This window comes from Poecile atricapillus, chromosome 35, assembly GCF_030490865.1.
Source record: "Poecile atricapillus isolate bPoeAtr1 chromosome 35, bPoeAtr1.hap1, whole genome shotgun sequence".
NCBI classification, from domain to species: Eukaryota; Metazoa; Chordata; class Aves; order Passeriformes; family Paridae; genus Poecile; species Poecile atricapillus.
Genome location: NC_081283.1, coordinates 1,081,928 through 1,149,875, shown reverse-complemented (window position 1 = coordinate 1,149,875; position 67,948 = coordinate 1,081,928). Strand labels below are relative to the sequence as shown.

Sequence of the window (67,948 nt, the reverse complement as noted above, 5' to 3'; positions counted from 1 at the left end):
TTTTTAAAGTTGGGAATTAAAGAGGCATTTTGGGGACTGTAAGAGGTGGAACAGAAACACCTTTGGATCTCCTCTTGCCCTCCCTGCTCTCTAGACATCTCTGGCCCTTCACCTCCTCAATGTCCTGGGTGATTTTTTGGGTGACTCTCTCCTTTCCATGAATTATGGTGCTGTCCCTCCCATGAACATACTGGGGTCTTGGTGGAGACTGTGCGACCCCACAGGGCTCTGGAGGCAGCACTGGGGGGTGCCCAACCTGACCCAGCATTGACCCCACGTCCCTGTGAGATGAGCCAGGGAGCCAAACACAAATCCCAAGAGCTGCTCAGGTGGAGGCCGTGTTCCTGGCCAGGGTGACAACAGGAAGGGTGGCTGCTGGCCCTTGGTGGCCTGGGAGCTGTTTCCTGGCTCCTGATGAGGGATCTCATGGCACAACAGGCTGGGCAGAAGCTGAGTAGGAGGAGGAAGGCTCTGGAGGAGGAGGGTGCTGGCACAGCCTGTGCCATGACTAATGCCAACACCCAGGCCAGGCTCTCCTCCTGGGGCACAGCTCACTCCTCTCCAGCAGCATTTCAACCCTGGAAATGCTCTGGAAATGTCAGTATTTGCAGAAATAAAGTTTCCTGGTGTGGAGCCTCGAGCTCTGTTCCGGGTTCTTTTTTCTATGTTTTTAATTCTGACTTCTGGGTTCTGTTCTGTATTCTGGGTTCTGTTCTCTCTTCTCTCCTCTGGGTCAGCTCCTCCATGGTGCTCCTGACCTGCTCTCTGCCTGCTTGGGGCTCTCCGGAACAGCCCTGGAATTCCCCCTGGAGCAGGGAGGTGTTTCCTGGGCTGCTCAGACTTCCCAGCTGGGATTCAAGCCCCTCTGTGATGCTTTTCTCCCTCTCTGGGATTTCCTGGGTTGTTTTATCCTTATCTTTCCAGAAAACTGGGCAGAGCTTCCGGGTGAAACCCGGCTCTGCTCTCCAGGACCTGAGGATTTAAGCAAAGCATTCAGGGATGCAAAATAGTTGGAGCTGGGAGCAGGGTGGAAGGGATGCACCCCAGATGTGGAGCTCTGTGCCTGCTCCCTCCTGGACAGAGCTGGGCCTCACCCTCTGCAAGGGGCAGAAACAAGGAAGCTTCTGCATCCTGTAGAAAAATCTTTAACTGGGCCATTTCCACTGAATTTTGCTTATTCACATGCCCCTGGTTCCTTCCCCTGTCCAGAAAACCTGGGGTTCAGGGAATTGAAATTATATGGTGGAGATCTTCCTTAGTTAGACTTAAATAGACCTGAAAGCCCTCTGATGTGTAAAAAATAGGAGGTTTCCAGACTGCAACCTGTGAAAACCGTTGGGCTTGTCCTCCCTCCAGAAAAAAATCCAATTTTTAAAGCTGAGCAGTGATTACCTGAGGATGGAAAAAGGTTCTCAGGAGTGAGGAATTATCTGTGAAATCTTTTTAGAGCAGAGCAGCTGCTTGTGGACATACTCAGGGAATAACCCTTAATTAGAGCAAAACCACCCAGGAATGGTAATGAGGTGCCTTGGAGTGGTTTCACCTGGTGAGAAACATTTAAATTATGGTAAAAAAGGCTGGTAATAAAGTGTAATTCACCTTTTTATACCCCAAGTGATAGTGGAGGTGTGTGGCTTAGGGAAGGGTGTGGGATGGGATGCTGCTGCTGGAATGGGAACTTGTGTTTTTAGGGAGAAGCTGGAAAACCAGTGCAGCATTGCAGGTAAATCAGGTGTGAACACATGGGTTTGTACCTGGCCTTGCTGTTTCTGCTGAAATAAAGGTGAGTTTTTCTGTGAAAGGTCAATTTCTGCTCAGGGAGTGAGTGGGGCACTGCTGCCTCCCAGCCTTCCAATCTCATTAAATATTGGTCTGAAGAAGCTGGAGTGTTAAAGAAGTAGTAATAATAAATTCTCCATTGGTTTTTAAGTGTTGCTGTTCCATTCCTGGACAGGTGAGGACAGGTGGGAGGACCTCAGTCTTTCCCAGCCCTGACCTGGGCCCTGCCCTGGCCAGGTGAGGTCACGGGGTTTGCTGGCTGCCAAAATTCAGTCTGGATTAAATTCACCTCCCTGCCTGATCAAATCCTCAGGGCCCAGGGAAGGTGGCTGGGGAAGGAGCTCTGGAGTCTGTGTTCCTGAGGGGTGCTGCTGGACTCAGCTGCACCTGCCCTTCTTTGGGGTCCCACTGACCCCAAATGCCCCCAGCGGTGCCCGAGCTGGGTTCAGGGCTGGGCCCTGGATGTGCTGACACAGAGCTGGAGCCACAGGAACCTCTGATTCATCCCGGGAGGGCTCACACCCAGCCCGGGCTCCTTCCCCTGGTGTTGATCACCTGGAACAATGAGGGGGGCTGGGCACATCTGGGGGAGGCTGTGGTGGCCCCCAGTTCCTACCAGGACTCCCCTGTCCCTGCTCTGGTGCGGGGATGGATGGGGTTCAGAGCTCCAAAATCAGGGGGATGGCCAAGATTCTCAATTTGGGGGGCTGAATGCAGCCTCTAGGTGCATCCTCAGGGTCCTGGAGTGCTGGGGGGGTGGGAGGGGAGGGTGCAGGGTTTTGGGGGGATGCCCTGCCTCAGCCCCTGAGAGGGGGTGTCTGGGATCTGGATGTGCTTTAGTCTCCCTAGGGCCAGTGTTTGTTCCATCTCCCTATGGGAAGGGGGCCAAATATCCTTCCAAAGGGGAAACTGAGGCATAGGAGCTCCTCTGCCCATCCCTGAGGATGGCTGGGGAAGTTGCAGGGTTTAATTTCCTGGCCCTGTTGCTGACCCAAAGGGCTCTTCTATCTCCCTTCCTCCTCCTGCTTGTCCCCAGCCCCTTCTGGGAAGAACTCAGGGAGTGAAGCTGCCACTTCCTAGGCTCAGTGGGGACTGCAGGTCCAGGGGTGCCAAAATCCAGGTGAGGCTGCCCATTCCCCTTGGCCAAGGCTGCAGGACCCTCTGGGTTGGGACTGAGCTGAACTGGGGATCAGGGAGCTCCCAGGGAAGAGTCTCGCAGCTCCCTGGGGGTCTGTGGTGGGAACAGGAGCAGCATCAGGAGGAGGGGCTGGATCTGGTGAGCGGGTGGGAGCGAGCTGGGCCAGGGTGGGTGTCCCTGTCCCGGTGTCTTGGCCCGGAGCTGCTCTGGCAGAGAGTTGTGGTAGAACTGGAAGAGCAGGGCCAGAGCAGAAGGTCAGGTGAAGGTGTGGGTTTGGCACAGGTGAGGGGCTGGGGAGTTGTGGGTCACTTTTTGAGGGCACCTGTGGAGCCGTCTGGGAGAACTGGTATGGCTGGAGTCAAACCGGCTGTGTGGGAAGGGTTGGAAGCATTGGAAGGATTGCTCCTGCTCCTTCCAGACCCAGGACGGACTCCCAGCTGCCCTGAACCTGCTGCTCTTCCCCACTCCATCACAAGTGCTCACTTATCCTTCCCAGGATTAATGTTTTCCCCTCCCAACCCACCAGCCCCCACAGGATTCAGGCTCTGAGCCCTTGCTATTTCCCTGATCCTTTGGGATGAATTTGCATTCAGCTCAATCTGTTTTCCCTCCTAAACTTTGATACTCGAGCTGATTTGCACCCAGGATTTTTTTCTTTTAAACTTTCCTTTATTTGCAATAAATAATAAACTATAATACAAAGATCTCAACACAGAATCCGAAGTCTCGTTCTTTGGGAATAAAAAGGACTCCCAGCACCAGGAAAGGTGAAAGAGCATCTATGAGCAGCCCCTGGGCTGGGGGGCAGCTGCACCCCCTGCCCTAAGCGGTTTTTCCCCTTCCCCCAGGGGCCCCCATACCTGGGCCAGGTGAGGTCCTGCAGGTGCCCCAGTGCGGGGTCTGGGGCCCTGCCGTGGTGCAGAGCTGCACTGGGAGGGCAGGGATGGAGCCGAGGGTGCCAGGGGCCTGGCTGAGGGGCTTTGCGGCTGCGGGGAATCTGGAGAGGTTCTAGAGCTCATGCAGGGGTTCTTTACACACACACAGAGCCCTCAGCCTTCCTGCATCCCACAGGGGCCTGGTTGGGAAGGCTTTGGATTAAGAGTCTGCAGCTGCAGCTGGGTGTGGTCATTGCCTGGCTTTGGGGCACACATAAGCCCACGTGTGGGGCTTCCTCCCCTCCCTTGGCTTGGCTTTTCCAGCTGCTCTTATGGCGGGGTCAGCTCCATGGACTTCTTCCTCTCCTCCCGCTGCTCTTCCCACTCCTCCTCGGACTCGTAGGTGCCCTTGATGATGGCCACCCTGTCAGACATGTTCATGCAGTAGGGGACCAGGATGTAGAAGTAGAGCAGGGAGGCCAAGCAAGCCCCAAGGATGGGCCCGACCCAGAACACCTGGAAAGCAACAGGGACACAGTGAGAGCAGCTCCTGGGGCTGGTGCTCCACCTCGACTCATGGCACCACCATCCATCCCTGTTCCACATATCCTGCCACACAGAGAGAAGAAAATACCTGTTCCAGGGACTTCTTGGGCTGAAACCCCCTCAGCTGTGCTTGCTGAGGGCCAAACCTGCTCTGTAAGTCTGGGGCTGAGCTTGTAGGAAGTTCTGGGTGAGAGGAACGACCAAGCTGGGCTTCTCCATGGGCTTCCTTCCTCTCAGTTGATGCACCAATGGTGCTGGGAGGGCACCATGGCCTGGAAGTGTCCAAGGCTGGGTTGGATGGCTCTTGGAACAACCTGGACTAGTGAAAGGTGTTCCTACCCATGCCATTGGGTGGGACTAGATGAGCTTTTAGTCATTCCCACCCAACCTACCCTGGGATGGGTTCATTTCTGTCCCCTGGCTGACTCTGTACCGGGGGATTAACTGTTCCTGATGCGTCAAGGGGCAAAACCTCCCTCATTCTCCAGCTCCTTTTAATCCTTCCTGCCTGGGGTGGGCTCTGAAACCCCCACCCCTATCATTCCCAAGGCAGTCCATGCCCTGTCCTCACATGGGCCCCACCTGTGCTTGTCCCCAGTGCCACCAAGACTTACCCAGTGCGCGGGGCTGAACCTCCTGGTGACGACCGCAGGCCCAAAGGAGCGCGCAGGGTTCATGGAGCAGCCGGTGAAGTAAATCTGGAGGTGTGGAAAGAACCCTGGGTTAAGGAGCAGATCAGAGCCACCCTTTGGGAACAGGGACTGAAGTGGCCCCTGAGGTGTCTCTGTTTCAGAGAGCTGGGGATGACCCCTCACCACAAAAGAGCCCCAAGATCTCCTGTGTTTTCTCCTCCAGAGCAGCTCCCTCAGGACCAACTGCACGGGGGCATTTTGGGAAGTTCTGTGCTCACAGGACCCTCACCCTGGACTCACCCCCACCAGGTGGCCCAGGGTGACGGAGAGGCCAATGGACAGTGCGGGGGAGCCAACGCCGCTGCGCCGGTTGTCCGTGGACGCAAAGATGCAGGCGGCCAGCTGGAAGGTGAGGATGATCTCCACCACGAGGGCCTGGCCTGGAGTTATGTTGCTGTTGAGCTGGAACCATGAGAGTGACAATAATTAACCCTCTCCAGGGCTTGGTGTCACTGGGAGGGCTCCTGGGTACTTTGCTGGTAGATTTGGGATGGTGATGTTGGATTGGAAACCCTTCAGGGCCCCTGCCCAGCCCCTGCTTGAGCTCCCTGCTCCTTTGAAAGGAAAGAAATGATTTTTCTTTCTTTGCAATTCTCCAAAATCTGTCTCTTCCCCGAGCCTGTCCCTTCCCTGGGCTCTCCACATCTCTCTCCACTTCCCTGTCTCCACAACACTGCATGCTTTCCCACCAAATCCCATTTTTCCTGCATTTCTTTGATCCTCGCAGGCTGTTGTACCCTGACTTCTGCCGTGCACTTTGTGGAGCATCTCCCAGGAGGATGAGGAGCAGCTGGGATGGGATGGAGGGTGAAGGTTGGGATGAAGGTCATGGGGTGGGACGGGCTGTTGTGTCCCAGTGACTCTGCACAAAATCCTGGGGCTCTCAGGGGGACTCAACCCCACTGGGCATGGGAACGATGAAGTGACCCAACCCATCACAGCTCATTTTTTACCTAAATCTGGCTTGTTTGGGACGTGGACCCTGTGGAATGAGAGGCACTGGAGCTCCTCATCCCAGTGACTGAACTGTCTGCAATGTCTGTGCTGCTCCCAGGGGTCCAGACCTGTCTGTGGTTGGAGCGGCAGCTCCACCGCTGTCATTCCAGGTGTTTTCCCAGCACTGCCCCGAGGGTTTCAGGCTGTGCCTCATTCCTGCTTATCTCAGAGGGTTCTGCTGTCCCCCCTCCGCCCCTGGGACCATTCTCCGCTGCTTCTCACAGCCCCTCGACACTGTCCTGCCCCTTGCTCCTTCTCCAGGTCTTCTCCACCACTCTCCCCATCCCTCTCTGCTCCCAGTTCCCCCAGTTCAGTGGTTCCAGTGGGCTCCTGCTCCCCCTGGCTGTACTGGTCTGACTGGGCTTTGCTCCCTCCCTCCCCCTGCTTTTGGCACAGCTCCTATCCCGTGCTAATCTCCAGGTGGAGAGGCTGCACTCAGGAACATCTCAATGGTGTGGGTGACTCACGGGGCCCTCAGGATAGAGGAAGCCCTCATTAAAGGAGGGAAAAACATCCCACTCATCACCCGCACAATAAAGCCGTCATGTCAGAGCTGGGCTCCACTCCTATCCCATTCCCAGCCCGCCGTGCATGCGGGACAGAGCACTGAGGATCCCTCCGGATGGATTCTCCTCCCTGTGTCGCTGGAGGAAAGGCAAGGGAAGAGGGGAGTGCCCTCAGGCAGGGACTCACTGCGTTGATGGCCAGGTTGCCGCGGGTGTTGGCGGGGGTGACGCCGTAGAGGATCCCAGCGCCGGCGATGGCCCCGAGCAGCTGGGCCAGGATGTAGAGCAGCGTGCGGAGCAGGGAGATCTGATTGCCCACGAAGAAGGCGATGGTCACAGCTGGGTTGATGTGGGCGCCGCTGATGTGGCCGAAGGCCTGCACCAAGGTGCCGATGGCCAGCCCGAAGGCCAGCGCGATCTGCAGGATGCTGGGCAGGGCCGACGGCCACTTCAGTGCTGAGCCCAGCCCAATGAAGACGAAGATGAGCGTGGAGAGGAACTCTACAAAGACGGCTCGAGCAAAGGCCAGGGTTAGTATTTCCCTCTTCATGGTGGGAGCAGGTGGAGGGCAGCCAGGGAGGAAGAAAGTGTAGGATTGCTCTGTGTCCAGGCTCTGGTGTGTACGGCCAGGTGTAGGGCCATACCTATCTATATATGCAAGAGCAGCAGGAGCTGTGTTACAGGGCGGTGGGTGGAGCCAGGGAATTAGCCAGTCCTCCCAAATTACCATGTGAACCTGAAAAAATTTCCATCTGAAAATGTCTTTGGAGCCTCTTGGTGAACCAGTGACTCAGATATTGGTGGTGTTTCTCTCCTTTCCCTCTGCAAACAAAGAGCCCCTATAGGGTGTCTCTGTGGTCGTTAAATAACAAGGTTGCATAAGGAGGCTGAGCTCCCTCCTCTGCTTTTCCCTTTTACTGCCTCTCGCCAGGTCCTGGGTGTTTCATTAGCACAGGTGTAGTTAATATTCGCTCCCTCCCTTCCTTCCCTGTGCTCGTACGCTGTTCCTGTTGGAAAACCCTGGTTGGGCTGGAGGAGCTCTCCCAGGGCTGGGCTCTGGGTGCGTTCCATGGGACCTTGAAATGTAAAGGAAAATCAAACACCTGGAGCTTCTCCCAGGCTGTCAAGAGAGCTCAGCTCCGGGAAACAAGTGGCTTGCAGTTTTCCAGGGAGCAGGGGAGGGTTTGGGGGAAGCTTTGTCCACCTGGGGAGCTGTAGATGAGCCAGAGCTTCCTTGAGGTGTGTGGATGGAGAAATGGGATGGACAGGGATCCTGGTGCAGAGCCTGGCTGGGAACCTCTGCTTCCTTTCCTTTCTGCTGCTCCTTTCAGAGCATTGGAACGAGGCCTGGGGCTGCTCCCAGCCTGCAGCCAGGAATGGCATCTTCGCCCTGCCACCTGTGCCCTTTTCTTTCTGCCTTTACAGCTCTTGCTCAACTTGCAATGATTTTGCTCCTGGGAATGCCAGCACCAAGCCACAGGCTCTGTATGGACACAGGCTGCGTTTACACATCTCCTTTCATGTTCCCGGGGCACTGCCCTCCATCCCAAACCCATCCATCTGCAGCTGCTTGGCTGGCAGGGAGTGGCGGGGGAGGCTCTCGGGGCTGTGCACGTGGAGCTGTTGGGGACAGAGGTTTTGGGGCGGAAAAGGTCTCAGGTGACACTTAACAAAGAATTCTTGGTTCTCTCATAGCCCTTGCAGCCTTGTGCCAGGAGAGTTTTTTTAGATAGGTTTGGGTGCCAGATCTGCTGTCCTTGTTCAGTTGATCCTTTTCCTTTCCCAAATGATGCTCAGGCTGGGTTTATCCCTGGCTGCCAGGTCCCTCTGCAGGGGCAGCCACACTCCAGCACGCAGGGAGAAAAGCTCTGCAAGCAGGACATGGCTAAAATCCTCCCTAAATCCAAAAGTTGGATTCACTGCTGCCTTCTGAAGAGGCTGTCAGGCCTGGGTGGGGTCAAACACCAGGAGGATTTCTATCCAGAGCAAGGAGAGGGGACTTCTTGTCCAGGACTGGAAATAAATGAGCTTTTCTCTTCCTTTGTACCCAAAATCCTGAGAAAAACAGACCTGGAGGGCCTCGAGGGACTGAGGATCTGTTACAGCCTTAATTCCTGATAATGGTTTTCTCCTGGATCTGCTGATCCCAGGGCTGATTGCAGAGTCAAAGCCCAGATCTGTTATCCTCGAAACACCTGGTCCGTTGGCGTGTTTTGGTGAAAGTTTTGCAAGCTGGTATTTCAAGACACCCTGGCTGGATTCCAGCTGCCGTAATTACTTGCCACTTCCCTTCAGCCCTGTCTGTGGCTCCAGCTGGATAAAATGCTCCCTTTCCCATCCTTCCAGCCCTTCCTCAATGTCTCTATCCTGGATCTCCCTTGGTGGCAGCTGCATTTTACTGTCGGCTCCTTCAGCACACTCCTTGCTTTGGCTGAAAATCCAAAAAACATGCTCTTCCAGCCTCCCAGGTGTGGATAATAACAAGCAAAATCCTGCAGCTGACTCGGGGATCTTATCAAATAGGGCTGGGAATGACAGGGAAAGCTTCCGGAGAGAAATGAGACATTTCTCTCCCAACACACCACACGAAGCATCTTCTCCTGAGGCAGTTTGGGAACCTTTTCTCTGCCCTAGCATTTGGAAGGCTCCCTGTCCTCTCCGTGGCTCCTTGCCACCTGAGGAGCTTGGCTGAACTGAAGGTGCTTTGATGTGTCAGGTTTAATGGAATTGGGCAAGGTGCTGGCAGGCCTGGGGCAGGCCGGCGCTGACAGATGGACACCTACGTGGAGGGGTCACACACGCCTTGCCTCACCCGCCCTGCAGGAGACAACACGAGGCTTTTGGCATCAGGGGCAGGTTTGGCTGCCTCCTTCCTCCTCCTCTTTTTCCCCATCCTCCTCCTCGCTGGCACTGGAAGACAAACAACACAACCAAAACCTGCCCTAATCTGCCACTCAGGAGAGGGACCCCGAAGTGGGGAGGGGGTGGGAGGGAGGCAGCTGCTGCCTCATCCTCGCCTGGGGCCGTCCTGGGCTTGCCCAGGGAGTCATGTGTGTCATTGAGGCCACCCTGTGCCAGTCCCTGTCAGTCCCTGCTGTCACCCAGGTCCTTGTCAGAGCTCACGGGCTGTTGTTAATTTGCTGTTGTTAATTTGCATTTCCTCACTGTTTCTGGTGGGTTCAGCTCCGTGCTGCACCTTGGGGCCAGGCAGAAGCTTCTCCAAATTCAGGTTACAAATGCTGCTGAGCCAGGGTTTGGAATTTCCTCCTCACCTGGCTCCATACCTCAGCCAAGGACCTTAGGACTGGCCCAGTAATAGAGGCAGGAATAATAGCAGTGACAGGATGTCCTGAACAGAAAACACCAATTCTGCTGGAACTGGGATCAGAAACACAGAATCAATTGAGCTGGAAAAGACCTCTGAGATCGTCAAGTCCAACCCATGACCTAAAGTTGTGGGCTGGGATTAGATGACCCAAAGATCTTGGTTAGGATGACATCAGAGGAGAAAGTTTGGTTCAGTTTTTCCAGAAAAAAGGTGTTTCTTGCTGGCTCAGCTCCAGGATTTTACAATGAGGTATTGATAAAGAAAAACTGAAATATCACAGAGCAGAAGCAGCAAACTTTGCCCTCGTGATCCTCAGTTCAGGGGCTGACGGGAAGGGTTTGCTGCTGCTTTGGGATGCACCTGTGCAGGTGTTTCAGATGGGGCTTTCAAGGATCCCTCTTATCTGACCTCCATCTGCTGCCGTCTCTTTGAAGCTGATGGGTGACACCGCTGGCCTGGGGTTGGTGGCGTTTCCACTTTCTCCTGCCCTGCAGCAACGAGGCTTTGGCTTCCTTTAGTCCCAGCTTCAGAGCTAAAACGCTGTGACATTGAGTTTTGGGGCTGTCCTCACATCCCCTGCTGCTGTCCCTTCTCCAGCCTGCAGTGGCTGCTGGGGTGACCTGGCACTGTGTAAGCACGGATGCCACCTAAACACTCTTGAAGTGCTGACTGGTGACAAAGCTTAATGACAGCCTTGCTCTGCTCTTTGCTCAGCAATTCCTGGGGATCTCGAGGCAGCTCTGAGGCTGCTCTGCCTCCTCAGGAGTTCATTTGCATTGAAATAATCGTTAAATTGTCCCATGGGATAATGAGTGTCAGAGAAAGCCTGGTTGGAAAACCAAATCACACAGTGGGAACAGTGGATGAACCCCCGATGTCCTGATTTTCAGGTCCAGCCCTTTCCAGCAAAGCCGCCAGCACCAGGGACATCCCAAGGCCCCCCTTCTGCTCACTTGGATTTCTTATGGGCCATTTGTTGTGTCCTCGGGATTCTGACAGAGCTGGGGGCACCTCTGGAAAGGTGTTTCCTGTGGAAGCCCCTGTGCAGCCCTTCCTCGGTTTACAAGGAGCACACCAAGGAATAAATTGAAAGGATGGGGGAGGGAGATGTCCCTGCAAAGGTGATTTCCCCACTCCCCTTAGCTCTGCCATCCTACCCATGCTGGAGGAGCTTCAGCTGTGCCCAGGCAGAGGGCCTGAAATCACAACCAGGCTCTGAATCACCTGAAAAACACAAGAAATAAATTAATGAGTTCTTGATATCATTGCAGGAATCTGGAAACTCCTAAAAACATCCTGGGGGTACCAGGGGGTGAGAGCTGGACAGGACCCAGAGACCCCCAGAGGGGGGGTTGTGCCCCTGTCCCAGGTAAGACCCCACCTGCAGAGTTGCTCCAGCCCTGGGACCCTGTGCAGGGAGGACGTGGAGCTGCTGGAGCCAGTCCAGAGGAGGAACCAGAATGATCAGAGGGATGGAGCAGCACTGCTGTGAGGAAAGGCCAGGAGAACTGGGACTGTCCAGCCTGGAGAAGACTCTGGGGTGACCAGTGCCTGAAGGAGTTGCAGGAAAGATGAAAGGAGACAATTTCCAAGGGTCTGGAGTGCCAGGAAAAGGGGGAATGGCTTCCCACTGCAGAGGGCAGGCATAGATGGGATATTGGGAAGGAATTCCTCCCTGGGAGGGTGGTGAAGCCCTGGAACGGATTTCCCAGAGAAGCTGTGGCTGCCCCATCCCTGGAAGTGTCCAAGGCCAGGCTGGACAGAGCTTGGAGCAGCCTGGGATAGTGGGAGGTGTCCCTGCCCATGGCAGGGGTGGGACAGGATGAGCTTTAAGGTCTCTTCCCACTCAAACCCTCCCATGGTTCTATGAAAAGCCAAGATTTTCACACAATCCCCTGGCTTCAAGTGCCCAAGGTTTCAAAGCAGAACACTGGAGACAATACATGGACAGCTGGGGAATCCATTTCCCCCCCTGTCCTGCCTCTGAAACGCAGAGCAAATGCATCAAGGAATTTCTCAGCTTTAAAAATGTTCACTGGAGAGTTAAAGACACCCGTGCTGGGAACATCCCTTGTGCCATCAGATCTGGAGCTGAAGACTCTTGCACTGAGTGGTGTCTGGAAATGTGGGATTTTTTTTCTGATTATTTAGATTCCTGGGAAGTTTGGATGAAAACTGAAGAAGAACCTCCATTCTCTCCAGCAGATCCTTTGGCAGAGCCCTGGGAATAGGAGAATTTTGGGATGTTTGGCTTCCCCCTGGAGCACCAGCACCATCTGGGATGGTCTGTGGTCATTTCCTACTCCTGGCCCTCCTCTTGTCCTCTGGCTCCTCAAGGAAAACACACTTGGGAAACATTTCTCCATCTATAAATAGGTCCACAAAAATAATGATGTAAAATAATGATGTACCTGATCCCAGGTAGGCCATGGCATTGCAGGTAAGTGACTGCTGGAGGCTCACGCAGCCTCCAGCATTGGGACTGGGAGAATTTGGAAAGGTCAGACCAGGAAATCCCAAGCAGAGAACTCAGCTCTGCCCCACACCGAGGTGACCTGGGCTGATCTCCGTCCTCCCTCTCCCACAGGTGTGACCAGGAGCTGAAGGGTTTTGTCCTGTGTTGGGATTGTCAAGGTATAGGTGGGTTTGGGCTTTTCCAGGCCATGATTTTACTTCCATGTTCTCCCAGTTGTTTCCCCATTTTCCCATGTGATGCAGAAGCACTTCAGGCACTGGGATCAGTGTTCCCAGGTTCTCCCAGATTGCTTGAGCAGGGATTTGGATGCTCCCAGGTCTCTACAGCAGATAAGGGATCAGTGGGTGGGTGTGGCAATGCTCCTTCCTGGAGCTGAACAGGGAAAGGAGGAATTCCTTGGGATTAACTACAAATTGTATCAGAAGTTTTGAGGAGCAGGACCAGGGCACAGCCCCTGCTCTGGGCTCTTCTGAGGCCCCTCAGATCCTGGGGTCTCTTTGGGCCTCTACTGCCAAGAGAGACCTTGAGGGGCTGGAGCAAGTCCAGGGATGGGAATGGAGCTGGGAAAGGGCTGGAGCACCAGGAGAAGGGTCTGGAGAACTCCTGAGGGACCTGGGGGGCTCAGCCTGGAGAAAAAGGGCCTCCTTTTGTCTCTGCACAACTCCCTGACAGGAGGGGACAGCTGGGGTGGGTGAGGCTCTGCCCCAGGGAACAGGGACAGGAGGAGAGGAAATGGCCTCAGGCTGTGCCAGGGGAGGTTTAGTTGGATACTGGGGGAAATTTCCTCAGTGGGAAGGGTTTTCCAGAGCAGGCACAGCTGCTCATGGCAGGGGTGAGGTCCCATCCCTGGAAGGATTTCACAGCTGTGACACTTGGGGACATGGTCGGGGTGGCCTTGGCAGTGCTGAGGAAATGCTTGGAATGGATGGTCTCCAAGGCATTTTCCAACCTAAACAATTCCATGGTTCCAGGAATATGGCAGCCAAGGACAACAAAGGGGATATGGCTGTGTGCAAAATGCTCTGAATTTTTACAGCTTTGCAGAAGGATCAGCCCAAAGCCAATCCCTGATCCCAAGGTGGGAGAAGGAGAAAACCTCATGGTCTTGGGGGTGGAAGGACATGGGAATGCTTCAAATCCTGGCTCAAATCACTCCCATGGGATCTGACATCCCAAGTGTTGCCAGTTTAGGGAGGATTATGGTCCATCCCTGGCAGCTCCAGGTTCCTGATCCTGCCCTCCAATTCCAGCTCCCCCAGTGCAGTCTGGAATGTCTGGGTGGTTTCCTGACAGGGCAAGTTTGGGAAGTGTCACAGCTCCACAGGGAAGGTGAATTTGTATTCCTGGGAAGACTGGGGGTGCTTCAGCCACCTGGCTGAGGGGTTTGGGGTCTGGGAGGTGACTTTATAGGAGTTTATATCTATTATTTGCCATTAAAGGTGTCAGTGTTTTCCATAAATGTGTCAGCATTTGATCCCTGTGTCCAAATTGAGGGGATAAAAGGGAATTTAAAGCACTTCATGTGAAAGAGGAGAGACATTATCAGACATTAAACCTCACGTTCAGGCCCTGGGAGACTTAAACAATTGTCAGGGTAAATAATAAATGAAATGCTTTGATCTGGAGAAGAGACACTGAACAAATCAACATTAATTTAAATAACTGAATTCAGCTGTGGCTTTTTCTACAGCAGAACGTGCCCAGGGTGACTTCTGAAAAAATCCACTGGGATTTTCCTGCACACATACATGGATTAATTTTCCTTTAAAAAGCATCAAAAACCCCATATGACTTTAAAAAGTGAAGATTTGATACTGAAATACAATTTGACACTGGAATCAACTTAAAACATGATTTTATTATCATTGCTGAGAACAGAGGGAATTTTTGAGAAGCCTCTTCTGAGCTAAAATTCAAATTCACCATCGAGGAGCAAAGGGAAGCAGAATCCCTGTTTTTGGGTGGATCAAACCAGGGCTGGAAGTGCTGCCTTGGCAAAGCCCTCTGGGGGTATTTGCATGGATTGGCTGTTGATAAACACTTGGTCCAGGCCAGATCAAAGCTGGGCTCCCTCCCTACCCCTCCAGCCAGTCCAACATCTGAGGAAGAGCATGGGGAGAAAGGCAAGGATGGATCTGGTGGGAGGAGGGGATGGTGCCAGTGGAGCAGAGTGAAGAGTATCATTTGGTGGAGGGGTTCTGTCAGAACGGGGAAGGGAAATTATCCATAATGATCCATAAATTATCCCTTGTGATTCATAATTGGGCCCAATCTCATTGAATATTCCCATTAACAGCCTTTCCAGAGAAATCTTGGTGAGGCTGACACTGATGGGGCAATGTTGGAGACACTGCTGGGATTCACTCTGGGTATGGAGGACTTGGGGCAGAGCAAGTGAAATGGGGTTAAATCAATGGCTGAAAGAGCAAAGTTCACCCAAGACCAATCCAAATCCTTTGGCCAGGCTGAGGACCATGACCAGGTCCTGACAGGGCAGAGGGAAGGGGTGGCAGGGGTTTGGAGGGTCTGGAGTGATGCAGCTATGAGAAAGGGATGTGAGAAGCAAGTGATGGAGATGAGAAGGAATTCCTGGCTGTGAGGGTGGGGAGGCCCTGGAATGGATTTCCCAGAGGAGCTGTGGCTGCCCCACCCCTGGAAGTGTCCAAAGCCAGGCTGGATGGGGCTTGGAGCAGCCTGGGATAGTGGGAGGTGCCCCTGCCCATGGCAGGGGTGGGATGGGTGGGGTTTAAGGTCCCTTCCCATCCCACCCATTCCATGATTCTGATTCTTCACACCTGAAACATGTCGGGTGTGAAATCTTTCCTTTGTGTGTTCCAGGTGATCTGAGTGTCCGAGGGTTAACAGGACCAGACGAAAGAAGGGAAAACCAGTGGGAGAGGAAGGACAACCATGGCCCAATAATGAGGTGGGTATGAGCTTGGGCTGTAACCCGGGTTTGTCATTTCACAGGACAGGGAATTTGCAAGTGCCCCAGTGGGGCCTGCAGGGAATCATGGCCATGCTCCCAGTCCTGTCTTCCCAGGAAAGCCCCTGTGGAAGCACCTCTGTGTCCTGTGGCAGGTGGAAAGTGGCACTTTGGTCCCTTTCACAGCAGAACCTGTCATGTGTGACGCTCATGGCTCAGAGTGAGCGCTCCTGCTCCTGCTCCTGCGTGTGAGCCAAGAGCTGAGCGGGGATCGGAGACGGGAGCAGAGTGAGCAATGAGGCATCGGGTGGCAACCTCCACACCCAGGGTAATGAACACTCTTCAGGCTCCTCGGAGCTCTCCGTGAGGGAACAGCCTCAGCCAAGCTCCGTGTCCTGCGAGGGGGACATGGAAGAGGGCATCCTGGGGAGATCCCTTGTTCCTGTGGGGTTGGGATTTACCGGCTCTTCCCCAGATCAGAAACCACCCGGGCATGGGGAGAGCTGGGAACAAGAGGTGGGTGGGACCAGCACAGCATCTCCCCAGGAGAGGAGTCAGCTTCAGTGCCCCAGGAGAAATGAAGGGGGAGAGGGGAGAGGTGAGATGCTCCTCTGCACGAGCACTAAAACCATGCCAGAGGTTTCCAGCTCCTCTCTCGGCCCAGGGAGAGGGTGGGCTACACCTTCTCAGACATCCCCCTGGGCAGGGTCTGGGGGGAGTGGAGCTCCACGGACTGGCGCCGCCGGGCCTCGCGCTCGGCCCAGTCCGGCTCAGGCTCGCAGCCCTTGAGGATGGCCAAGCGCTCTGAGAAGGTTTTGGCCTGTGGGAACAGGACGTAGTTGTAGAGGATTGAAGCTGCTGCAGCCCCAATCAGGGGGCCCACCCAGAACACCTGGAGAGGAGAGAAGAGAAGAGTGGGGTGAGCAAAAGCCAGCCTGGCTTTGGAGGGTGGGGAGGAACTGGGATCTCTGAGGGGCATTCAAGGAGCTTGGGTTCCTTCCTAGGGAGAAAACACGAAGTCAGCTCTGCTTTGGTCATTGCTGGGGATCTGAACTCCCTCCCAGTGCCTGGATATTCCCAAACATCCTCTTACACCATTCCCTCTCTGCTCAGACTCTGCATTAATGCCAGGCCCATTGTGAATGTGCTGAGTGATGTGGCATCATCTGGAGGAGCATTTTCCTACCCACTCATGGATTGCTGTGGGAGGAGGAAGAGGATGAGGAGGCGGCACCGGCCTGGGCCAGACACCTTGGAACACATCAGCAACCACCACAGCTCTGCCTCCAGCCAGGCGCTTTGCAGATGAAAACAATAAAATCATGGAATCTCCTGAGCTGGAAAGGACCCACAAGGATCCTCAAAATCTGGCTTCTGGCCCTGCTCAGGGCAACTGCCACCCATCCAATCCCACCCTGTGACTGAGAGCATTGCCAAAATGCTCCTGGAGCTCTGGCAGGCTCAGAGCCATGGCCATTCCCTGGGGAGGCAGGGAGTGTTCCCAAAGATGTACCGAGATCCAGGAACCAGGAAAGTTCCCCAGGACTGGCAGCTGTTCCACTCTCCATTGGTTTTGTTCCCTGTGCTAAGTCACGTCAACAAACCTCACACCCTGGTCCTGTTGCAATGCTCCCAGTTTGGAGTTTGGGAAAGCCAATTAAGCATCCAGCAGCCCCACCTCCTGCTCCTAATCTCTCCATCTCTCTTCCAGCTGGGAACTGGCATGGAAATGCTGGGAATTTGTCTGGCTTGGTGAGTTTTGAGGAATATTGGCAGTCTGGGGGCCTCATCCAACCCAACCCCCAGAGCCAAGTTCTCACCCAGTGGTCGCTGAAGTCTCCGACAACGACAGCGGGAGCGAAGGACCTGGCAGGATTCATGGAGCAGCCGGTGTAACGGATCTGCCAGGAACACCATGGCCGGTGTCAGCATTAAGCCCTTTTACCACATTTTTAAGGATGTTGGGGTGTCATTAGGGTGATTCATCCCCTGAGCTGCTGCTTCACCCTCCAGCACTCCTGTTCCAGGAAAAGGAATTCCAGGAGCCACCACCATCTGAGTCAACACCGTGAGGTGTCTGAGCTCGTGTGTCCCGAGCGTGGTGTTGCTGTGTTGCAGCCCGAGGACTGCAGGGATGAGCTCCCAGTCCTGCAGAAAATTCCCTCTCCTGCCTCTGAAGACAAGAGAGGAGCAGTCCCATGGACACAGGGGCTCGTGGAGCCTTGAGGATGGAAGGTGTGGTGTGACCAACAGCGTTTTTCTGTGTGCACTGGGTGTGGGGGCTGCTTTGGACTGCCACCCAGCTGGGATTTCCTTGAAGACCCATCCCAAACACTTCCCAGGCTCATCATGCTCTTGAGAGCCCCAGCTGCCAACACATTTGCTCCAGGAGAGATCCCACAGAGGTCTGGAACTCCCTATGGGACTCAAGGAGAGGCAGAGTCCAGAAAATCAAGTTAATACCAAATAAAAGCTGAGCTCAGGCCACAGCTCTCTCACAGGGATTTTTCCCTTTCTCTACTGGAAAACCATGGGTTACAAATCCCCCATCAAGCCTGGAGATGCAGCCAAACCAACTCTGGGCATAAACAAAAAAATAACCCCACAAGTGCAAGTTTTGGCCCATCCACTCACCCCAAGGAGGTGGCCCACGGCCACAGAGAGGCCAATGGAAAGGGCAGGGGAGCCCAGGTTGTCCTCACGCCGCTCGTCTGTGGAAGCGAAGACGCACAGGACCAGCTGGAAGGTGAGGAACAGCTCCACTGTCACCGCCTGCCCTGTTGTGGTCTCATTGTGCAGCTGGAACGGAAGGAAAGATATGTTCCAGGGCCAAGTTCCATGAGTGGATGGGAAATATGGAGGACAAATCCAAAATCAGGAGGAGCCAAAGGAGACGGGAGATTTTTGGCACCACAAACCAAACAATTTTCCAGGCAGAAGAAGCCACTCAATGGGAAATGCTTGATTGACCTCTCAGGAAATTTTATTGGCATTTTTGGGGTATTTTTCCATTTGTTTTTCTTTTCCTCATACTCAAAATGCCTTTTGGAAAAGTTTACAAGTTGCATTTTGAAGACATTGAAAATTAATATTTTGGCATGAAAAAAGAAAAATATTCCCTTTCCACTTCTTTGACTCAGAGAATTTGTCAGGTCTGATCTGGAACTGTTCCTGGTTGCACCCCCTCTCCTCCAACTTAGTCTCTTCTTCCCCTGTGTTCCCCCAGATCTAATCCCATCGCTTGGGGATCCCAGGAAGGTCCTGACTGCCCTCCTGTCCAAGCTCCAGAGTCAGATCTTTCTCATTCTCCTCCCCAGCATTCCCCTCCCATTTTATAGGGACAATCTGTGCAGGTAGCCACGTGATGAACAGCCCACAGGGGAAAAAACCACCTCAAAATCCCCAGTTCCCACTTTTAGGTGGTTTAATCTGAAAACCAACAAAGCTGGAGCCGTCTGAGCCTCCTTTAAACCTCCTGCTTTTATTACCCTTGGTCATTACCAGCCTAAATCCCTTTGTTCAGATAAAACCGCAATCCCTCTTTTTAACCCTCTTAATCACTCTGGCAGTGCAGCTGAGTCCTGGCAGTGTCTCCCTGCCGTGGGAAAGGCGATTTCCATCTGCTGCTTCCCAGCCCAGCTCCCTGCTCCTCCCTCGCTCCGCTGGGGCTGGGGGACGCTGATCCGGGCAGGTGCCCGTGCCCACCTGGGATGGTGGGCATGGAGAGGGGACAGTCAATCCCTGGCTTTCAGTTCCCTTTCCCCCTCCTGTTGTTATGTGCAGCAGTGGGGAAGGGGGTGTTGGAGACTGGGATACCATTGGAGAATCCTCCATAGCTTCCTAAACTTCCCTGGCTTTTTTTTCTTTTTCCCCCTGTCTGAAATCAGTGTGAGATCCTTGTAAAGCTTTAGGGTATCCATGTGTTGGGTTTTGGGATGAACCAGCTGGATCTGGTGTGCCCATCCCATCACAGTGGGAAGCAATGAGCTGAATCTAATGAAAATCTGGGATTCAGACCCAAATATCTCCTCTCCCCACCACCTCAGCAACCTGGAAATCGTGGCTTTGCCAAAGCTGAGCCAGGAAAAGGCTGCCTGTACTCACACCAGAGGGGAAATTGGGATGAGCCTGGGACAAGAGGAATGCAGAGGTGCTGTTTTGGATGTGTCCTTCCTTAAACCCCTGGGACCCCCAGAATCCAAGCTCCCCCCAGTACAGCCCCAGGGAAAAATGAGATGGTTGTGACTCTGAGGGAGGTGTCTGTGGCCAGCTGGATCCTTCCTCTGGTTTTGCCCTAAAAACAGGGGACATTTTTGGCACCAATATGAAAAGAAGAAAAGTTTCCCAGGTGGAAGAAGCGGTTCAATAGGAAACACTTGATTGACCTCAGGAAATTTTAGCCCTAAAACCAGAGGAAGAAAAGTCCTGCCTTCATCCCCGTTCCTGTCAGGACCTGTGGAGCAGCAGGGTCCTGGTGCTGGGCTGTGGCATTCAGAGGCTTCCTCACCTACCCCTGAGGGTCTTTGCTGGCCGTAAGCCCCTTCCTCCCACCCCTCAGCCTTTCCAAAGACCCTGCCCAGTCTCCCTGCGACCTCCCAAGCCCAGCCTGTGCCGAAGCCTCACCTTGTTGAGGGCCAGGCCCTGGCGGGAGCTGGCCGGGGTGATCTCGTGCAGGATGGCAGCGCCCACCACCCCGCCCAGCAGCTGGGCCACCACGTAGAAGAGGGCACGGAGCAGGGAGAGCTGCGAGCCCAGCAGACAGCCCAGGGTCACGGCAGGGTTGATGTGGGCGCCGCTCACGTGGCCCAGGGACTGCACCAGGGTCCCAATGGCCAAGCCGAAGGCCAGCGCGATCTGCAGGGTGCTCGGGGCCGGTGCCGAGGGCCAGTTCAGGGCAGAGCCGAGGCCGAAGAGGACGAAGACCAACGTGGCCAGGAATTCCGCCAGGACAGCCCGAGTGAAAGCGATGGAGCGCAGTTCCCACATCATGGAGGCTCCCAGGAATGATCCTGCCCGGGGTGTCCTCAGTGCCCACCTCCTGCTGTGTCCCTGAGGGTGACCTGGGACAACACTTATATACCTGGAGGTGGGGGTGCCACAGGATCAGCTGCTGAAGGGGATGGGATCATGGTCCCAGGAAATCTGATGCTTTTTCCTTCTGTGTTCCAGCTGAGGGAACATCAGATCCTGCCCCTTCTATTAAAGCTGGGGAATGCAGTGCTTGCCACCCTTGGGAGGTCATAGATCAGCCTCCAGCAGTGCTGGAAGGACTGCTCCCTTTCTCCTGGGCTTCCTTCCCTGGGATCTATCCCCAGAGCTGCTGTTGGAGCTGGATCCTGCGAGCATGGGAAGGTCAGGAAGCAATGTGGAATCTGTGGAACTGGAGCTGAGGTTGGGTTGTGTTGAAAATCAGGTTGTGGGCTGTGATTTAACAACCAGAAAAATCCAGAAACATGGAGGGATTCCTGGGGGTGTTCTGTGCAGGGCCAGGAGTTGGATTTGGTGATCCTTGAGGGTCTCCCAACTGAGGATATTCCACGATTCCATAAAAAGTGCAGGGGAGGCACAAATGAGATTCACTATAGCTCAGCTCCTCAGAGTATCAGAATTTTGCAGCCTGGGCACAGATTTCTTACCCAGAAAATTGGGAACCAATCCCAAAGCAAAGACTGTCAGAAATTCCCATGTGAAAATGTGGCCCCAGGGCTGGAGCACCAAGTGTGCCCTAATTATGGCCATTTTGGTCAACCCAGCTCTTCAGAAACATCCTTTTAGTTCTTGGTGTCAATCCCAGAGAGAGAATTTCTTCTCTGGGATTTGGTTCTTCCCATCTGCTCCTTGCCCAGAAAGTTCTTTTTCTCCATTTCCCACTCCTGAGGGATGTCTGTAAAACCTTTGCCTTGCCTTGTCATTGGGGCTGGTGGCTTTACTGGAAATTGAGGAGCTGGTTTTTCCTCTCCAGAGCGGACTCTGTGGTGGGATCACTCCTCCAGCTGTAGCTGGAAGGACCATGTTATCCCAGAGGGATGCAGAGCACTCAAGTGTCTGTTTTTTGTCTCTAACAAAGGCTCTTCCTCTACAATGAACTGAGAATTTTTCCCTTCCAGAGGAGCTGTGCAAGTGCCATGGCAAATGACTGATGGCAAATGTTCCATATTGCTGGAATTACGTCATGGAATGATGGGGTATCCCAGGTTGGAAGGGACCCACAGGGATATGTGAAGGTTCTTTTCTCCATGACAGGTGGGGAACAGAGCTCCCAGATGGAGCAGAGGATGGATGTAGGTCCCTTCCAGTGAAACCATTCTTCTTGTCTTCCCCTTTCTCCCTTCTTGTCTCCCTTCCATCCTCCTCTCTCCCCTTTCCCTTTTCTTTCTTCTTCTCCCTTCTGTTTTTCCTTCCGGATTCTTTTCCCCCTTCCTCCTTCCCCTTTTCCCTTCTCTTTCTCCCTTCCCTCTCCTCTCCCTCTCCCCTTCCTTCCCTCTAAAAAAAGGTTTGTGGGAATATTGCTCTTAACGAGTGAGGGACTGTGGGAAAAACAAGTCCAGCCCATGGCTGAGTCTGAACAAGGTGGGACAGTGGTCCAATAAAATATTTTGCCGTGAAAATCCTCCCCTTGGACTGTTCCCCCCCAGCATCTCTCCAGCCAGAGCTTTTCCATCAGTGGAGTCAGTCCCGTAAAACAGGTTTGGAGGCTAAAGGGATTTGGGTGCTGCTGAGCCTCAGGATCGTGGTCCTGGCCAGGCTTGTGCTCCACGTGCCTGGCACAGGGCTCAGTCCTGCTCAGGGCAGGAGTTACTCAGGGCTGCAATTACTGCAGGGAGGATGGAGAGCAAATCCAGGTAATTACTGGAGCTCATACCCTGCCTGATTAGTGGTTATCGTGGGGAGTGTGGGGATGTCTCAGTGCTCAGGACTAATTAAAAGGAAGAAGTCAGCAGGATTAGTTCTGAGCAATTTAAAAGTCCAGCCTCATGGTCCTGACTTTTGTCTGGAGATGCAAAACTCCTTGCAGCTTGTTTGTACTGAGCTGGGAGATGTTGGTGCTGAAATTGGAGATGGTTGTTTCAAGCTTGGAGCAGTCTGAGACATGGCTGGGGGGTTCCTGTGGTGCTGCACTGTGGAGAAAGGGTCAGAGCTGCATTTTGAGACCGGCTGTCGTGGTGTTCACGGTATTTGCTGGGAGATGGTGTTTTCCAAAAAGAACAGCCCACCCCAGCTTTCCTCGGAGATCTCCAGCACTGCAATTCCACTGATTTTATAGAGGAATCCATCCATGGCACAGAACCAGACCCTGCTGGCTCCAGGCACTGAGTCAGTGGTAGAGCCAAGATTTCCTAGCAGTGCCACATCTGGGCACTGCCCCATGCCCGGGAAAAATGGGAGACCCCACAAGCTGAAGAACTGGGAATGGGCTGTTGAGTCTGTGGTTGTATTTAGGAGGGGGTCCTGGAGCTGCTGGAGGTGATGGAAATATGGCTTTCCACCTCACCTCAGGTGTGCTGCTGCTTTGGGAGCAGTCAGGAGCATTCCAGCCCTGCAGGGAATCCAGCAAGTTTGGGAAAGTGCATTATTTTACCTGTTTATACTCCAGTCCCTGGAGTGTGACAGTGTTATCAGCCTCCCTGGGACCAAGTGCTAATGCAGTGGTCTTGAGGAGCGGGTTGGCATCTGCAGAAAGATGTAACCCATGTGTGTGCCTCATGTTGGAACCCTGTGTTGGAGCCCATGTTGATGTCTCATGTTTGGAGCCCCATGTTTGGAACACCACGTTGATGCCCTGTGCTGGTGCCTCGTGTTTGAACCCCGTGTTGGTGCATCATCTCTGTGCCCTGTGTTTGGAACCCCATTTTGGTGCCCTGTGTTGGAACCCCATGTTCGGAACCCTGTATTTGTGCCCTGTGTTGGTGCCCATGTTTGGAATCTTGTGTTGGTGCTCACGTGGGTGCCTCAGGTTTGAGCCCCGTGTTTGGAACCCCATGTCAGTGCCTGTGTTCAAACCCGTGTGGATTCCCCGTGTTTATATCCCATGTTGGAGCTCCATGGTGGTGTCCCATGTTGCAGTGCCGTGTTTGGAATCCCGTGCTGGTGCTTTGTGTTGGAGCCCCATGCTGGTGCCCAGTGCTTTGTGTTGGAGCCCCGTGTTGGTGACCCACGTTTGAACTCCCCGTTGGAACCCTGTGTTTGAACCCCGTGTTTGGAGCCCCGTGTTGGTGACCCGTGTTTGAACTCCCTGTTGGAACCCTGTGTTTGAACCCCGTGTTTGGAGCCCCGTTTTGGTGACCCGTATTTGAACTCCCCATTGGAACCCTGTGTTTGAACCCCGTGTTTGGAGCCCCGTTTTGGTGACCCGTATTTGAACTCCCCGTTGGAACCCTGTGTTTGAACCCCGTGTTTGGAGCCCTGTGTTGGTGACCCATGTTTGAACTCCCTGTTGGAACCCTGTGTTTGAACCTCGTGTTTGGAGCCCCGTGTTGGTGACCCAGGTTTGAACTCCCTGTTGGAACCCTGTATTTGAACCCCGTGTTTGGAGCCCTGTGTTGGTGCCCCGTGTGGGTTCCCTGTGTTTGGAATCTGGTGTTGGTGCCCCATGTTTGGAACCCTGAGCTGGCGCAGCGGGAAAGGTCCTGGTGCCACGTTTCGAAGAATGTTTTGAAGGTGTCATATTTTGAGGAACATTTTGCAAGGCAGGGAATGGTTCTTGCACAACCAGGAGCTCCTCCAGTGCTTTAGATGGTCCTGATATCTCTGCTCCCCTGGCTTCCAAGAAAGTATAAACATCCTGAGGTATCTCCATTCCATCTGAAATACCTCAGAGCCACAAAAACACTTATTGCATAAACAACACGCAGTTTTACTTCTTGGATCCGATCCGTCACAGGAGTCTCATGTGCTGCCCAGGCCCTGCAGGAAATCCCAGTTTTTGCTCTTTTCTGGGAGCAGGGAGCACCTGCAGACAACTCCCCCTCCCCTAAAACAGCCTAAGGGACAACCTGAACTGCTGCTTCCCATGGCAGCAAATGCCCTTTTCATTGGACACTGGAGAATCCACCACTGGAATAAAGCTGAGGAGAAAATTTTGTACAAACTTGGATGGTTTTGGTTCTGCTGTTGCTTGAAATGCAAGATTTCTGTCCCACAAAGGAGGGGGAAATCTGGAATGTGTAAAACTGGAATAGGAAAAAATGGAGTGGGTAAAACTGAAATCCTCTCTTGGAGAGTTCTCCAGAAGCAGCCTTTAAATGAAAAAAAATTAAACTCTTGCATTGTGACAAATTCTGTTCTTGGTTGAGGTTCTCTGTTGGCTGCCTGGAAAAATGGATGTGCCAGGGCCTTTGGTCCCATCCTGTTCCCCAGCAGAGTGTGGGGAATGGCAGCCATGGGCTTGGGAAGCAGATGGGAATGAAGGAATGGACTCATTTGTGTTGGGATCAGCAGGGGCAGAAACCCCTCAGCCTGGCTTCCATCTGGGAACTGGAGCACCAGCAGCAGCAGTTTGGCTCCAGGGGCCTTTGCACCCTGGATGTCCTGATCCTGATGGGCATTCCCAGATGAGGGGCTGTGAGTGGGGGTCCCTCAGCAGGGACAGGACCAAACACAGGTTGCTCACTGTCTCCCGAGCTGGGTTTTTCCAGGATTTGGCTCCTGATGCCTGATTCCAGACTGGTTTGGGTTGGAAAGAATATTAAAGACTACTGAATTCCAACCCCCTGCCATGGGCAGGGACCTCCCACCATCCCAGGCTGCTCCAAGTGCCATCCAGTCTGGCCTCGGACACTTCCAGGGATGGGGCCACAGCTGCTCTGGGAAATCCATCCCAGGGCCTCCCCATCCTCACAGGGAGAATTCCATCCCAATATCCCACCTAACCCTGCCCTCTGCAGTGGGAAGCCATTCCCTGTGTCCTGTCCCTCCATTCCTTGTCCCAAGCCTGTCTCCAGCAGGGAGCTGTGGCACAGCGAGGGAGGGCATTAAGGTCTCTTTTGGTGACCATCAGGAGAAGCAATTTTCTCCCACTGCCCAATTCCATCCAAAGGACGTTCACCCAGGGGAGCAAAGTAGGGAGAGAATCCCCATCTTCTCAGCTTTTCAGGCCGAGTCCTAAATCCCTTTTCACACAAAGCTTCCGTTGGCTCTGTCTGTGTTTGTTGTTCCTTAGGGAGGCACATGGATTATTGCAGCCCCGATTCCCTCCAGTGCCTCCCAAAGGGACCTTGGGCGTGGGCCCAAGAACCCGCCTGAGAGGCTTTGCTTGGTTTCTTTATCCCATCTCAAAGACTTGCAAGTTCAGTCCTGAATGTTTGCTCGGGCTTTCGTGCAGGCAGACAGCAGGGCTGGTGCTGCTGGAGCCAGGCTGTGGATCCTGCCAGGATCAGGACACTCCTGTGGCTGTGGAGACCATGGAGCCTTTTGGCCCAGCAGGAATCATGGAACAGTTTTGTTTGGAAAGGACTTTAAAGCCATCCTGTCCCACTCCTGCCATGGGCAGGGACACCTCCTGCTACCCCAGGGTGCTCTAAGCCCTGTCCAACCGGGCCTTGGACACTTCCAGGGATGGAGCAGCCACAGCTTCTCTGGGATTTGGCCATTCCCAACATCCTGTGACATCAGAGATGGAAGTTGGGACCTCCCTTCAACCCCACCTAAGGGAGGGCAGAAAGGACACCGTTCTTCCCATGTTGGGGTGCTGAAATTCAGGCCAGGCCATGTAAACATTCATAGGAAAATAATGAATGCTTTTCTCTCAAATCCATGAAACAACTCCAGACAGACTCCAGGACATCCAGAAACCAGCTGATTCCCAAGTGATGGAGCCCCCATGGCCTCGCTGGGGGTTCCTGGGCAGGAATGTGACATTGGTGAGGAGCAGGGAGGGTGGGACATGACCCTGGTGACAGAGCTGGGCAGAAGAGCTCGGCTCAGCTCCACTGGGGTTTGTTTGCACAACCAAACACCTCAAAGAGCCCCAGTGCTGCGGGTGGGACTGGGGAGTGGCTGTGACATCGTGTGGTGACACTCAGCAGAGCTGAGCAGTGACACGGGGCAGTGCCAGGCTGAGCTCGGCTTTCCTCATTTTATGTAAATCTCAATAATCCAGGGCTGTGGGCTGGAAGGGAATGAGCTCTGGGGAGATGCCAGCTCCAGGTGACCCTGGAGTTAGAAAATAAAATGAAAACCAGTCTTAGATGCTGCTAAATTGGTTCTGGCGGTGGGTCTGGGAATGATGTCCCGTATCCCCTCCTCACCTGGTACCTGCAGCTCCTTGTTCCCTGTCCTCTCCAGCCCCATGGATCCGAGGTTCTCGTTCTCATTGCCCGTCCCCTCCTGTCGTGTCCCGTTATCCCTGTGCCAGTGCCTTTCCTGGGGAGCTGCTCCTGGTGAGGAGGTTCAGGGATGTCCCTCCTGGGGCTGGAAGGGATTGGAAGCCATTCCTGGGCTCTGGGACAGCATCAGGAGCAAGGTTGGGAGCTTGTGATGAATTCCCAGAGTTCCATCCCACCAAACTGCCTCTGGAAGCTGCTCTGGCAACCTCCAGACACAGCAAATGAAACCCTCATGCTTCTCATAATTCCTATGTTGCTTCAGGAAGTTTCTCCCTTGGAGATTGAGTCTGGGATGGTGGGAAAAGCAGGGAAAAGGACAGAATAGCTCCACAGGCTGAACATCCCCATGGAAGGGCCTCCACAGCCATCAGGGTTGGCTGCAGCCCTTCTCACCAGCCCAGATTCTGCAGAGTTCTCTGTGTGATCAACAGCTGGAAAAGGGCTGGGATGGGTTCCAAAACTACTCCCCAAAATTGTGTTTTTACACAGGAGGTGCAAACAGGAGATCCAACCTCTTGCTTTTTAATTTTCTGTGGAAGGGCCATTTATCTTGTCTCCTTCCATCTCTTTTCATGACCTCTCTCACCTTCCATCCTCCATGTCTCTCCTTCTTCTGCTTCCTGGTCCTTCCCAGACCCCTCCTCAACGCCGAGGCTGAAACTGAGAGAACCCCAAAGTGGGTTCTGTAAAGCCTCTGTTTCCTTCCCACTGTGGAGGAGAAAGGGGAGGGTGAAGGTTCATGGTGGGATATTTTTGTTTGTGGGGACTGGATTTCAGTGGGGTTTGGGCGCGGTCAGGCCTTGGTTGGGATTTGCCCTCCTGCCACGGTACAGAGACTTTTGGAGGAGTTTTGTTTTTAAATCTGGGCTGTGGCTCTGATTTCCTCCTGTGCCTGTGCCCATGCTGATGGGATTTGGCCCTGCTGTCACTGCGATTTGCTTTGCCTCTCTGAGCTGTGCTGAGGTTTGGGGAGCCCTGGCAGCTCCTCGAGGCTGTGCCAGGCAGTCCAGCATGAGGAAAGCTCTGAAATCCTCTCCTGGGTGGGGACAAAGCTGCCCAGGGAGCTCAGAATTTCATTTTACTGCTCCAGTGGAGCTCGTTAATCTGCTGCTGTGGAATTCAAGAGGGGCTGGGTCTTGCTGGGGGTGGAGGAACTTTTCTGTACCCCAAAAACTGGGAAAATCCACCCAAAGAGCACAAGCTAAGATTAAAAGCCTAGGACTAAAAGAATTCTGCCTGGAAGTGTGGGGGGTAAAGGTCCCAACGTGGGACAGGGAGAGCTGGGAGCACCGCCAGGTCCATCCCAGGAGGGATGAAGCAGTTCCCTGGTGGTGGAACAGGGAAATCTGTCCCCATTTAGGAGCTGAAGGTGCTTTCCAGGCAGAGATTCCTGACCCAGCAAAGACGTGAGTGCAGAGATGTCATAGGAAAGGTGGGGTTTAAGAAGGAAAGAGAAGAAGGAAGTGCCTTGGGATATCTGGAGCCACACAAAGGAGGAAAGTGAGGTCTTTGTGTCCTGGGGATGAAGGTCAGGGAGGCATCAGCCACAGGCTTGGTTTGCAAACTGCTGCAAAAACCTGGAGAGGTGTAGTTCAGATATTGGGAAGGAATTCCTCCCTGTGAGGGTGGGGAGGCCCTGGAATGGATTTCCCAGAGCAGCTGTGGCTTCTCCATCCCTGGAAGGGTCCAAGAACAGATTGGACAGGGCTTGGAGAAGCCTGGGATAGTGGGAGGTGTCCCTGCCCTGGTCCCTTCCAATCCAAAACTGTATGGCTAAGGACTTTTGGGTTAGGTTCTTTTTCCCTTTGAACTGGAGATTGACGAGAGGGAGGCAGTTTCCTCTTGTTCGGTCTCAGTTGTTTATTCTTTTCTTATCAGCATTACAAGGTACAAGGAGCTGTGTGCACTATGATAGAAAGGGGTAAAATGGCCAACAAAGATCCTCTTCAAGGTCTTTTATATGTCCATTTACCCAATTAACAGATGCCAACTAAATTATTTTTCTTAGTGACCCAATGACCCAACACCTGTGTGATGCACTGAGGCATTTTTTACCCAATCACTTAAAACCACCCAAAAACCCCTGGGAGAAGAACATGAAGAAGAAAGAAGGACAAGAGACAACACCCTAAATCCTCCATCTTGTCTCCTGTTCTCTAAACTACTTTTTCACCCAGTGATTTAAGAAACTTTCTAATCTACACACTTACATTTTTCTATCTAACTTTAACATTTGTTCTCATGTATCACCATGAAAACATGCTCATGAATTTCATGCTATATGAAATTCAGCGTTTCTTTGGATCCTAGAACTAAGTATTAGAAACAAGGGCACACACTCTGTATCTCAGACTCCAACACAAACATTCCAGGATTCCCTGATTCTATGGTTCCATTCCTGGAAAATCCTTAGGCCAGCTGAGAAATAAATACCTTTACTTCTAAATTTGGGCTTCCAGGGCAAAGAAAGAGTATCCTTCCAGGAGAACACCAGCAAACCTGGATTTTGAGCCAATTGCTGGAAATTTGGGCTCTGGAACCACAGAACCTGGAATATCCTGAGTTGGAAAGGACCCACAAGGAGCATCCAAGTCCTCCCTCCATCTCTGCTGCTGGGCATGAGCAGCCATGCCACCACCACAGTCACTCGTGAAGAATGTCAAACATTCCCGTGGCCATCCCTGGGCTGTGTTATATAAAGTCCCTTCACAGCAGTTCAGAGCAGGAACTGCTCGGTGGCGCGAAGGTGTCACTCCGAGTGTCCCCAAACCTGTTCTGCTCCCCCTCCCAGCCGGGGCTCTTGTGCAATTCTTGCCCTCCAGCAGCCCTGGCTGCAGCCGGGGGCAGGACAGGCTCGGCTGGCAGCAGGCAGGGAATGGCTGCCAAGGCCTGAGAGCTGCACAATTTAATCCTGGGCAGAGCTGGGCTGGATTTCAGTGTTTGCTCAGGCCCTGGGAGCGCACAGAACTGCTCCGCTCTGACGTGGGATCACGGATTTCGATTCCGTTTGTTCTTTTATATCCCCACCGTCCCCTGTGATCCATGGAAGTCTCACACCACAGTTCTGGAGGTGTTTAAAGAAACAAACCTGGCCTAAATTTCTCTAAACACCCAAATTCTGCCATTGCCTTGGTCCCTTACCTGCTGCTTACCTGCTGCTCCTCACCACGGCAGGCCAAGGCCTCGTTAATTAAAGTGGCCTGCTCAGGGTTTTAATTCAGCTGGGGGATCAGGGGGGACAGCTCAGTTTGTGGCATTTCCCTCCAGACGATGGAAAACTGGAGGCATAAAGGGGGTGCTGGAAGCGGAATTTGGTTTCAGCTCAGGCACCAGCAGGAGCTCTCCAGGCCTGAGTGCAGAAACCCAGGAGAACATTCCCATCCCAAAGGGTCCAGGCTTATCTAACTCCTTCTCCTGTGCATTTAGGGGGTGTTGTCCCATCCTCCAGGATCATCCTGGGGAGGAAGGAGGGGACATTTCAGCTGGAGGGCACTGGTGAAGGCCAAGAGGAAGGAGCTGGCTGGGAAGGGAGATGGGAGCAGGGAATCATGGAATGGTTGGGTGGGAAGGGACCTTAAAGCCCATCCAGTCCCAGGGCAGGGGCAGCTCCCACTATCCCAGGCTGCTCCAAACCCCATCCAGCCTGGCCTTGGACACTTCCAGGGATGGGGCAGCCACAGCTCCTCTGGGAAATCCATTCCAGGGCCTCCCCACCCTCACAGCCAGGAATTCCTTCCTCACACCCAATCTAAATCTTTCCTGGTATAGTTTAAAACCATTTTCCCTTGTCCTATCGAGGCTTACATCTCTCATGGAGATGAAGCTCCAAGGCTGACAGCCCTGGGAAGCTCCCTGGGATGTTGGCAGGGCTCTGCCCCTAAGGACAAGGGGGTTTTAATTTCTTTCATCCTCCAAACCCCTCTCTGTGCATTCCCTGATGTTCCCAGCCTGCAAATTAATTCCCCATCCAGGGACCAGGGATTTAGCATTAATAATCCATGGATAATTCAGTGGCCTGGGGTAGATTCCTGAATTTTTAATGTTTTATTCTAAGTCCACAGCACAGCTTTCAGTGCCAGGGGTTTTTTTCCCTCTTGAGATGGGGAGAGGGCATTTACTGAGGGCTTCTGGGTGTGCCACTGTGGATGTTGGTGCAGCAAATCCCTTAATTATCATATCAGGTTCCCTTTCCTTTGTTTTTGATGTGATTGAATGTTCAGCAAAGTTGTTTTAATCCTGCGAAATCCCTGGTGGATTTGGCTGGGTGTGGCCTGGACAGAGATTTTTTATTACCATTATTTGTCAGTCTGAGAGTTAAAGGGAAGAGTGAGGAGGGGAATGGCCAGAGTTGGGTTTGGGCTGGAGCTGGATGGGGGTGCCAGACACCTGGATCTGGGATCTTTTCCCTGCAGGACTTGGACCCTAGAGACAATGAACACCTTGGGAGGACTCCGGCACATTTGGGAGCTTCCAGCCCAAACAGGAGAACAAGGATCCAGGCTTGAAGCAGCTTTTGGGGGAGGGATGGTCCCTGCAAGCCTGAGGGATCTGCTCTCCATCACTGTGGGCTGGGCAGAGTCGTCCTTGTCTTCTGAAGGACCAAGCAGAGACTCGAGAGCTCTCCCAGATCGTTTTCCCAGCTCAGGAAGGACGTGGTGGTTCCTCAGAGTCCCACGGGGGCGGTGCCTGTTGGTGCTGGATTTGGTGCCAGGCTGTGCCAGGAGGGGAGACCAAGATCCCCTGGGATCTCAGCAGTGGGGATGGACCTCTGGACACCGGCTGGAGCTGGGCTGGGGCTGTCAGGTTGGATATCAGGGAAAGGTTTTTCCCCCAGAGGGTGCTGGGCACTGGACAGGTTTCCCAGGGATTGGTCACGGGCCCCAAGGCTGTCAGAGCTCCTGGAGCCTCTGGACAGTGCTCTCAGGCACAGGGTCAGATTTTGGGGTGTCTGTGCAGGGCCAGGAGTTGGACTGGATGATCCTTGGGGTCCCTTCCCACTGAGGGTATTCCCTGAACAGAGCAGGGCAGAGGATGGAATCTCTTCTCTGCTGCTTTTATCCAAGAGGAGCTGCTGTGGCTGTTGCTTTGCTGGTGGTTTTTCCTCTCCCAGATGCAAAGTTTCACCTCTTTAAGCCTGGGATGGAGTGTGTGGGATCTGGAGTTAATGCTCCAAGGAATCTGGCTTGGCTGGGCAGTGGAGCTCTGAGGGCTCCTGAGGAATTTGTCACAAAGCACCCAGAGTTTCTGTTCCCAAGCTCTTGACTCCTTGGCCAGGCCCCTACTTGAAGGCGGTCATCAGCTGAGTGTGTTGGAGGCTCTTTATCCATCCTTGTGCTCAGTTATTTACCCATGGTTATTTATCCATCCTTGTTCCTGGTTATTGTCCATCCTCAGCCTCGAAGGGCAGCTGGAATCCAGGAACCAGCGCTGGGTTCAGTTTCCCTCCCTCCCTTGGGACCTGCCCGGGTTTCTCAGCCCCTGCCCAGCCCCAGGAGAATGAAGCCCTTGAGGAGCCGGTGGTTAAGTGGCCCTTAATTGATTCGGAATGATCCTGACAGGTCCTTCGGAATCGCCCCTTTCCGACTCAATGGCTCGGGCTGGGTCTGTGTGGATGCCAGCGCTGCTTTGCTTGGCTGCATTCCTGCCCTCCCAGCTCGTGCTTTCCTTTTAACCTTTCCTTTCCCGGCTTCCCCGCAGAATTCAGGAATGGGGATGGTTTTTCCACCCCGTTTCCCTGCAAAGCTCCCTCACCTTCTCTGCACTGGGCCCACGGAGCCTGGAGTTTGTCGCGTTTGTTTTTTTCCCAGCAGAGTGCTCAGAACAGCTGATTAATGTTTTTGTAACTCTGTTATCGACCTGGCAAACTCAGGAGTGACTGGAAGGGGCTGGGGAGGGGCGGGAGGGGGGATGGAGGGTCTCAGCTCCAAATTGTCCCATTTTGGGGGAACAGAGAGCTCAGCTGCTCTGCTGAGAGCTCCCATTCCTCTTCATCCTCTCTCCTGGGGTCCAGGTGGAGCCTGGGCTGTGTTTCCACTGTCCCTTCCTCTCTCCTGGGTGCGTGGAAACCACTTCACTCTTCAAAAGGGACAATTGTTTCCCATGTCGGGCTGCTGTGGCACAAGAGCAGATGTCCCTGTTTCCCTGTGCCCAAAGGTTTTATTTCACCCCCAGACCCTGTCACAGCAGTGAAAATTCCCTGATTCCCTCAGTGCCCCTTCCCCTGGGTGTGCCCTGGGCTGGGAGATCCCCATTCCCCCCTGCCCATGGGCTTGGATCATTAACATTGATCAATAATCTGCCCAGGGGGTGCCTCCAGACCCTGCTGTGCCTCCCTGGGGCCGCAGCGGCCCCGAGGGGACAAGAGCGGGACACAGGAGCCGTGTTCTCTCCATGCCCTGTCCATTGTGGGATTCCTCCCTCCTGCTTTCCATCCGAGCCCGGCCCAGGCCGTTCCCTCGTGTTCCTCTGCAGCCTCCAGCCCCCCGCAGCACCCCCAGGACATTTGGGAGCTGTTCCCATGGTCGGTTCTGAGGCAGCAGCAGAGAGGCTGCAGCAAAGGCTCCTCAGAGTCTCCGTCCCTTTTCAAATCCCAGTCCTGAGGTTCAGCAGCTCTGGGGCAGCTGCTTCCCCGCTGTGGGGTGGGACTCTGTCCCTGCATCCTCCCCAAACCTGGGTCATCCCTGTTCCTGGATCCCCACATCCTCCCTAACCCTGGCCTATCCCTTTCCCTGAATCCCCACATCCTCCCCATCCGTGCACCCTCCCCATTTGTGACCCTAAGCCTTCACCCTCCTGGGTGCCGTGTCTGTCCATTCTCCCCATCCCATCCCTGCATCCTTCCAGGCTCTGCATCCTTGCATCCTCCCTAACCCCGCATCCTCCCTATCCCAAACCTGTCTCCATCCTCCCCATCCCATCCCTGCATCCTCCCCATCCCATCCCCGCATCCTCCCCATCCCGAACCTGTCTCCATCCTCCCCATCCCATCCCTGCATCCTCCCCATCCCATCCCCGCATCCTCCCCATCCCGAACCTGTCTCCATCTTCCCCATCCCATCCCATCCCATCCCATCCCATCCCATCCCATCCCATCCCATCCCATCCCATCCCATCCCATCCCATCCCATCCCATCCCATCCCATCCCATCCCATCCCATCCCATCCCATCCCTGTATCCTCCCCATCCCATCCCTGCATCCTCCCCATCCCATCCCTGCATCCTCCCCATCCCATCCCTGTATCCTCTCCATCCCTAAGCCCATCCCCGCATCCCCCCATCCCGAACCTGTCTCCATCCTCCCCATCCCATCGCTGCCTTTCCCGGCTCCCCTGTGCCGCGGGCTGGGAATGGTACAGCCCTGCCTGCAGCGCCCGCTGCTCCGGGGACGTTGCTGGAAGGTGAAGGCAGCGGCTGCGGGGGCTGCGGGGGCTGCGGCGGCCGCATCCAGCCCCGACACTCGCCAGGAGAAGGGCTGGAAGGGACCCTGCGCCCAGCTCCGTCCCGAGCCCTCCCGCGGCAGGAGCCATGACCCAGGGAAAGGTAGGAGGAGGCCGGAGCGGGCAGGATGAGCCCGTCCCTGTTGCATAACGGCGGGTTCGGAGGAGGAAAGAGGGGTGGAGGGAAGGGATTGAAGGAATAAAACGATGGTGGAGGGGGGAGCTGGGTACCCGTGCGCGAACCCTGCCATGGGGGAGGAAGGGGCTAGGGGGTGGAAGAAGCTGGGGGGCTGGTTTTGGGGTTGGGGGCTGGTTTAGGGGTGATTTGGGATTGGAGGCTGGTTTGGGGTTGGTTTTGGGGTTTGGGGGCTGGTTTAGGGGTGATGGATGCCCGGCTCAAACCCTGTTGGACCTGTGGCCGTTTTCCCCCCCGCCCCTCCCATCCTGGATGCCGGGGGGCTCCGTGAGGTGTTTGTGCTGTCCCATCCCTGTCCCCACCTGGCAGCACCCGGAACTGCCCCGAGCACCTCCTGCCCGGCCCAGGGGCTCGGGATTTGGGGGATTTGGGGGATTTTGGGGTTCTCCAATGCTGTCAGACTGGGGAGGAGGGGTTGTGCATCCTCTGCCAGCTCATGCAACATTGCCATGGCAACGCTCTGGATGCAGCTCCATCCCTCTTGATCTCCTTGCTTATCTGGGGGGGTGGGGAGGGGGCTTGCATGATCTCGGCCCCCTAAACAGAAGGGACAGGGAAGGGCAGTCCCTGGGGGCTGGCAGGGGAGGTGGCACAGCGGGATCTGCCCATGGGACACATCGCAGCCTGGCCCCTCCTGTGCTTTCAGGGCCTGTGACCCCTTCAATTGAAGCCCTCCTCACTGGGCTCTGTTAATGCCTGCTTGGTTTGGGGCTCACTGTGATTCCAGCCCCGCAGCCCGGGGATCTGGGGATGCCATTCCCGGGGCTGAGCTGGCTCCGTGGGCAGCAGAGGAGCCCAGGCTGACAGCTTATCCCAGGCTGATTTGGAAGGTTAAAGGGATCATGTTCCCAAGGAGAGGTGAGTGCTCAGGTGGCCCCAGGCTGGCTCCTTGCTGCTATCCCAAGTCCTTTGAATGCTGGGAAGCAGCAGACCTGAGCCTCCACACGGACAGAGAAGCAAGAGAAATTTCTGGAGGGACAAACCAGAGCATTCCTGGGAGCAACTCCCCAAAATGGGTGTAAACGGGAATGAAGAGTTCAAGGTTTTCTGCCCAGGAACTAAAAGCTCTTTTTAAGGAGCAATGTAGGAAATTTGATGAGAAGCAGAGAATTCCTTGGATGTTTTTGGTGTCACGTTGAGCCTGAGGCACTGCGGGGGCTCTGTGTCTCCTCTTAGACCTCCCTCCCTGGAACTTCTCATCCCAATTAACACCTCAGGGGCTTTCCCTTCTCCCCTCAGTCATGGATGCCCCTTCCCGGGGGTGCAGGGATGGGCCCATGTCCAGTCCCCAGGAATGACTGGGTCTCCCAGTTCCTGACCCCTTCTCCAGATCCTGTCCGTGCCAGGTTCTCATTCAGGGTGTTTTCTGGGGTGGTTTTACTCAAATCTCTCTCTTTTTGCCCCTTTCTGTGCAGCTCTCCGTGACCAGCAAACCCCCCAGCTCTGAGGGCCAGGGAGACAAGAAGGACAATGCCACAGCCCCCCCGGCTCCCCCGTCCTATGAGGAGGCCACAGCGGGAGAAGGGATGAAATCCAGGGCTTTCCCTGCCCCGCCGGCAGCCCCGCTCCACCCCAGCTGGGCTTACGTGGATCCCAGTAAGTCCTGCCATGGCTGTACTGGGGAGAGGGGGCAGAGATCCCCCCCAGGATTGGAGAGGAGAGGGGGAACCGGCATAAGAGGGGGATCAGGGATAGGAGGAGGACTGGTGGTGCCCAATGTAGCCCAGGGCAGAGCTGCAGCCGTGAGCTGTGAGCCTCTGTCTGCACAGGAGAGTATTTATCAATGTATAAAAATCTCCATCTACCCATGAGCATCTCCATCTACACATAAAAGTCTCCATCTGCAGATAAAAGTTCATATCTGTAAATAAAAGCCATTCCAGCCATCCCAGAAGCCTCACCCCTTTCCAGATGTGGGAGTCAGTTCCTTCCCAGTCCCATGGTGGGAGAAATCCCCATTCCCAGCTCACTGTCCTGGGTGATCCCAGCTCCTGGGGCTGGAGAGGAAGTCCTGGAGCAGCTGCAGGGATCCCCCCACCCCCTCCTGCAACTTCAGCTCAGCCCCAGCTCTCAGAGCAGCTGAGGTGGCACAATTGGTGTCACAATTGGTGTCACAGCCCTGAGTGTAGCTGTTGGCAGCTGGTGGCAGAGCCAGGGAGGCTGGGACATGACTGGAGCCAAAGGCTGGATTGTTCCAGCATCCCTGTGGCCATTCCTGGGCAAACCAACAGTTTTTCCAACACCCAGAAGCTCCCTGAAGCTTCTGCTGGGTTGCAGCACAGGACAAAGCCCCAGCTATGCCCAGGGAATGGCTTCAGGCTTGCAAGTGGGGCTGGATCAGAATGGGAAGTGACCATGGGGGTGGCTAAGTGCTCACTCAGCACAGTTCCAGCTATTGAAAACGCTGGAAGGATGGAATTTAGGGACTCCTGAACCCCTGCCCTGCTCCATCCTTTGCTGTCTGTTCCATCCAGCTGCAGGGATGGGATGCTTGGGGAAGGAGTGAAAACATAAACTGGGATGTCTGTGCCATATTCCAGTGGTTTCTCAGCCTTTTCCCTAAGGAACAGAGGGGATAAATCCCCCCCAGGTGGCTCTGGGGATCATCTGGATTTTTCTGCTGTTGTGATGAATTAAGGTGGGTGAGGCCCAAGTGGGGTGGGATAGGGTATTTTGGGTTTAGGGGGTGGGATGGGGTATTTGGGGTCTCCAGGTGGGAAACCCACTCTATGGGATGTCTCACACTTTACTGGGAGCACCTGGAGAGAAGGGCTGTGGATTTGGGGTTGTTTCTGTGACAATGATCTGTCCTGCTGAGGCCTTGGGTGGGGGGGACGGCTGTGGGGACACCAGGAGGGAGGAGGATAAAACCCTCAGGATGCTGGGGACACTGCCAGGGAGGGAGGAGGGTAAAACCTTTCAGTTCCTCAGGTGCCAGCTGGGTGTTTAGGTGTTGATTGGGTGTTTAGGGGCTGGCATTGCTTTGGTGCAGGAGGCTTGGAAGTGTCCCAGGGATTCTGGAGGCCCCAGGTACTGTGGGCTGGATGAGGGATCCAGGAGAACACGCAGGAGGTTCAGCTCCAGTGGGGCAGGGAGGAAGGACCAAAGGATTTATTGGCAACAGAACTGAACCAAGGATTTATTTCCTGCTGGGTGCACCTAAGTGAGGCTCCTTCATTTCAAATGAGCAACTTTTGACCAGGAAAACAGAAGAAATTCAGGATCAGGACCTTGAATTTGGCTTTCCTGGTGTCTGCTCTGAGATTGAGAGGGTTCTTCCTGAAAGATTTGGGTATCCTTGAGCTTCAGGAGGAGGGGAAGTGTCTGTGGACCAGGCAGGGACAGGAATGCAATGCAGGAAAATGACACAAAAATCCTTCTGTGGAAACCCAGCAGGGAGGACTTCAATGACACAGGAGGGGACATCAGCAAGGGAAGCTAAGAGGGCACAGAATGATCATGGAATGGTTTGGGTGGGATGGGACATTTAAGCTCATCCTGTCCCACCCCCTGCCATGGGCAGGGACACCTTCCACTATCCCAGGTTGCTCCAAGCCCATCCAACCTGGCCTTGGACACTTCCCGGGATGGGGTAGGGAAAACCAGCAACAGGAGCTTCTGTTCCTGTTTTGGCAAAGCAGAGATGACTTGTGTGGTGATGTGGGAGAAGATTTTTCTCACTGGTGGCATTGGAGCTGTTTCAGCTTTTTCAGGCTCGGTGTTTAACTGTTCCCCGAGTCCCTGTGTGGAAATAGGATTGAGGGATGGAGCTCAGGGAGTTGCCAGGAGCTGCTCTCAGAGCAGGGATATTGTTGACAAAAGCCAGGATGCAAACACAGCTCAGGAGAGGGAATTCCCGCTGGGAATGCTGAGTCATGGCTGCTCTGGGGATGCTTTAATATCCAGTGAAAGGAGAGCAAGGGATGATCCCAGCCCTCCAATTGCTGTGGAAGATTTGATGTTTCCTCAGACAGGGATTAAGATTGGTGTGAGGATGGTTTGTGGGAATGTTCTCTCTGTTCCCAGGGATGGTCCTAAGGAACCTCAGGAGTGGGAAGGGAGCAGAGGAACACCTGGGAATTTGGGGCACCTGAGCTGGGATTGCTCCCTGGGGTCAGGTTCTGGCAGCTGGGGGGGAGTTGGGGTGGGAGCTGCTCTGTTTGGCCTCTCTGCAGGCACCAGCCCAAGCTACGGCAGCGGGGGGTACCCGGGGGACACAGAGCTGCTCACGACCTTCAGCTGGGACGACCAGAACGTGCGCAGGGTGTTCATCAGGAAGGTGAGGGAGGAACACGTCCCGTGTCCTCCAGGCTGGCAGAGCTGGAGCCCCCAGCCCTTGGAGGGGATGGATTCTGGGATCCATGGATCACCTCTCCCTGCAGGTTTATGCCATCCTGATGGTCCAGCTCCTGGTCACTGTTGTCATCGTGGCTTTCTTCACCTTCTGGTAGGTTCTGGGTGTGTCCTGAGCCACCTGGGACCCAGGCCCTGGGCAGGTTCCTGGGGATTGTGTCACACCTGGATTTTTTTTCTGAGTATTCCAATTGAAAAGCAAAGCTGAGGGAACACTCAGAGGTCCCTCAGTCCTTTTGCTTCCATTCCTACCCACGCTCGAGGTTGGATCATCCATCCTGGCTGATCCCCTGGGCTGATGCTCTTGGGCAGTAACTGCTGGGTTTTCCCTGTGGGAGTTACCAGATCCCAGCTCCAGGGGCTGGGTTCCCTCCCCTGCTCATCCCCCTCTCCAGCTCGGATGACCGAGTGCTCCGGGTGTGTGTGGCTCATGTTGCCTCCAGAATAAATAATGGATCACTGCCAGCCTGAGGATTTGGGCTCCCTAATCCTCTGTGGGAGCCATTCCCAGCCAGATCTGGTGTGGAACTGGGGGACCAGCACTGCCCTTCCCACCTGGCAGCTGGAATTCCTGTCCACAGGCTTAGGCTGGGGATTCACCCAGGGCTGGGTTTTTAATGCTCATGCTAGGGCTGTTCCTGGGGTTCAGTGAGCAGGGAGTTGTGAGGGATTGGATTTTTCCTGCTCAGGATCTTTCCTTCTGTCTTGCAGTGAACCGGTCAAGGGCTACATCCAGACCCACTCTGCCTGGTACTGGGCTTCCTAGTGAGTATCCCTGGATTTTCCTGCGGCTTTGTGTGCTTCACACAGCCTGGGTGGGGCTGTGGGGATGTGGGAAGGGTCTCCAACCCTTCCCAAACACTTCCCTGTCCTGCATGTGAAGAATCACTCCAAAGCATCTGGGGGCAACTGGGGAAGGTCATGGAATCATGGAATGTGTTGGGTTGGGAGGGATCTTAAAGCTCATCCCATGCCACCCCTGCCATGGGCAGGGACATCTCCCACTGTCCCAGGCTGCTCCAAGCCCCGTCCAGCCCGGCCTTGGGCACTGCCAGGGATGGGGCAGCCACAGCTGCTCTGGACAAACAATCCAAGGGTGATCGTGAGGCGAGCAGATGGAAAATCTCACCTGAATGAGCAAGAGACATGAGAGAGGCAAACTCTGAATGCTTTTCAAAAAATGCTTTTCCAAAGGCTTGAAGTAAATGCCTGAGTATTTCCTATGGAAAACAGGAGAAAACTGGGGAGTTTCCAGGGGAACAGCGTAGAAGTTCCTACGTGAGACCTGGGAGGATGTTCAGGGCACCTTAGAGGTTTGATTTTGGGAATGTGCCCTGGGAAGCTCCAAGGACCTCCTTGCAGAGCATCCAGGAAGACACTGTAGAACCCCATATGTGACACCTGGAAGGATGTTCAGGATACCATGGGGGCTGAATTTTGAGATTTTCCCCTTGGAAGCCACGTGCTTTCTGGGGTTTCCATTACATAACATCCAGTGGATATGGGGTGTTGGGATGTTCCTGGCCATGTCTGAGTGGGACTGTAACTCCTGGGGTGCCATCCCAAAGCTCTGAAGTTGGGATGCCATTCCTTGGCCCCCCAGACCAGCCTAGAATGGAGCTTCCATGTGCTGGGATCTCCTGGCTCTATGGTTTCTGGGCTGCTGGCAGGGTCAGTGCTGCCCCTTAAATGTGAGGTGAACTCAGCTTTAATCAGCTCATGCCCAAATCAGGAGATGAGATACCGGCTTATATCACCTGGGAAAACCCTCCAAACAGCAGGAATGGGAACATCTGGCAGCTCCGTGGCACCAGGAGGGAACCAAAGGTGCTCCAGCGGGCAGCTGGGGTTGGAGAGGCAGTGTGACCTCACAGGGGACAGGGAGAGGAGGCTCAGCCGTGCTCAGGTCCCCACCTTGGCCTCTGGGGCTACCTCTTCCAGCTCCCTGCCCAGATGGGGTTTATTCCCTCCTATTTTCCAGTGGGAACACCCTTGGGGCAGCTGCGGGGGGTTCTGTCCTGGAGGAAATTCCTCTCAGTCATTGTCCCCCTGTGCACAGGTGAGACCCCACCTGCAGAACTGCTCCAGCCCTGGGGCCCAGCACAAGAAGGATGAGGAGCTGCTGGAGCCAGTCCAGAGGAGGCCACGGAGCTGCTCCCAGGGCAGGAGCCCCTCTGGAACCAGGCTGGGAGACCTGGGGGTGCTCACCTAGAAAGGAGAAGGGAAAGAAGACCTTGGAGCCCCTTCTGGTGCCTAAAGGGGCTCCAGGAGAGCTGGAGCAGGGCTTGGGGGAAGGGATGGAAGGACAGGACACAGGGAATGGCTTCTCAGTGCCAGAGGGCAGGGCTGGATGGGATATTGGGAAGGAATTCCTGACTGTGAGGGTAGGGAGTTTGGATTAGAGAATGGATTTCCCAGAGCAGCTGTGGCTGCCCCATCCCTGGAAGTGTCCAAGGCCAGGTTGGACAGAGCTTGGAGCAGCCTGGGATAGTGGGAGGTGTCCCTGCCCTAGGGTGGGGTGGGATGGATTTTAAGGTCCATTCTCACCCAGGGCATTCCATGACTTTGTTTTTTCACTACCCAGTGACTCAAGTCCTTCCCTCCATTCCACTGTCTCCAAATGATTTTCCTGCTCCGTGCCTGGATCTCCTTCCTAACCAGAGGCCTCTGTAAAATAAACCCAGATGTTTTCTGACTGCTGTGGTGGCACCTCAGCAGGAATAAATTCAGAGCAGACAGGGGATGGACAACTCCACTGGCTCTGTGCTCCTGACAGTCTCTTTCCAGCTGCTCAGCCGTGTCCAGTCTGGCTTTCCTGGTTTCCCAGTGGGAGAGCTGGGCCTGGCTTTATCTCTGTGCCCTGCTCATGGCCCTGGGCTCTGCCATCACCTGCCTGCCTTGGCCAAGGGTCAGCGGCTATCGGGTGCCATCGGCACATCCGGAGCCGCTGCTCCGGCCGCCAGGGAAATCAGGGGAGCAGCTTCCAGAGCCTGGAAAAACACCCAGCTTCAGGCAGGAGAGCCTCCCTCAGCTCTAGGGCTACTGTGCTTTGAGAAAGCTTGAATCCTGGGAGACAAAAACTTCCAGGACCTGGGTGGGGCATTAGGCTCTGCTGAGCCAGGAGGATCCTCCTGCCCTGGGCTTGTCCCTGATCACTTTTCTGACTGGCTCCTCCTGCCCTGAGCCCTTCCCAGAGCAGCTCCTCCTGCCCTGAGCTCTTCCCTTAGCCCTTCCCTGCCCTGGGCTCTTCCTCAAGCACTCCTGCAGCAGAATCCTGGACTGGGTTAGGTTGGAGGGACCTTAAAGTCCATCCAGTGCTACCCCTGCCATGGGCAGGGACACCTCCCACTATCCCAGGTTACTTCAAGCCCTGTCCAGCCTGGCCTTGGGCACTTCCAGGGATGGAAAGTCCAAACCTTCCCATTCCTGGAGGGATGTACCATGGGAGCAGCCCCCTCCTCCAGCACAGCCCTTCCAGCCCTGCCTGACACTGGTCACTTTCCCAGCCCTTGGTTTAAGAACCTCCAGCTTTCCCACCACCAAGCTGAAATGAGGGGCAAAGCCTGGCATCTCCATATGAGAAACTCACAGAATCATGGAATCTTGGAATCATGAAAGTTGGAAAAGCCCCTGGATGTTACCGCTGAAGATGAATAGATCACACGGACACAGGTCGAGGTGTGGTGAAGAGAAGAGAGAGTTTATTTTTCCCTCCAGGATTTATAGGTTTCTGACCACGGCCAGGGATTGGATGGTCAGGATAACACTTTCTCACTGCACTGGCCATGAGAGATGTCCATCACAAGACGTGTAACAGAAAGAATGTACACATATCTATGTTTACAGTTACTGTCCTGGGAAAGTCTTTAGAAAACTATGTTAGCAAGCTCAGAAGCTGAGTTTTCAGGGCGACACCTGGAAATCATCAAGTCCAACCATCAACTCTCCACCCACCACTGACCATGTCCCCCACTACCTTATCCACAAGATTTTGGACACTTCCAAGGTTAGGATTCCACCACTGCCTAGGCAGCCCCTTCCAATGCCTGACCTCCCTTTCCATGAAGGGGTGTTTCCTACAAGCCAACACAAATCTGGTTCTTGCCCTGTTTGTCATGAACACATTTTGGTGCTCTCCAGGATCTGAACCTGCCCTTGGCTCTGCTCTAAATCCAGCCCTCAGCTTTTCCAGGATTGTTTTGTCCCACGTTGGGGATGGCACATGCAGAGGAGACCCCTGAGGGCAGGAAGGAACTTAGTGAGAGGGACCAGGGGTAGGAACCACCTTGATCCGTGCCTGCCGGGTGTTTGCACTTCCAGCATCCCCATCCTGTGGGAATTCTCCCCTGCACCACCAACCCAGGCTGGTTTTCTCCCCCTGAACTCTCCCTCTCTCCTTGCAGTGCCGTTTTCTTTGTCACCTACCTGATCCTCGCCTGCTGCTCTGGGCCCAGGTAAAGGGATTGCTCTGGGATCTGGGACAGCCTGGGGAATGCAGCAGGAATGTTTTCCTCAGGTTTCCAGCCTTGTTGTGGGGCAGGGATGGAGCTGTTCCTGCACTGGGATGCAGCTGCTGTGTTTCCATGGGATCATGGAATGGTTTGGTTTGGAAAGAACCAAAAGTCCATCCAGTGCCACCCCTGCCATGGACAGGGACACCTCCCACTATCCCAGGCTGCTCCAAGTCCCATCCGAGCTGGCCTTGGACACTTCCAGGGATGGGGCAGCCACAGCTGCTCTGGGAAATCTGTTCCAGATGCTGGAAACAGCTGTTCCAGGCCTGAGGCAGCCTTGGGTTGCAGCACCTCAGGAGTCCAACTGCAGCTGTGACTTCACAGCAGAAACTGTCGTTTGCAGCTCTGGATTCTAGGTATTAAACATTCCAGAGGATGTTCCTGTCAGCTCCCAGTGGAGCAGGAATATGCTGGGGACCTCTGTCCTGCTGGCCCAGGAGAACCCCAAATACCCTGTGTCTCCCAGCAGGGTGACTGTGCCCAGCACCACCCCTGGTACTTGTGCACCAGGCACTATTTACCAGCATGGACATTAATTACCAAGCAGGTCATTAATTACCCTCACAGGAACAAATCATGGTCACTGATTCCCTGGTACTGCCCCTGCTGACTGGCCCCTGTTTCCTTTGCAGGAGATACTTCCCTTGGAATCTGATCCTGCTCAGCATCTTTGTGAGTAGCACATTTGGCCAACATGTGCCCTGGGGTCAGAGTGGCTCCAAGGACATGCACAGGGCTGGCATTCCTGGGGAAAAGTGGAAATTTCATCCTCTTATTATCCTATGCTTGGGCTGAGGAGCTATGGTTGCACTGGGATGAGAGAAGCTGGACAAAAAGTTTTAAAAATTGCAAAAAACAATTGTGGAGTCTGCTGGGAACTGGGATTGGAGCTGGGGTGAGAACTGGGATGGGAACCAGGATGGGAACTGGGGTAGAAACTGGAGTGGTAACAGGTGGGAGCTGAGATGTGCTGGGATGGGAGCTGGAATGTGGGATGGGAGGGATGCAGGAGCAGCAGATGCTCCTGTGCCATCTGCCCTCCCTCTGCCCTCTCCTCTCGCTGACAATCACTGGAGGGTTCCGAATGCTGCCAGAATTCCTTCTCCTGAGAGGCTTCCCTGCCCTTTTCTCTGGGACTGAGGGATTTCCTGTGGTGTCTCAGGATATGAGGGCACTAACCAGGCTCTGTTTTATCCCAGACCCTGTCCATGGCTTATCTCACTGCGATGCTCTCCAGGTGAGTTGGGGACTGTCCTGTGTCCTGTCCCTGAAAAAAAATCCCCTTTACCTGAGCTGTCTGGGGCTCCCAGCAGCCACACAAAGCTGGAGCTTCCCTGTGAAAACACTTTCTAAGGAAGGTTTCCAAGGCCTGTCCCTGTCCTGAGGGAGGCAGCACTGTGGGATTCCCTCATCCCAAATCCTGCCAGAGAGCCACGGAAGGCTGGGACAGGGCAGCACCTGGATGGGCTGGAGGGGACCACACAGTGATCCCACATTTCTCACTGGGCATGTCCCAGGCAGGTGGAGCTGTAGTGAGCCAAGGAATTTTTTCCAGCAGTTTCAGGAATTTGTGTCCCACAGCCTGTTGCCTCCTCCTTATTTGCACTGGGAAATCTGCTCCTGGCTCACGTGGATGCCTGGAGAGAGGGACATGATCCAGGGCGAATGATGGTACACTGGGACAAAGAAATCTGCGGCCTCAGCAGCTCCAGGGGGAAAACTCCAATGACTCCACACAAATCCCCCCAGGGAGAGCAGGACTGGCTTTTCCAAGGGCTGAGCCTGGTACTGCAGCCAAAATCCTGCTGCAGCCTGGAAACCATTCCAGCCTGAGTCTGCAGCCTCTGTCCCTGCTGCAGTCCCTCCTTCCTGCCCTCTTCCAAAAGCCAGACTGGGCAGGAGCCCAGGGGCTGCTCCTTTGGTTTCCCCTCATGCTGTGGTGACTTTTGTCATCCTGGTTTTGGTACCTCCCAGTCAGGATCCTCCCCATTCCCTGTCTGTCCATGGACAGTGGGATTGGTGGACTTGGAGCCCACTGGCTCCAAGCTGCTCTGTGGCTCTGAGAGACCCTCCTGCCTTCCCTCCATCCTTCAAAACAGCAGGAAAACCCATCCAGGCTTTTTCTATCCTTCCTTTTTTAATATTAATGTGGAGTATTGATAATTCCACTGCTGTTTGTGCCTATAGGATTCATGCTTTCTTTGCCAGGCTCCTGCCTGTCTGAATCCCACCTTCCCATCCCTGTGGGAATGATCCAAATGTGGTTTTCCTGGTAATTTTGCAGTTACTACAACACCAAGTCAGTGCTGCTGTGCCTTGGGATCACTGCTCTGGTCTGTCTGTCTGTCACCATCTTCAGCTTCCAGAGCAAGGTGGGACTGTGGGAGCCTCCCTCGGGAAAGGGCACATCTGGGACAGGACAGGGAGCCGGGGGGAGCTGGGAGTGTCTGGAGGGCTCTGGATCCAGGACCAACCCAAGGGATGTGGGGATGTCATGAGAAGGTTGGAGTAGATCAGGACATGTGTTAGGGAGGGGTGGGATGTAAATGGGGCTGGAAGATGCTGATATGTGGGAATAAAATGAGATTTTTTTTGTGGATTGGGATGTGCCATAGGTGTAAATGGGACTGGAAGATGCCAATGTGTGGAAATAATCTGGGTTTTTGGAGGATTGGGATGTGTTAAGGATGTCAGTGGGGCTGAAGAGGCTGTATGGTGGCAAAGTGGGAATTTTGGAGGGTTGGGCTGTGGGATACAGGACACAAAGGTGTGTGATGGATTTGGAATTCCTGGCACACGGCAGGACCTGAGCCCTTCCCCGTGGCACTAATGGGGATTTGGGAAGCGTTGGCTCTGTGGCTGCTGGGATGGAGAGGCAGAACCAGCTCCAAGTGAGTTCCAGTGGGACTCGGAGCTCCGGCTGCCCCGGATGCAGTTCCTGGAACGGAACATTCCTCCCTTCTGTCTGCAGTTTGACTTCACCTCGTACCAGGGCGTTCTCTTCGTGCTGCTCATGGTGCTGTTCCTGGGGGGACTGGTCCTGGCTGTCATCCTGCCCTACCAATATGTGAGTGACCAACTGGGCCAAACTGGGCACACTGGAAGGGGGGGCCCAGCTCCCCAAAAATGTGTGGGAACCCCCATGGGGGGATGGAAGAGAAGGGGTCATTCCCTGGGATGGACCATGGGCTACTGCTCAAGGATGAAACTGGCCCAGGGTTGAGGATGTTTCCTGCTATTCCTGGCAGTGGAGTCATGGAATGATTTCAGTCAGGAGGGAGCTCAAAGCCCACACAATCCCACCCCTGCCAAGGGCGTGGACACCTCCCACTGTCCCAGGCTGCTCCAACCTGGCCCTGGACACTTCCAGTGATCCAGGGGCAGTCATAGCTGCTCTAGAAAATCCATTCCAGGGCCTCCCCAACCACACAGGGAGGAATTCCTTCCCAGTGTCCCATCCAACCCTGCCCTCAGGCAGTGGGAAGCCATTCCATGTCCTGTCCATCCATCCCTTGTCCCAAGTCCTTCTCCAGATCTCCAGGTGCCCCTTTAGGCCCTGCAAGGGGCTCTGAGCTCTCCCTGGATCCTTCTCCTTTCCAGGTGAGCACCCCCAGCTCTCCCAGCCTGGCTCCAGCCCTCAGAGCAGCTCCATGGTCCCCTTTGGGCCATTCCAACACATCTCTGCCCTTCCTGTGCTGCCCCCCTGGATGCAGATGGGGTCTCACCTGAGCACAGGTGCCTCTGCTCAGGCCTCAGTTTTCCCTCAGTAAGACCAGGGAAATGAGCACATTAAACTCATTAAACTCATTAAACACATTAAACCAGGGCAGGACTTGGACTCAGGACTAACACTCGGCACCTGCAGAGCTCAGTTTCTCAGCAATCACCCTGAGGCCTGAGTGACCCTCAGGAGCCAAGTCCATGGGGACAGTGACACTCCTGTGTGTCCCCAAGGCCTGCCAACCCCTTGCACAGCTGCAGCCCCTTCCTTCGGCCTCTCCAGCCACTCCTGGCCCCAGCTGTGCCCAGGGGAAATTTTGGAATAGCTTCCAAGCATGCTGGAACAGGGCTGGGCTGCATCCAAGGGTGTCTCACCCTGGGAGGCGTCACTCCCAGAGAGCCTGGCAGCCCCTGGGACACAGGGATGGATGAGGGAAGTGGGGTGGGGCCAGGCAGGTGCCATAAATCACCTGAGAGGCTACTGGGATCTCAAATCCCTCTCCATCCCAGCCAGCTCCTCTGCCCTGGGTCATTCCCTAAGGGAGACCTCCAGGAGATTCCCACTCTTCACAGCCCTGGAGTTGGTGCTGGACAAATCCAGCCTGGGGATTCCAAAGGGTTGGATTTTGGCTGTCTGGGCTTGAGCTTCTCCTCTTCCCTGTGGGAATGTGAGGCTGCAGCAGCTCCCAGTGCCAAAGCACAGCCATGAACTGGAGAGACAACTCCTCCTCGAGATAAGCACAGTTGGAGGCAGCATGGGAATGAGCCCGGGAGGAAGGAGGTGACTCTGCAGAGGCAGCAGAAATCTCTGGAGCAGCGTGGACAGTCCTGGTTTCATAGCACCCATCTCAGGTTGAACCAGTACCTTATCCTGGTTCCTCTGAGCCACAGCAGGGGCTGAACTTTGGTCCCAATTCCAGTGAAATTCCCCCTGTGACTCCCACAGATGAATATATTTAAATTGTGCTTGTTAATTAATCACAGAATCATGGAACATCCTAAGAAGGAAGGGACCCACCAGGGTCATCCAGTCCAACTTCTGCCCCTGCTCAGGACATCCCAACAATCCTACCTTGTGCCTGGGCATTGTCCAAATGCTCCTGGAGCTCTGGCAGCCCTGGGGAGCTGTTCCAGTGGGGGAAGAACCTTTTCCCAATATCCAACCCAAACCTCCCCCTGCCACAGGCCCAGCTGTTCCCTCAGGCAAATTAGAGCTGGGTCTGGCTCTTGGAATATCTGGTGTTTCTTCCAGTGGGATCAGCCATGTTTGGGTAAATAAATCCAAAGTGTTCCCATCAGGAGAGTTCTAGAACTGAGACACATGGTTGCCTCACCCCTGGAAGTGTCCAAGGCCAGGTTGGATGGGGCTTGGAGCACCCTGGGATAATGGGAGGTGTCCCTGCCCCATGGCAGGGGTGGGACAGGATGGGCTTTAAGGTCCCTTCCAACCCAAACCATTCCACAATTTCCACAGCACAGTCACTGGGGCCAAATGCTGTTTGGAATAACAAACACCTGATGGAGAAGTTTAGGAGCCAAATGGATACAAAGGCCTCAGAGAAGGAACAGAGGAACTGAGGCCCCGTGTCCTGTTTTATGCCATAGAAACATTCCCAAAGAAACTGTTGAAGTTGGAAGTGCCGCAAATCAGGCCTGGGCTTTTAAAGCACTTTCCCAACTTTCCCTCTCCACCTGAGAGCCAAATACCTTGGGAGTGAAGTCCTGTGTAGTCCATTCTGTCCAGCTCTGACAGCTGTGTCCATGTGTCCCCTGAGCATGTCCGTGTGTTCCCACCTGTGTCTGTTTCAATGTCCCCCTGTCCGTGTCCTTCAGGTCCCGTGGCTCCACGCGATCTACGCTCTGCTCGGGGCTGGGATCTTCACCATGGTGAGTGGCTGTTCCTGGGATCCAGCAGGGCAAACAGATGGTTGGGAAAGGAGCTTGGAGCCTTGCAGAGAGCTTGGGGCAGGGATTGGTCCCAGAGCAGCGATCCCAGCGGGAATGGATCCTGGCAGGGGAGGTGCTGCAGACGTACCTCTGCCAGTGCAGGGCATGATGTGAGTCCCAAGCTGTGTGGGGTGAGCAATCCCAGCTGGATTGCTCTGCAGGGATTGTAGGGACAGGCCAAAGATGCCTCTGGAGAGGAGGAGGCAGAGCTGAGCTTGGCATAGCCAAGGGATCCAGGGATGAGGCCACATGGTGGAGTTGGGGCTGGCTGGGTGAGAGTGAGCCAAGGATTGGGAGTTTGGCTCACAGAGGTGTAGAAAGATGGGGAAGGCTGAGGCTGGGGATTAAGAGGCATTAGGAGGGTTTACACAAGTGGGAAAAGCCCTGGATCCTCCAAGGAAAGGCTTGGTGGTCCCTCCCCAGACCAGAGCTCCAGAGCAAGTCCTGGCAGTGCTGTGCTGAGCTGGGGGAGGTGTCTGGGGAGGTGCTGGTGTTCCCAGGACCTGGGGCTGCCCTGGGCTCCGAGGCAGTGCCCATTGGGCACGTTGGGCATCGGAGCAGTTTTATCACCCATAAAAGTCACTCCAAGGGAGCTTGGGGAGCTTGATGCTGATTCACAGCTCAAGATCCCTCTGTAAAATACTAGGAGGCTTCAACATCTGATAATTACCCCATAAACGTCAGTCAGAGCCTTGGCCTGGCCCTGCCAGGGCAGCTCAGCTGGGATTTGTTCTGGGGGTATAAAACAGCATCTCCTGAAGGATGGTGCAGCCCTGGAGAGCTCTGGATGGCAGGAGGAGGAAAGGGAGGGAGGAGAAAACGGTGGATTGCAGTCATGCCTGGGATTTCTGGTGGTGCTGCTCCATGTCCTGTTGGATCCAGGTCACCCTGTGACCACCTTGTTCCCTGGCAGGTGTTTCCCACCCAGGGAAAGTGTGGGAATAACAAGCTGTGGGCTCTGGGAGAGGAGGAGGAGGGAGAGCTGGCCCTGGGATGGAGGAAGCCTGAGGGAGGAGGGCCTGGAGTGGGAGTTACAGTCAGGGTTTGATTATCATAAGGGAAATGAGGGAAGGGGAAAGTTGCAGCTCATTCAGTGCCTTGTTCTGAACTCTTAAATTGTGGTTACAGCCCATAAAAAGGGGCTGCACTTTCGTCCTGGGTCCAGGGAGGCAGCAGGGACTTCTCCTGTCATTAGAACCCTTCTTACGTCCCTGGGCCAAACCTCCCTGTCACTGTCACAGGGTTTCCTCCTTTCCCTTCCAGTTCCTGGCCCTGGACACGCAGATGCTGATGGGGAACCGCCGGTACTCGCTGAGCCCTGAGGAATACATCTTTGGAGCCCTCAATATCTACCTGGACATCATCTACATCTTCTCCTTCTTCCTGCAGTTCTTTGGCTCCAGCCAGGAGTGAGGGCAGCAGGGCAGGATCCTCCCTGTGCTGGCAAATGTGAGGGGTTAAATTGAAGAGCAGAGGTGAAAGGGTTCAAAACTGCCAATCTGACCCAATCCCTCCCTTTCTGGTCCATCCAATGCACCGAGGAGCCCCAGGCCCCTCCTGCAGTTTTGTACATTTGCTGTCAGGCCTTTGTGACCCAGAGAGCAAAGCAGGGCTTCAGTGTCATGTCCCTTCTGCTCCCCCTGCTCCTGTCCAGCCCAAACCAGTCCTGAGACTCGGGGTAGGAGACCAGGACCTTCCTGGCCCCAGGAGCTGCTGGAGGTGCCCTCTGAGTCTTGCCCATCAGCGGTGAAAGTGCTGTGAAAAAAAAAACAGTGATGGCAGAGCAGGGAATTTGGTTCGATCCTGGCAGGAAAAGCAGCTGAGCCAAGGGAAAAGCCTTGGGGAATCCTTGCATTGCCCTGTTTCCCACATTCCTTTGGAGCTCAGTGGCCTCTGCGCTATTCCTGGTGGCTCCTGCTGTTGGAAATGTGAAGTGTGGGATCACATAGCTGGATTTCAGTGCTCCAGGTACAGGGAAACTATTTGTTCAGGACATGCAGCTCTCTGAGGTCATCCCTGGTGCAACTGCAGGAAGTATTCCCCTGGATCCCTTGCATCCAGCTGTGGAGATGAGCCCTTTCCCTTTCCCTTTCCCTTTCCCTTTCCCTTTCCCTTTCCCTTTCCCTTTCCCTTTCCCTTTCCCTTTCCCTTTCCCTTTCCCTTTCCCTTTCCCTTTCCCTTTCCCTTTCCCTACGTGAATGTGCTGGTTCTCTTTGGAGTGTGGCTCCTCACCAGAGGGGCTGGGATCCCAGGGAAGGAATATTGCCAGGAAATGGCAGAGATGGAGGAGGCTGAGTTTCCATGCTGAGAAATGCCATTCCATGTGGGAAATGGGCTGGGATCCTGTGACCCACCCTAAGGATCTGACACCTTCACAGACTTGTCTTGGCTGCTCCAAATTAGTGTTCCTAAGGGGTCATTCCCAGGGACTGAAGCCATTGGAACACCAATGTTCCCTCTCCCCGGCTGTTTTTCACTTCTCCTCTCCCAAACGGGGATGTCAGCATGGGCTCTGGAAGTGCTCAGGTAACTTTCCACCGTGGCCATGCTCACATTCCCTGTTTGGGGCTCAGCTGGCTGATCTTGGACTGTAAAGCTCCCCAGGGAGATAAGGGGCCTTTTGCTCTCATTCCAAGAGTGATCCTTCCTGCAGATAGGACCTCGTATCTCCCATCTCGCTGGGAATGCTGGGCGAGTGCGTCACAGAGCTGCCTCCAGCAATCCCTGCCGGAGAGAGGCTCTGCCAGAACGCTGGGACGGCACATTCCTGCTCCTTCTGCCCTGAGTTTTACCCTGCACATGTCCTGTCCTCCTGCCACACGTGTCCAAGATCCAGGGAAAGTTATTGTGGGGGGAATGGAAATGCTCCGGCCCCTCTGTGGCTGTGCTGATGAGCACAAGTGATGCCTTCCCCTTACTTTCATCCCCAAAACACTCCCAAAAAACCCCAACCAGATCAATAACACCCCAACCAGACAATAACACCCCAACCAGACAATAACACCCCAACCAGATCAATAACACCCCAACCAGACAATAACACCCCAACCAGACCAAAAAACCCCAACCAGACCAAAAAACCCCAACCAGACCAAAAAACCCCAACCAGACAAAAAACCCCAACCAGACCAAAAAACCCCAATGAGACGAAAAACCCCAACCAGAAAAAAAACCCCAACCAGACAAAAAACCCCAATGAGACAAAAAACCCCAATGAGACAAAAAACCCCAATGAGACAAAAACCCCAACCAGACCAAAAAACTCCAATCGGACCAAAAAACCCCCACCAAAGACAAATTTGTTGTAGGGATGAAGGACACCATGAGGTGATGCCAGCAGGAAGTTAATGTCCTGCTGGTTCCTGCTGAGGAGAACCAAATCCTTGGATTGCTGAGCAGGCAGGACTGGGAATGGTGTGGGAGGCACACTAAAAGTGGATGAAATGAGAGTTTCAAGAGGAAATTTCCTGGCCCTCAGCAGACTGGCTGGGAAGCCTTTCCTTGCTCACAGCTGTCTCCTGTAGGGATTTGTGCTTTCCAGGCTTGGAGGGAGGAGTGTGGAGCCCCATGATGAGCTCTGGCTCTGAAATAGTCCCAAAACTCCTCCAAAATGCCCTGCTGGGAGCTGGGGAGGAGCACATGGAACCTGCAGCCTGCTCTGGAATTGCTCTTTTTCCTTCTGGTGTGGAGTAACTTTTCTGCTGCTGCATCCTGGCTTGCTGCTGCTGCATCCTGGCTTTCTGCTGATATATCCTGGCTTTCTGCTGATATACCCTGGCTTTTCTGCTCCTGTTGGGAACATCTGGCATGACCCCACTCCAGGCACCTGGGTGGGGGGAACTTGCTGCCCTCCTTTGTCCCTTGCATGTGTCCTGGTCTCTTTTCCACACTGATCCCATCCCAGCCAGCTCTGATGCATACTGAGCACTGTACCTCTCAGGGAGCTGGAGTTCCTTGGGAGGCTGAGGAAAGCAGGATCTGGGGTGGGATATGGAGGGCTGTCCTCCACCCAAAGTCCTCACCCAGCTCTGTATCCAAATCCTTTGGAGTGGTCATTCCTATGATTTCACTGTAAATAGGATTTTGTATCTTCTCTGACTATTGCTAATAAATTATTGCAAAACTGTTTCTGTGCCTGTTCCAGCTCTGGTTGTGCAGGTGCTGCTTCATCCCTTAAAATATAAAGAAGATCCTGGCATGGTCCAAAGGTTTAACGGAGCCCAGGTCATCTCTTCTCTGGTTATGAGTGAGGAAAACATCCCCCACAGAGCAATGAAAAGCCAAAAGGCTCCTGGAATGAGGGATTTGCTCCCTTTCCCACTTGGTTTATGTGACCACAGGATTCAAAAATCAGTGAATTGAAAAATTTGGGATAAGTTGTGAGACGGCTCCAGCTCCAAGGAAATTTTCTGCAATGCTGGAGAGCAGACGGAGCTTTCCCAAGAGTAAATGGAGGAAAAAAAATTCCTCCAGGGACAATTGAACCACTCAAAATGAGAACCTGCACTGGGAGAGGTAAATTCCCTTCTCACTCCATCAGCTCTGAAGGGATGATTGTCCAGGACAGAAATCCCAGTGCAGCTGGTCTGTGCTTTTGGGAAGGAGTCAAACCCAAAATGTGGGAAATTTGGTTGCTGGGAAGTGATGCTGAACAGCCAGTGCCAGAGGGCAGGGATGGGTGGGATATTGGGAAGGAATTCCTGGCTGGGAGGGTGGGGAGGCCCTGGAATGGATGTGATGCCTTCCCCTTACTTTCATCCCCAAAACACTCCCAAAAAACCCCAACCAGATCAATAACACCCCAACCAGACAATAACACCCCAACCAGACCAAAAAACCCCAACCAGACAAAAAACCCCAACCAGACAAAAAACCCCAACCAGACAAAAAACCCCAATGAGACAAAAAACCCCAATGAGACAAAAAACCCCAATGAGACAAAAACCCCAATGAGACAAAAACCCCCACACATCCCACACAGAGGAGCTGTGGCTGCCCCACACCTGGAATTGTCCAAGGCCAGGTTGGACAGGGCTTGGAGCAGCCTGGCACAGTGGAAGGTGTCCCTGCCCATGGCATAGCTTGGCATGGATTTTAAAGTCCTTTTCCACCCAAACCATTTCGTGATTCGATTAAAACAAAGAAGGGCCTATCCAGGGAGCACGCAGCTTTCACCTGCATTTGTGAGCTCCAGGCGCCCTCTGCTCTTCACGCAGGGGTTGAAAGCAGCAACAAAAGAAATCCTGTGCCAGCCTGACCCTAAAGCTGTGCCAGGGCCCTTAGCCCTGAACCTCCCTCTCCCCTTAAACCCGCCTTGAACAGGAAACCTTAATTTCCTTCTGCTTTAAAACCTCTCAGCTGCAGCCTGTGGGGTCCTGGGCATCCCACTGCAATCAGGTATTTATATGTAATTTAAACAACACTTATTTGTGATGCATGTGTGTAACAGTTGTATGGTATTTATTTTATGATATCGGTTTTTATTATTTAAATATACTTTCAATAACGTTGATATAAGTAGCATTTATATGCTACTTATATGAACAAAATTAATATGTTTTATATGATAAAATATGATTTTTATATTAATTAACAGGTACATGTTATTTAAACAGCCGAACGCCGCCAAGGCCTGAGACCCCGCTGGGGCCGCGGAGTCGCCATGGCAACGCGGGGGGGAAGCGTTCAAAGAGCACACGAGTGGTCGGCGCTGTCCCTCTGCAGCCTGGCAGGGCCCAGACAGGGTTCTTTACACCAAATATCTCAAATATCTTCTTTTCACCGCAAAGGGGCTGTGGCTGCGCTGGTGGCGCTGTCCCTTGTCGCTATCCCTGCCCCGCATCGCCCTCCTCGGAATATTTCTGCCTCGGAACGTTTCTCTTCAGTTGCGGTTTCCTCCCGGCGCGGGGGAACAGCGGGAAAATGGCGGCGCCCATGAGGCGGGGGAGCCGCGGCCCCGAGCCCGGCGCGGCTCCCTACGGGAACTTCCCGAATTATTCCCAGTTCCACCCGCCCGAGGGGCGCGTCAGCCTCCTGCCCCAAGGGCTCCTATGCAGCCTCTTCCCCGCGGCCACCCGCCCGCTTCTCGGGCTCGATGTGGGCTGCAATTCTGGGGTGAGGGGGCGGCACGCGGGCGGGTTTGGGGCGCCTGGGTGGAAAGGTGTGGGGGAAACTGGGAAGGCACCAGTCTGGGGTACTGGGGGCACTGGGGCAGACTGGGAAGCCGTGCTGTGGGGTAGCCGGGGGCGTTGGTACAGGCTGGAGGACAGCAGTGTGGGGTAGTGGGGAATACTGGGAAGCACTGGAGAAGGACACTGGACACGCTGGGGCAGATCGGCTGTCCCCTGGTACTGGGGGCACTGGGACAGACTGGGGGGCACTGGGGAACAATCCAGCCCATGGAAAAGGCTCGGGATGAAACCCTGGTCTGGGGTGGTGCAGGCTGGGAACTCTGGTGGGGAACGAAGGAGGAGGGTAGTGGGAGAAACTGGGAATACTGGGAAAGGCAGGGGTCTGGGGGGGTGGAGGAGCCGAGGGAGGCAGATGGGAACGGTGGGGAGCACTGGGAGAGATGGGGAGGACTGGGGCAGGCAGGGCTGAGGGTGTTGGAGGGAGGACTGGGAACGATGGGACAGTCGCTCCCCTGGCACGCTGGGAGGAGAGATGGGAATACTGGGAATAAACACGGTCCTGGATCTATTAAATACCTCCGGGAGTGTGCACTCCCCCTCTGTCCTAGACAGCCTTTTCCTCTCCATGAAGAATTTTTCCTAAAATCGAACCTAAACTTCTGGAATTGGTTCGTCTCATTCTGTTCCTGGAAGCAGATCCCAATGTCTTCTAGCTCCACCTTCTGTCCAGGTTGGAGAGCGAGGAGGTCCCACATGAGACTCCCAACTCTCTCAGGGATTTTCCAGCTCTGACTGGTGCTCCACCCCTTTCCCAGCTCTATTCCCAGTTCCAGACACATTCCAGTCCCTCAGAGGCCTGCCCTGGATCCAGGTGTGGCCTCACCTGGCCCAGCACAGGTGAATTATTGATCTCACCTGAAACCCACCCTGACTGGGACAGTCCTGCTGTTCCCAGGGTTTGGAATTCCCCCTGAAGCATCACCTAAAGGACAATTCCAGGTGAGCCTGTGGAGCAGGTCAGTGGCAGGCAACTGTCACCACCAGAGGACATTCCCAGCCTGTCCTGTGCCTGTGGCTCCAGGAGCTCCATGGAATCTCCTTTAATTAAGGATTCACTCACTTTCCATCAGTATCCACTGTGGAAAGGGATTCCAGGCCGGGGGCCTGGAATTCCAGGGTCCTGGAGCCACCTGGTGTGGTGGAAGGTGTCCCATGGCAGGGGTGGGATGAGCTGAGCTCCTCCAGCCCAGATCATTCCATGATTCCCTGGTTTTTGGAGCAGGCCCTTGGTGTTGGGGATCCAGACTCCCCTCCAGGTGCTCAGGGCTCCCAGGACAGGTCTTCTGCTGATCTTGGTCAGATTTTCCTTTGGACATGGATGGAGAGGAAGCTCCGGGGAGGTCTCCCTGAATCCCTGCTTTCCTCCCACAGGAGCTGAGTGTGGCTCTGTACCAGCACCTCCTGGGGCTCCAGGACAGCAATTCCAGCCTGGAGCCACCGGGAGCCAGGAAGGAGCTGAAGCTGCTGTGCTGTGACATCGATCCCGAGCTGATCCAGAAGGCCCAGCAGAGCAGCCCCTTCCCTGCCTCCATCTCCTTTGCCAACCTGGACTTCATGGACTCCGGGGCCAGGGAGCCATTCCTGAGCTCCTACCTGGAGCGCTTCGGCCGCTCCTCCTTTGACATCGGCTTCTGCATGTCTGTGACCATGTGGATCCACCTGAACCACGGGGACAGGGGCCTGCTGGAATTCCTGGCCCTGCTGGCCTCCCTGTGCACGTTCCTGCTGGTGGAGCCGCAGCCCTGGAGGTGTTACCGGGCGGCCGCGCGCCGGCTCCGGAGGCTGGGCCGGGACGACTTCGAGCACTTCCGATCCCTGCAGATCAACGGGAACATGGCCGAGAGCATCACCCGCATCCTGACGCAGGAATGTGCCATGGAGCTCGTCTGCTGCTTCGGGAACACCAGCTGGGACAGGAGCCTCCTGCTCTTCAAATCCACCAGTGCCCATCCTGAGGGCTCCGACTGAGGGCACATCCATGGATTCATGGGCAAGGAGGCAGATCTGGGAATTCCTAAATCTCTGTTAGGACCAGGCCTTGACTTCCCATGGAAATCCAAGGCAAGGAATGTCTGTGACTGATCTTTTGGGACAGTTTTAACCGGTTTTGTGGGGTGTGAGGTTGTTCAAGGAAGTGCTCCTGGAATCCAAGTTCCTACATGTGCTTTTCATATGTATCAAGAATATTCCCTGGAATAACAGGGATTATGCCCAAGGAAATGCAGAATGTCCTGATTGAAGTGGCTTCACAAGGACCCTCGAGTCCAGCCCCTAGCCCTGCACAGGATATCCCAAAAAAACCCCACTAATCCCAAAATCCTGATGCCCAAGTTGTCCAGACATTCCCAGACCTCCAGAATCATAGAATATCCAGAGCTGAAAGGGACCTATCACAGAGTCATGGGACATTTGGAGTTGGAGGGGACCCACCTGGATCATTGAGTCCAACCCCTGGCCCTGCACAGGATATCCCAAAATCCCACCCAGTGCCTGAGGGTGTTGTCCAAGCACTCCCTGACCTCCAGAATTATGGAATAATCAGAGTTGAAAGGGGCCCACAAGAATCACGGAGTCATGGAGTACCCTTAGTTGGAAGGGACCTCCAAGAATCATCAACTACGACTCTTGGCCCAGGACAACCCCAAAATCCCACTGATCCCAAAATCCCAGCACCCTGAGCTCTGGCTTCTTGGGGCTGTCACTATTCCCTGGAACTATTCCAGTGCCTGATACCCTCTGGATGAGGAACCTTTTCCCAAAATCCACCCAAAACTCCTCCCACGACTCAGGTGAGGCACCTGCAGGACAATCCCCTCCCTGGACCCAGCACTCCTGGCTCCACTCTCCTGGGACAGGGATTCATCCCGAACAGTGAGTGCTTTTGGGAATAATATGCTTGGAATAAAAATCACAGAATTTTATCCTGAATTCCGTGTTGGGGTTTTTAATCCATTTTAATCTGTTTTATTCCCATTCCTTTCAGCACCTGAGGGGTGCCAGGGAACCGAGCTGGTAATTCTGATGTACTTCCACTTTTCCTCGCTTCAGTGGGAGCAAGGGGAGCCCAGGGGTGTCCCCAGCCTTGTTCTAGGTCAGCTCCATTCCAGAGGGAGAGGAGGTGTCACCTCCAGGAGGTGGTGCTCGTGTGTCGCTGCTGCTGCCCAGAGCAGGGACATGGGAAAACCTGGCTGGATTCGTCTTTGTCCTTACTGGGAATTCCTTGTTTCCTCCCACGGGGAGAGTGTAGGGGGAAAAGCAAATGTGTGGATCAGTCTGAGGAAGGGAAACCTTGGAGCCCCTTCTGGTGCCTAAAGGGGCTCCAGGAGAGCTGGAGTGGGGCTTGGGGGAAGGGATGGAAGGACAGGACACAGGGAATGGCTTCTCAGTGCCAGAGGACAGGGCTGGATGGGATATTGGGAAGGAATTCCTGGCTGTGAGGGTGGGGAGGCCCTGGAATGGATTTCCCAGAGGAGCTGTGGCTGCCCCATCCCTGGAAGTGTCCAAGGCCAGGTTGGACAGAGCTTGGAGCAGCCTGGGATGGTGGGAGGTGTCCCTGCCCATGGCTGGGATGGGATGGGGTGTCATAGATTTTAAGGTCCCTTCCCACCCAAACCATTCCATGATTCTGGGTGTTTCAGGATGCTGAGCAGGGTTGCAGGAAAACTTAGAGGCTCTTCCCATAAATGCAACTTCCACAGGGATCCTTCAGCTCCAGCACGTGAATCCCTTTGGGAACTGAGCAGCTCCTTACCATTCCAGGAGCTCTGGGGAAGCTCTGCTGACTCCAGGGGTGTCACCCATCCCGTGTTTTCCTCCCTTTCCTCCTGCTCAGCTGCCCTTTCCCGGCTGCTGGGGGCACTGGAGGATCATGCATTCCACACCCTTCCCTCCTGGAATGTTTCCCTTGCCTTGTGTCAATATTTGGTGCTGTTTTCTTTCTCTTTTGAAATGTTTCTGAACTAAGCCCGGCCCTGTCCCTGCTCCCAGTTAAAGGGGGAAAGAATTTCTGCCTTTCTTTCTCTTTTCAGGATTTTTGTGCTTCCCTGTGAAAAATTCTAGGAAGAGTTGCTAGGAAGGTGCGTCCCAAATCGTTGTCCCTGCACCTGGCTGGTTGGATCTTTTCCTTCAGAGAGACCCTGGTTCACGTTCCTTACTTACTGGGAATCCTCCCAGGATGTGCCTGGGGAATCTTCCTGGGCTGCTGCTTGAGGGAGGAGTGTGGGTTGGAGTTGATAGTTCCTATTTTTCCAGCTTTTCCATGCTGTCCATACCTAGTGTGTCTGTAACTGCCTGATGGCTCCTTATCTCTCATTCCAAAGGAATGAGAGAACTTGGAGCTCTCTCATGGACTTTGGAATTACTGATATGGCTCTGTCCCAGCGGTTCAGGAATGGCCCAGCTCCAGAATTCCCCCTGATTTGCTTTGGCACAACCAAATCCTTTGGTTTTTGCCACAAATGCATCTCAGAATGGTCTAAGCAAGTCCCTGTGCTCAGCCTGGAGAAAAGGAGACTTAGGGGGACCCTCTCCCTCTCCCAAATTCCCTGACAGCACAGTGGAGCACAGGGAGGGGGATTTGGGATATGCTACCAGGGAACAAGGCAAAAACAGCCTCAAGTTTCACCAGGGGAAGTTTGGGTTGGATATTGACAAAATTCTTTCATGGAAAGGGTTGTAAAGCACTGGAAGGTGCTGCCTGGGGAAGTGGGAGAGTCCCCATCCCTGGGAATGTCCAAGAAAAGAGTGGATGTGGCACTTGGAGACACAGTCAGGGATGACCAAGGCAGTGCTGTGGTGATGGTTGGGCTTAATAATCTCTGAGGGCTTTTCCAACCTGAACAATTCTGTGGTTCTGTGATCCCAGGATACTGCAGAGCTCAAGATGGAGTCAGTCCTTCAGCAAAGAGGAGGAAAGATCACTTTAATTTTCCTTTCAGCTCTGTGCTCCTGCTCTCCAGGAAGGTGTTGGGACTGGAGAGGTGGGAACAGCTCTGGGATACAGTGATGAGAGAGCCTGGAGGAGATCCCATGGATCCCAGCTGCAATAAGGATCTGGAGAATTTTAACACACTGCATTTCCCATATGGGTAAAATGTGTTCCCAGTTTTCCTGAGGGTGGGACAGAGGGAAATTCCAGCTGGGGGTTAAACCCACATCTGCTTCTGGGACAGTGGCAAAGCTCTGCAGTCATTCCTCATGGAGAAGAAATGGTCATGGGGAGATGGAGATCCCGGAGTCAGGGAATGGTTTGCGTGGGGACTCCAAATATTTTCCCATCCCTCCCCTGCCACGAGCAGGGACAGCTCCCACTATCCCAGGCTGCTCCAAGCCCCATCCAGCCCGGCCCTGGACACTTTGCAGGGATGGGGCAGCCACAGGTGCTCTGGGCAACCTGACTTGGTTTCCTTGAGGGACCCCTGGGCTTGGTCACCCTGGTAGGATTCAGGATACCTGGAGTAGGGCAGGAGAGGGATGTCCCTGATCCCAGGATGGGCCTGCCAGGGGTGGTTGCTGCTGCTGAGGGAGCTGGAGCTTCTCTGAGTGTGCAGAGCTCCCCTGGAGCATCTGGCTGTACTTCAGGAAGCTCCTGAGCTTAGGGATTGTTCCTGGCCTCCAGTTTGCCTCAGTTTTTCCATCCCCAAAATGGGTTTGATTCCCTGATGAGGAATCTTGCCTGTGTGATTGCACAGCATTTTTAGGATGGACGACCTGAGGAGCTGAGCTGGAACCTGGGCTCAGAGCTGTCCCCTGTTCCCAAGAATCCCTGCAGGGATTAATTAGTCTCCCTGCCAAGTGCTGGGACACATTAAGCCTCCCCCCTGCTGTGGGAGGTCACCCTCCCCTTCCTTGCAGGGAAGAATTGAGGCAGGGGAGCTGAAGCTCAAAATCAAAATTCAGACATTGGAGCTTCCACTTTCCAGGTGTTTCTGCAGGTGCTTCCAGCCTTTGAAGGAAGCAGGATTGGGTTGGAGTCAATGAGATCCTTTTTTATTTTTATTTTGAATTTCTCTTTACTGTCAGTCCTGTGACACTCAATGTCACTTCTTCTAAGGGACACTTTGCTGTCTCCCAGATTCCTGGGCTGGGTGAGTACAAAGGACACATTCCCAGGGAAAAATGGAGTGTGGAACTCTAGGGCCAGGCAGGAACTGGAGAGTGGCCAGAGGAAACAACCTGAGAGCACCAAATGTCCTGGGGCTGCTCCCTTCCCCATCAGGAGCTTCCTGACACAGCTGGAGAGGGAGTCCCCAGCCTGGGGGGATTTCACAGCTGTGTGGATGTGGCACAGGGACATGGTCGGGGTGGTCTTGGCCATGCTGGGGGATGGTTGGACTCCGTGATCTCAGAGGGCTGCTCCAACCCAAGCCATTCCATGATTCTGTGCACATTGTGCCATTTCCATGGCTGTTTTTTCTGAACCCTTGGAGCAGAAGGAATTCTTCAGACTCCTCAACTCAGCTGTGATTCCTTCCCATTCCCCACCCCTGGCCCTGGAAGGGATGAGTCCCTGCAGCAGCGCCCTTCCCAGAGCTCATCCAGGTTTTCATTCCCTACTTCCCAAATTTACCACATTTAGAAGTTTCTGCGAGTTCCCCCTTCCTAGAATTGGGTTGGACTTTAGCAAATGGAATTGCATTTCCTCAAAGGGAATCTCCAAACCAGAGGTGGATCATATCAACAAAAGGCTTTCTTGAAGAGTTTGTTCAGCTGTTTGGCTTTGATGCTGAGGGATGGGCAGCTCCCACCCCTGGGAATTCCTGGCTGGGAAAATGAAGGATAATTCTGTCAAAGTTAAATCATGGCTGCCCCATCCCTGGCAGTGTCCAAGGCCAGGTTGGACAGGGCTTGGAGCAGCCTGGGATAGTGGGAGGTGTCCCTGTCCATGGCAGGGGTGGGATGGGGTGTGATGGATTTTAGGGTTGGGACTGGGTGGGCTTTGATGGCTCTTCCCACCTAGGCCATTCCATGATTTCTAACTGAGGATATGGCAAAAAATGGAATAGTTCAACTTCCAGTTTAATCCAAGCAGCCCAGGAGTGGAGGGACACACTTTGGGAGTTGTCAACAGCTTCCTAGGCCAGGAACTTGTCTCTGCAGGTCCCAGGGCAGAGGTTTGGATTCCCTTGGCAGCTCAGGGCAGGTTCCTTCTTGCTCCTCCTGTCACTTTGGAATTACAGGAGAAAAGGGAGAGGTGGCAACCTGTGGAAACCTGGAAATCTGATTCTGGAGAGCTGGGAAAAGAGCAGTCCCAACCCAGACACACTTTGGGAGTTTGGCTTTTCCCTCCCAGTGTCACAAGTTCTGGGGCAAAGGTTGGACTGGGGAGGTGAACTGGAGAGGGAGCAGAGCCCTGGTGAGATCTTGGTGGGAAAGCCAACCACAAATCCAAGGGTGAGGCTGGGGTCACGGTGGGCATTTGTACAGAGGAGCTGTGGCTGCCCCATCCCTGGCAGTGCCTAAGGCCAGGTTGGATGGGGCTGGAAGCAGCCTGGAATAGTGGGAGGTGTCCCTGCCCATGGCGGGGGGTGGAATGGGATGGATTTTAAGGTCCCTTCCCACCCAAACCATTCCAGGATTCCCTGACATGGTCCTACTCCATTGGGTTACAAACAAGGAGAATTTGACTGTTCCCTTCCTTGGTCTGTCAGTTCTGGAGTTGGAAGTGCCTTGGCCATGAACCCTTGGGTTTAATTTCCAGTGGGAAGGGTTCCTTGGTGTTTCCAAGGCTTTATCCTCCCTGGTGCTGGAGGAGAAGCTGGCATATTGTGGAAGCCTCTCATTGAGCTCCTCAATCCCTCTCTGGGATTTCATTTCAACACCTCAGGTTTCCCATTTTATTCACTTATGGAACAAAGTGAGACACGTTTTTGTTTTCTCCCTTACACAGAAGTCCCTTGGATCATTATGGACATTATCTTTGCCACCATTTCTTAGTTCAGGCTCAAGTTCCTTGGAATGAGTTAATTTGGATCATCCTTGTTCCAATGGCACTGGGCCCATTGGAAGGGGCTGGAGTCATGATCCAGGATGGGGATCTGCTTCCTATCTGTTTCCAGGGAATATAAAATGCTCTCAGACCTTATCTCTTCTGACCTGACAACCCCAGTTCAATCAGGACCATAAAATGCTTCTTATCAGCCCCCTGGAATTTCATCCTGATGTTTCCAAACCTGCTCCGTCCTTGGATCCTCCTCAGAGTGACAGAGCCGGTTTTATTGGGAATGAGAATTCCAAGGCCAGAGCTGCCTAAACTCGTGTGGGGACCCTGCTGTGGAGCAGAGAAGCTCAAGAGGGATCTGATCCATGTTTCCATGGCAGGACACACACTGGATAATTGATTCAACTCCTGTCATGTGGTGGGTCAGGGATTAGAGCCAGGCCTGTGGAGGTGGCATCTCTGTGGATCCCAGAATAAGCCATTCTGCTGGATTCTTGGGTTGCAATTCCTGGGAAGGACCAGAGAACTGGTGCTGAGGGGGTCCCTCTGCATCACTTGGTGTCCCTGCTATGCCCCAGAGTCAGTCTCAGCCTCTGGAAGCTGCTGAGGTGCAGCTTTGTTCCCGCAGGAATCTGGGAGCAGTCGTGCTGGAACAGGCCCTGCTGCCAGGCTGACACATCAAAGCAGCTCCCTGGGATCCTCCACGGATCAAATGGAGGGAGCAGGGAGGCTCCCAAACCTGCCAGCCCTGGGATAGCTCAGCTCTGTCTCCACATCTCCATTAACTCTGGGAACATCCCTGCTGGACACCCCTGCTCCAGGCACTCTCAGCTTGGATTCAAAGGCTGGAGCCCCTCTGGAGCCAGGCTGGGAGAGCTGGGGGTGTTCACCTGGAGAGGAGAAGGATCCAGGGACACCCTGGAGCCCCTTCCAGTGCCTAAAGGGACTCCACGAGAGCTGGAGAGGAACTTTGGAAAAAGGGCTGGAGTGCCAGGACAAGGGGGAATGGTTTCCTACTGCCAGAGGACAGGGATGGGTGGGATATTGGGAACGAATTCCTGGCTGTGAGGGTGGCAAGGCCCTGGAATGGATTTCCCAGAGGAGCTGTGGCTGCCCCACACCTGGAAGTGTCCAAGGCCAGGCTGGATGGGGCTTGCAGCAGCCTTGGAGAGTGGGAGGTGCCTCTGCCCATGGCAGGCACTGGGTGGGCTTTAATGTCCCTTCCCACCTAAACCATTCCATACATCTCTATGAGACGGTGCTGGGAAAAGGTCAGTGAAGGGACTGCTGTGAGGGAAGAGATCCTTGCTGGCATTTTGGGCAGAATTCCCATTCCCTGTGTGAGGAAAACATGCAGGAGGGTGAAGGTTTTATGGGGAAAAACTCCTCTGATCCAGCTAGTCTTGGTGTCCCCTCAGAGCATGTGACACAGCCTGAGCCAGGAATCATGGAATTGTTCAGGCTGGAAAAGCCCTTGGAGATAATCAAGTCCAACCCAGCATGACCAAGGTCACCCCTGACCTGGTGACCTTGCCACATCTACACATTTCTTGGACACTTTCCAGGACAGGGTCTCTGCCCCTTCCCTGGGGCAGCCTTTTAGGGCTGAACAACCCTTCTATGAAGGATTTCTCCCAAATCTCTAATAAATGTATGCAAATATGGAATATCTCCCCCAAAGGCCCTGGGGAGCTGCTCTGGCTCCATGTCCACCTGGAGAAGATCCATCCCCTTGGGCAGGAACATCCTCTGTAGGTGTCTCCAAGGGCAGCCAGTGCATGGACACACGGGAATTTGGAAGTTGTGAGGGCTCCTCTGGAATGTGTGGTGGCTTCCATCCAGGGCTCGTGGATCTCCTGGGAACGATTTGCAGGAGTGACTGCTGTGTTGTCTGGCTGGACATTCCCAGCCTGACCAGTGCCAGCTCCTGGTGGATAACAGGGGCAGATCCTGAAGGATTTCCTGTCCCCCAGCCCCTGAAGCAAGACCTACAGCACATTTGTCAGGTGGGGCTTTACCTCCATACCTGTCCCATTGCTGACACAGGCAGGGCTCAGTCCTTTCCTCAGAATTCCCACAGGATGAATCTCTGAGAGCTGCCTTTGGTTTGCCCCAAATCCCACTGTGGATCCCAACTGCTGACAGCCCTTGGATCCAGGCAAAAGAGGACCTGAGACGTGGGAAGGCTGCTTTTCCACTTAGCCTCATCCCACCTGGGAGACTTCTGGTTTGGCTTCTTCCAGGACAGCTCAGGGCAGGTGGGAAAGGTGTCCAGGTTTCCACAGAAAAGCCAGGAGAGAGCAGAGGGGTTGCACCTGGGAGCACAGGAATGTGAAGGGAAGGTCTGAGTGTCAAAGGTGCCATCTGGAAGGCTCAGTGAGAGGGAACAGGGATCCCATGGGATTTGTGAGCCTGGGAGCTGCTGAGAGAGGAGGGAGGGAGTAAAGGAGGGTGACTGGATGAGAATTTGGAATCAGCTTAGACATTCTTGGAGTATCTCCTGAGCTTTGAGTGTGGATGAGGTTTGGGAATCAAGTATTCCAGCAGTACCTCCTGGGCCTTGTGTTCATGAGCTCCATTCTCCTGAAGATTGAGGCTGGACACGGGAATTTCACCTGAGCTTGGCTAACCCTGGATGAGGCTTGGGAATGAAATTCGAGGGGTTCCTGTTGGCCATGCCCTCCTGAGCTCCCTTCTCCTGAGAGTCGTGCTGTGGGTGCCGGGGTGGGATCTCACCTGGCCTGGATAACCTCAGTGCACATCTGACCTGGGGGGATTCCCATGGTCAAAGAGCTTTCCCTGGGCTGTGGGAGAAGGGAAGGCCAGGCCTGGGCTGGGTCCGTGTTTCCCAGGAGACTCTGACATGTCCCAAACAGGGTCCTGTGCCTGGGGGGGAGGCAGAGCTGCTCCCTGTTCTCTCCTGCTCCGCGTTTCTCCTGGCTGCTGTCACCAGCACATTCCCGGAGCTCCGTGCCAGCCTGGCAGGTCCTGGCGGGTCCCCTCCGTGGGGATGTGGCCGCGTTTTTCCAGGCCCAGCTCCAGCTGGTTTGTGGGAAGTGCTGACTCGGGCGTTGTGTGGAGCTGACTCACACGGACAGGCTCAGCCAGGAAAGGCTTTGTAAGGAGTTGCAGGATCTGGACTCCATGGTGGAGCTGGGCTGGTTCCCCTTCAGGCTCCAAGGGAAGAGTTGTAAGGATTTTTAAGGATTTAGAGAGTTGGAAGGTGAAGGAATGTTTCAGTGAGAGTGGAAATGCCCATAAATCCTCTGATCCAGTGGGGGGTGTGGACATAGGAGCAGAGGATGGGACAGGGCACACAGAGGTTCCAGGCAGCCCTGGAAGCTTCCAGGTCCCTCCCAATCCAACCCCTTCTGGGAATCCATGATTCTTCCCTTGTTCCCTGGGAAATACCCCGAGGATGGCCCCAGTTGGTTGATGCAGAACTTTGGCTCCTTTGGATTCTGATTTTAGGTGCAGGGAGGGGGGCACTGGATCTGCTGATCCCTGAGGGATCAGGAGATGTGCAGGAGCATCCTAAGGGTCCACAAGGCTCTGGGAAGCCCAGAGGAGCCATGGGATCCCTTGGAGGGTGGTCTCAGAGAGTGGCCCATCCCAGCCTCTCTCTGTGATGGCCTGTCACAGAAATCCAGGTTTGGTTGGTGACAGAACAGGGAAAGGTCCTGCTCTCCTCATGACAGGAGCTGCTTTCCCTGGGCATCTGAACCGTGGTTCCAGGGGGATTGAAGGTGGCTGGGTCAGAGGGAAGGGGTGGGAGGTTGTGGAATCACAGAATCACCAAGGTTGGAAGACACCCTCGGATCAGCCAGTCCAAGCCCAGCAGCACCACAGAAGGGACCTCGGGAAGGCTGGAGCAGGAGCTGGGCACTTCCACAGGCTTCAGGAGGCCCCCCTTTCCTGGCCTTGGCATTTCTGTGCCGGGATGGCCGGGAAGGCTCCGCTCAGCCAATGTGCTGATGTGGAAGCTTTGCACCACCAAGATTTGCCTCCTGTGCAAAACCCAGGGAAGGTGGGTTGGAGCCGGAGCCGCAGCGTTCCCAGCCCAGGGCAGGGACGCGGGAGGATCAGAGGGATCGCAGCTTGGCAGGGGCCAGGGACGCGCCCACAGCGGCTCCCAAAGCTGCCCCGGGGCCGGGAGGAACCTCCCGAGCGCCTTTCCCAGCCAGGTGCAGCAGCAGCTGAGGGAAAACGAGGATCCTTGCTGAGGACACGGTTGTGCACCCGGATTTTCAGGGATGCTCCCACACGGGTGGGATTCAGAGATGCCCCCCCAGGTGTGTTTTACAGATGCAGGTTTAGCCCCAGATGTTCCATTCCCACACATAGGGATCCGTGTGTGTGATCCTGGGCCTGATATCCCTGGATTTCCCCCTGCTCTGGGCAGTATTTGCTCTCTGAGTCTGTTTTCTCTCAAATTCCAGTCTCTTGACACTCAGCGCTGAGCACTGAGCAGGGAGAGCTGAGAGGAGGGAGCTGGGTGGGATCTGGACGTGATCCAGGACTCCCTGTCAAAACATCCCCACCCCATTCCTGGCATGGTTGGGATGGTTGGTAAAAACCTCCCAGTTCAGAGTAAAATGCACAGTAATTGGCACAAGGGAATTGTTAAAGGGGCCCAGCTTCTACAAAATCCACTGGGATTCATCCCATTTGTGCTGGAGCTGGAATTCTGGGTTTAAGCTGGCAGGGAAAGGCAGCTCTGTCAATGCCTCCTTCAGCTACACCTGGGTTGGTCCCAGAATCCCAGGATGGTTTGGGTGGGAAAGGACCCAAGGCTCTAAGGCCCATCCCATTCCTGACACCTTCCACAGCCCAGGCTGTTCCAAGCCCCAGGCAGCCTGGCCTTGGGATGGGGCAGCAGGATTCTGGGGGACTCGGGAGCACCATGAGAATGTCTGTGCTGACCCTGCCTTTTCCATGAGCAGCTGGAGCACGGGGAGCAGCTGGGGGCTTCTTTGCCTGAGTGGAGAATTCGGGGCTCTTTCCTGGTTGGAATAGTTTAGCCTCTTTGGGAAGGAGAAGTGGGAATGCTGCCCCTTCCAGGATG

At 54.3% G+C, this 67,948-nt stretch overlaps 4 protein-coding genes across 5 annotated transcripts; 2 read left to right on the top strand and 2 right to left on the bottom strand.

The window, feature by feature from the left end:
• Nucleotides 1-3,628: 3,628 nt before the first annotated feature.
• On the bottom strand, nt 3,629-7,225 carry AQP5 (aquaporin 5). Its single transcript, XM_058861210.1, has 4 exons — nt 6,720-7,225; nt 5,271-5,432; nt 4,953-5,036; nt 3,629-4,308 (listed from the first exon to the last, which is right to left on the bottom strand). The coding sequence occupies exons 1-4, from the start codon at nt 7,080-7,082 to the stop codon at nt 4,123-4,125; spliced, it is 795 nt and encodes a 264-aa protein (XP_058717193.1). The 5' UTR covers nt 7,083-7,225; the 3' UTR covers nt 3,629-4,122.
• Nucleotides 7,226-14,174: 6,949 nt separating this feature from the next.
• Nucleotides 14,175-20,334, bottom strand: AQP2 (aquaporin 2). Its single transcript, XM_058861313.1, has 4 exons — nt 19,886-20,334; nt 17,897-18,061; nt 17,083-17,163; nt 14,175-16,154 (listed from the first exon to the last, which is right to left on the bottom strand). Exons 1-4 carry the CDS (start codon nt 20,249-20,251, stop codon nt 15,939-15,941), a joined length of 828 nt encoding a protein of 275 aa, XP_058717296.1. The 5' UTR covers nt 20,252-20,334; the 3' UTR covers nt 14,175-15,938.
• Nucleotides 20,335-33,908: 13,574 nt separating this feature from the next.
• On the top strand, nt 33,909-52,867 carry FAIM2 (Fas apoptotic inhibitory molecule 2). 2 transcript variants are annotated; one of them, XM_058861311.1, is made up of 13 exons: nt 33,909-34,126; nt 35,635-35,815; nt 38,395-38,498; nt 38,602-38,666; nt 39,284-39,337; nt 42,976-43,026; nt 43,719-43,758; nt 44,286-44,323; nt 44,668-44,747; nt 45,371-45,458; nt 46,058-46,153; nt 48,640-48,693; nt 50,017-50,184. In XM_058861311.1, the coding sequence occupies exons 1-13, from the start codon at nt 34,112-34,114 to the stop codon at nt 50,042-50,044; spliced, it is 894 nt and encodes a 297-aa protein (XP_058717294.1). In that variant the 5' UTR covers nt 33,909-34,111; the 3' UTR covers nt 50,045-50,184. The 2 variants fall into 2 exon arrangements, with proteins under 2 accessions (XP_058717294.1, XP_058717293.1); XM_058861310.1 differs by lacking the exon at nt 44,668-44,747 and having other exon boundaries at nt 33,911-34,126; nt 50,017-52,867.
• Nucleotides 52,868-54,476: 1,609 nt separating this feature from the next.
• Nucleotides 54,477-57,692, top strand: BCDIN3D (BCDIN3 domain containing RNA methyltransferase). Its single transcript, XM_058861314.1, has 2 exons — nt 54,477-54,867; nt 56,316-57,692. Exons 1-2 carry the CDS (start codon nt 54,676-54,678, stop codon nt 56,910-56,912), a joined length of 789 nt encoding a protein of 262 aa, XP_058717297.1. The 5' UTR covers nt 54,477-54,675; the 3' UTR covers nt 56,913-57,692.
• Nucleotides 57,693-67,948: the final 10,256 nt, after the last annotated feature.

Coding starts and splice junctions, on each gene's coding strand:
- BCDIN3D (XM_058861314.1), top strand. CDS start 54,676: ATGGCGGCGCCCATGAGGCGGGGGAGCCGCGGCCCCGAGCCCGGCGCG. Junction 54,868..56,315: donor ATGTGGGCTGCAATTCTGGG/GTGAGGGGGCGG, acceptor TTCCTCCCACAG/GAGCTGAGTGTGGCTCTGTA.
- AQP2 (XM_058861313.1), bottom strand. CDS start 20,251: ATGATGTGGGAACTGCGCTCCATCGCTTTCACTCGGGCTGTCCTGGCG. Junction 18,062..19,885: donor AGGGCCTGGCCCTCAACAAG/GTGAGGCTTCGG, acceptor CTTCCGTTCCAG/CTGCACAATGAGACCACAAC. Junction 16,155..17,082: donor GAGACTTCAGCGACCACTGG/GTGAGAACTTGG, acceptor TCTCCTCTCCAG/GTGTTCTGGGTGGGCCCCCT.
- AQP5 (XM_058861210.1), bottom strand. CDS start 7,082: ATGAAGAGGGAAATACTAACCCTGGCCTTTGCTCGAGCCGTCTTTGTA. Junction 5,037..5,270: donor CCCTGGGCCACCTGGTGGGG/GTGAGTCCAGGG, acceptor CCACACCTCCAG/ATTTACTTCACCGGCTGCTC. Junction 4,309..4,952: donor GGTTCAGCCCCGCGCACTGG/GTAAGTCTTGGT, acceptor GTTGCTTTCCAG/GTGTTCTGGGTCGGGCCCAT.
- FAIM2 (XM_058861310.1), top strand. Junction 38,499..38,601: donor GCAGGGTGTTCATCAGGAAG/GTGAGGGAGGAA, acceptor CTCTCCCTGCAG/GTTTATGCCATCCTGATGGT. Junction 43,027..43,718: donor GCCTGCTGCTCTGGGCCCAG/GTAAAGGGATTG, acceptor TTTCCTTTGCAG/GAGATACTTCCCTTGGAATC.